Source organism: Lagenorhynchus albirostris, chromosome 7 (genome assembly GCF_949774975.1).
Source record: "Lagenorhynchus albirostris chromosome 7, mLagAlb1.1, whole genome shotgun sequence".
Taxonomy (NCBI): domain Eukaryota; kingdom Metazoa; phylum Chordata; class Mammalia; order Artiodactyla; family Delphinidae; genus Lagenorhynchus; species Lagenorhynchus albirostris.
This window is the reverse complement of record NC_083101.1, coordinates 26,006,372-26,078,460: the sequence shown is the minus strand read 5'-3', so window position 1 is coordinate 26,078,460 and position 72,089 is coordinate 26,006,372. Positions and strand designations below refer to the sequence as shown.

The 72,089-nt window shown below is 42.1% G+C and overlaps 1 protein-coding gene across 1 annotated transcript; it reads right to left on the bottom strand.

Moving 5' to 3' along the window:
* Positions 1-19,280: 19,280 nt before the first annotated feature.
* LOC132522598 (large ribosomal subunit protein uL23-like) lies at positions 19,281-65,772 on the bottom strand. Its single transcript, XM_060153187.1, has 3 exons — positions 65,732-65,772; positions 56,608-56,722; positions 19,281-19,549 (listed from the first exon to the last, which is right to left on the bottom strand). The coding sequence occupies exons 1-3, from the start codon at positions 65,770-65,772 to the stop codon at positions 19,289-19,291; spliced, it is 417 nt and encodes a 138-aa protein (XP_060009170.1). The 3' UTR covers positions 19,281-19,288.
* Between the last annotated feature and the right edge of the window lie 6,317 nt (positions 65,773-72,089).

The window sequence follows — 72,089 nt, the reverse complement described above, 5'->3', positions numbered from 1 at the left end:
GCTGGCCCTCTCTCAGGCACAGACTTGCCCGGAAAGGGAGCCTGTGAGGTTGGCGACGTGGCACGGCCTCTCCCCCACCACAGGGACGGGACATCGGAGCGGACGCAGGAAATCTGATTTACAGTCCAGGTCCTTCTAGAATTGTTTCTGAGCCTTGGTTTTCCCGTCTTCAGAGTGAGGACAGTGAAATCTACTCTGCTGTCCTTACGGGGGAGTAAAAGTTCAAATCACTTCACTTGGGGGAAGGCGACTTGTAAACTCTAAGAGCACAGATCTTCAAACTCGGCTGCAGTTTGGAGCCGCCCAGGGAGTTTTATAAAGTCCTGTTGCCTGGGTCCCAGTGCCAGACGTGCTGGTTTCACTGGTCTGCGGGGTGGCCAGGGCATGGGGACTTTTCAAAGCTCTCCCATGCAGCCAAGGTTGAGAACCGTTGCTCTCAAGTGTTGTGAGGTGCTGTACCCCCCTTTTTTGAGCCTCATTTCCAAAACTAACTTATACTTTTAATGAGGATAAGAATTTTTTAAATAAAAGGATCTTGTGAGGATAAAAGTAGAAAATGCATATGAGAGTGCACAAGGTGGTACACACCAGATTCCTAATTAAGCCTCCAGACCCTCATTAGAGGCCGCTGTCTCTATTTCAGGGGAAAGAGCTTGTCCCCAGAGCTGAGACCCCAGACGACACCTTGCCCCTTAGCTGTGCCACCGCATACACGTCGCTGGATCACGGGGAACATCTGCGACACCTGAAGCCTTTCACACGGTTGATCTCAATTATAGCAATAACCCGACAAGGTGGCTCGGACTGTTGTTACCACCCTCTGAAGCCACATCATAGGTGATTCAGGCAGTCAGTGATGGAGCTGGGATTGTAGTCCAAATTTGTCTTGTTCAGAAACTGGAGTTCTTTCTACGACCTTCTTGGTTAGAACTGACCTGAGCCAATTTTGTCATTCAGCGCGTACACGCACGAGGTCTCTGGGCTGCAGGTCTCTATGTTATAATGAAAGCAGTGTCGGGTAGAATTGTGCCACCTAGACTCTCATTTATTAGCAAGCAGGGGCAAAAACAGGCATGTGGCTTACTCTGTGAACTCAATGGTATCCCGAATCAAGGTCCTTTTAGGTGCCCCAGCAGAGCCTTGCACAAAAGCTTTGCTCAGGGCAGAGGTGACATTTTTTAGCACCAAGATCCAGCTAAACTTGCAGTCGGGTCATGAGAAAAAAAAAAATCTCTGATAATCAGTCTAACAAACATGGGATCCATTTGGAGTCCTAAGCTCACAGCACTGTTCTACTTAACTAACGTACCGACCAGAAGGCTACCAGGACGTTTCCAACCCGGAGTTGCCAGAGGTCTTTCCCAATGGCTGTGAGGAAGGAGGAGGGGTTAGATTATTCACTGAGCCACAACCAAACATGCTGGGCGCTGTATCAGCCTCCTGGGGCTGCTGAAACAAAGTACCACAAGCTAGGTGGCTAAAAACCACAGAACTTTATTCCCTCACAGTTCTGGATGCCAGAAGTCAAAAATCAAGATGTCAGCAGGGCCACCCTCCCTTAAAAGGTTCTAGGGAAGGTCTCCTAGCAGCTGGTGGATGCCAGCAATCCTTGGTGACCCTTGGCTTGTAGCTCCATCACTCTAACCCCTACCTCTGCTATCACATGGCCATCTTCTCTGTGTGTTTCTGTGTCTCTGTGTGTCCTTTCTTCTTCTGATAAGGACACTAGTCATATGAATTAGAGACCCACCCTAATACAGTATGACCTCAACTAATTACATCAGCAAAGACTTTATTTTCAAATAAAGTCACATTCTGAGGTTCCAGGTGGACATGAATTTGGTGGGGGGCGGCAGACACTATTCAACCCAGTACAAGCACCTACACTGTGCCAAGTGCTGTGGAGAGAGAAGATAAAGGGGACTAAACTTACCCTGCACTTGGGTTGCTCACTCTCCAGCGATGGAGACCAGCAGGTGTGTGAGCACCCTGAGAGTGGTAAACATGTTGCTGGCGTGGCACGATGGAGGTGTCGCACCCAGCTTAACAGGGTCATGGAGGCAACCTGCAGGCTGACTTTGGAAGGTCTGGCAGGAGGCACCAGGTAGAGGAGGAGGGGAGGGCAGCAGACAGAGGGAAGGACATGTAGATCCAAGGGACTGGTCACAGAGAGAACAGGACTGGTTCACGGAGACAGGAATGTGGGATCCGAGATAGGCAAGAGGGACAGACGAAGCCAAACTGTTGGATAGGGGCAGGTCAGGAAGGTCCCGTGTGCTAGTCTAAGAGAGCTGGGATTTGATCCTTTGGAGCTCAGGGAGACACTGGCATCTTTTAATCAAGGAAGGAATGTAGTCATATTTGCATGTTAGAACAATCACTCTGGAGCAATGAAAAGGATCCACTGGAAAGGTTAAGATTAGAAATGGGAAGTCTACGCAAAAGACAAGGAATGATAAGTTTCTGGCATACGGCAGCAACCATGGGGGTAGAGAGAAGAGAACTGATTTAATGTTTATTCAGAAGAGGGAATCGGCAGAACTTCTCGATAGATGGAATGCTGATGCTGGGTGTGAAAAAGGAGTTGGTAATGACATCCACGGTGCTCTTTTTGGTTTTTTGTTTTATTTTAATTTTAGTTATTGGGGTCATCCATGAACTCTCTGGGAATGAACCAAGGACAGAAGCCTAGCGACTTCAATATTTAAGAAGCAGGAGGAGAAAAACCAGCTAGGAAAGGATTCATAGAACAAAATAGTCAAGTGACAGGAGAACTGGAGCTACACATGGGGAGAACTAGCAGAGGGCCCCGGGACACGGTCGGAATGGGGGCCTGCGTGGCGGTATTAGCCTGAGGAGGGGGATCCCCGGGAAGGAAGGCCCCTGGGCAGGCCGCTGGGAGACCCAGGAAGGAGGTGGGGTGGAGACTAGGACCAAATAACCTTACATTGGGCAATTTGCCCAAGTCTTGATGTCCCCAGAACAATGGGTTCAGGTCAGTTCATTCATTTGTTCAATTAACTAGGTGACCAATTGTCCATTCTGGTTTTCCCAGGACTGTTCTGGTTTTAACACCGAAAGCCTAACATCCCAAGAAACCCTTCTGTCCTGGGAAAACTGGTTGGTCACCCTAGTTAACAAGCATTTCCTGCGCTTCTGCCACGTGCCACGTACGATGTCGGATGGCACGGAACTTAATAATACTCAGAGCAGCCTGGAGGGGAAATAATGGGTTACAAGTGCTTAAAAATGGGCAGAGGGTGGATTGAGATTCCTCTCTCTCACTGCCAAGGGCAAGTTAAAGGAAGGTGGTTTGGATATAACTTAGGCCAGGGATGGAAAACACTTTTTTTTTAAAGCAAAATAAGGCCGTGACATGAGTCTATAAGAGAGTATGTCAGTAGGAGAAATATTAATTTCTTGTATAAAATAAAGATGAGCAGGAGTTAAGCCTTTTCTGTTGTTTAACCCAATAAAAGCAGTGCGAGTTTTCAAGATGGTTATGTTATAGTGAGAAATAATTTCTTTCATAAAGCTGCAGACAGCCAGGTTCAGAAGGAAGGGAAGAAGTCCACGCAGGGTAAAACGTGCTTGGTTTCTGATACTGCAGGAGAGAACCAGTCACAGCTTGGAAAGGAAAACCCTTGTCGAGTCTCCCCTTCAATCCCTACCCTCACCCCTGTATTAGCTTCCCAGGGCTGCCAACAAACGACCACAATCTAGGTGGCTTCAAATAACAGAAATCCACTTTCACTGTTCTGGAGCCCAGAAGTTAGAAATCAATGCACTGGCAGAGCTGTACTCCTCTGGAGTCTCTGGGGGGGAGGGGGGGGAGGGTCCGTTCCTTGCCTCTTCCTGCTTCTGATAGCTATTGGTGTCACCTGATGTTCCTTGATGTGTAGCCGCATAACCCCAATCTCCATCCTCACACGGCCGTCTTCCTGTGTTTCTCCATACATCCTCCTGTCTGTCTGATGTCCCTCTGCCTTACTCTTATAAGGACAGCTATCATTGGGTTAAGCTTGCCCCACCCCCCAGGCAATCCAGGATGATCTCATCTCAAGAGCCTTAAGTTATAACTACATCTGAAAGAATTTTTTTTCCCAAATAAGGCCATATTCACAGGTTCCATGGATTAGAACTTGGACCTATCTTTTTGGGGGTCACGATTCAACCCACTACACTTCTATTAATATAATCCAAGCACACTTCCCCCTCCTGTGTGTTGTAGGGGCAAGGAGAGCAACCTGACTCTGACAAAGAGCCCACCTTCTCTCAGCCCCAACTGTATAGCAGCATAAAAGCCATTGATAGGGCCTCCATGTATGGTTGTCCGATGTGTGCACTGCACAAAAGCCCTTGGCTAGGGGGTACTGAAATACAGCCCACTCTCTGCAGGTCAAACCATGTGCCTTGTCAGTACTGCACCCACTGGAAGAAAAGGACACCTTTTTCCTTCCGGGCAAAGGGACTGCCTACATCCCAAGCAGTGTGCCCGGCTCAAACGTGGCTCCTTTTTCTGATTTGAACAAAAGTGCTACCTGGGCTAGAGGAGAACCTGGCCATTGACATTCATTAACTCAACTGTGTTTGCCAGTGGCCAATTAGAAGTGATGGTACAAGCTAATGATGGAAAATTTTCAGGACCACGTAAAATGTGCCAGACATCAGGAAAGATGGAGAAGGGACTGATTATTTCTTTAGGAAGCAGCACGGTGAAGAGGGAAGCAAGGGGGATCACTGCAACAAGTCGTGAGTTAAAGGGAGAGATTGGCTAGAAGCAGAGGGAAGGTCCACAGCCTGGATAGCCTCTATGTGAGCACACCCTCATCCTCACCCCAGCATCCTAGGCAGCGAGGCTTCATCCCTTCTGTGATAGGAGGGGGCAATGCAGCCAGACTGAGACCAGCTCTGCAAACCCACCTACCCCTGCCCCACTCTCTGCAAGATGTTGAAGTAATCACCAGAACCCCCTGCTTGGTAAAGACCTGCTTGAATGTTCACTGAGAGCCAATATGCCTTCGCTTTGAAGAAAGCTGAGTGCTCTGGTATCTGAGCCAGATGGAGAAAGGCAGTGGCGTCCTCATCGTGGCCAACTGTGTGTCCAGCAGCAGATAGCCTTGGGCAATGATCCCCCAACTCAGACTGCCCAGAGACCAAGCCACCACCCACCCTACAGGAGAAGGGGACAGGGAAAAGGAAGCCTCTCCTCCTGGTGACACTGCAATCCCTTAGGTGTGTACAACCCCAAAATCTTTCTATATCCACTATTTTATTGGAGCCTCACAAAAATGTCCCATGACGAGCCAATTTTATAGATCTGGAAACTGAGTTTCAGAGATATGATAGTCTTTCTCAGAGGCAGGGCTCCCTACTCCTGGTCGGGTTTTGCATTCACAGTAGTGATTTTCTGCTTCCTGTCTTTCTGCACAAGACATGTTGAGAATCTGAAGGCTGGGCTCTAATCTAGATCCCCCTTGTAGAGGTCTCAGAGCATGTCGCTCAACCCAGCAGGAGCGTTTACTCTGTAAATAAAAAGGAATAACAATAATCTTCCCCATGATGTCACTGTGGACTAGCCAATAAAAAAGATTAAAAAGCAACTGTCAACAATTGAAATCAAATACATAAGAGTAAATAGCTATGTCTGACTAACTTCCATGGGGATTTAGATATAATTAAAAAACAAAAAAAGACCAATCCCTAGATATTCATGAGAGTTAGAGGGAGTCATTAGTGAGATGGAAAGAAAAGTGGATTTTCTTGATAGTTTTATTAATAAGAAAAAGAGTATATGTGTATTGTTTGTCCAAAAAATGAGATTTTCAGGAGCATATGGCAAATTAATCATTAAGACTCTCTTATGGCTCAGACCCACTTAATATGTTCTCTGTGGTGTGTGTACGACAAACCTGTAAAAATTACATTACAGTGACTATTAAATGATTCATCAGGGTCACTTCCCCCGTAGATTTAGAATCTGGTGCTTATTCATGCTTCCCCTTTGGTAAGCTTTATTACCTCAACTGTGTTTGCCAGTGGCTAATTAGAGGTGATGGTACAAGCTAATTGCTAAAATTTTTCAGAAACATGCAAAGTATTTATTTTGGGAGGAGGGGGAAATTACAGTTCCATCTTTGGCAGCAGAGGGATGCATTGTGATTTTAACAAATGATATGGCCGCTGGTCCTAAAGAGTTCAGGATCAGTTTAATATGCAGAGTGGTTGGCTGACAGTGTGGACCCGGGAGCTGAGATGCTATTGTTTCTCCGGATACCCCAGAACACGCAGGCTATAGTGGGCTCATGCTTTGTGTGGCTTTAAATTCCCATGGCTTGGATTTGGTCCCTGAGGACTTTTTCTCTCTTGTAACCCTTAACCATAGCAGGATGGGGAAAACCATGGGGGTGGCAAATTGAACCGGGTTCATCTGGGATGTCAGAGATTGGCGAGACCAGCACAGATGGGCTCCAGGTGATAAGAAAAAGTGCAATCTGTAGGTAAAGAGTAGACTTCAAAGAGCAGAGGATAGTTATTTGACAGTAGAACACAAAGACAAGGGATTCAGGAGAGGCAATGCTTAGAAATTCAGGAAGGTAACCCTGGGAAGTCTGACAACCAATAACCAAGGCTTGTACCCCAGAATGGGGGTCATGATTGAGACTGGCCCCTAGGGAAGAAGAAGGTAGAAGGTGGGGGAAGAGAAGAATCAAGGTTGGTCTCAAACACAAAGAGTACCCTAGCAGTAAGAGAGATGATGCTGAGTCCTTGAGAACAGAAGTTGGATAACTCACTCTTGATCCGGACAGCTACCTTTATAGCAACCTATACTTCATGAGATTCTGTTGGGTTGAGCAGCATCCGATGCCCTCAGCATCCACTCCCACCACTCCTGGTGCGCCTTCCCATGCAGAGGAGGCTGGAAATAGACGTTACAGATCCATGGCTCGCTTGCAGCTAGGGTTTGCCACACAAATTAGGTTCTGCCAATTCGATGCGCTCATGCCAGATTGGAGTGGGGGAAGTGAAGTGCAGACCAGTTGCCTGCTGTCTTTACTGCTTCTCCAGGCAAGAAAGATCATGGGGATATACAACTGTGGCAGCCCTGAGAATGCACTTCCCACTTCTCCACTGCGGGACTGGCATCCATCCACCCAGCACCCTGCTGCTGTGCTCTGAAATCAACCATCACATTGTCACATTCATCCCCGGAAGTCACACTTCCCATGGGCTGGGAATTATCTCATTCTATTTAATTCTCACAATGAAGCAGGTCTTCTTACTACTAGCCCCATTTTGCATTTAAGGACATTGAACTTAAAGAGATTATGTAATTTCCATAAAGTCACAAGGCTAGTGAAGGGCAGGTTCTCCTGCCAGATTTATTATGCATGTACCATGTACCACAGGCCAAGCTAGAGCCAACAGACAGGTTATTTCACACGCTCCTCACTGTAAAGGCATTGCCAGAACCAGGAGTTCAGCAGGGGTGGGCTTGGCTTAAATGGCTCTGATTAAGAAAGCTTCATTGTTGCATTTTTCAATGTTGTTGTCATATCTATAATAGTTAGGATTCTAGATAAAATATGGGACACCCAGTTAAATTTGAATTTCAGATAAACAATGAATAATTTTTTAGCTTAAGTATTCCCAAGACAATATCTGAACACATTTAGACTAAAAAAATGATTTGTTGCTTATCTGAAATTCAGATTTACCTAGGTGTCCTGTGTTTTTGTTTGTCAAATCTAATGAGTCTAACAATTAACAACCCCCTTCCAAACAGAGGGAATGTTGTCCAAAGCCACGATGCAAAATTAATTTCTAAGCATTGCCTAAGGAGCAAAGCCAGGAATTCTTAGAAGAAAGATAACAATAACAACAATAGCTGATTTACTGGACACCTTTCTACTTGGCAATAACTTTCCTAAGGACTTTCATGTAATAACTCACTCTAACCTCACAATGAGCAATGTGGCAGGCGTTACCATCATTCCTCTCTCACATACAACTGAGACAGAGAGAAGCCTGCCCAACGACAGCTGGCCAGCAAGCCGAAGGGCTGGAACTCCAGCCATGGTGGTCAGTTCCCGATCCTGGGTGCTTAACCACTACCCATTCGCATAGTCAGCAAGGCTCAATTTACCAAACTAGACAAGGAATATCCAACTCAGGTTGACACAAATGTTATAGATTCCCTTGTCATTTGTTCTCTTCCAGTTACCCCCAATCTAGGCGTCATCTCCCTAACTGGCGTCATACCCATTCTCTCCTGGTATGGCAGCAATCTAACCAGAGCCTGTATTTTTAAACTACAATTTTCTTTTTAAAAAGTATTGTATGTTTACCTTTTGAAATTCTGAAATACAACAAAGAAGAGGGAAAACTTTTTTATAGAAAGTATAAAGAAAGTTAAAAGCAACTTTATTTCCATTTTTTAACATGCTATATTAAGTCTTCTTGTCTTCCTTTAGACACATATGTTCTTCTAATTTGTTTTTTTAGACAATATCTGAATCATACCATATACAGTTTTGTGGCTTCAATGAACATTGAACATTGTGAACATTTCCTCTTTCCCACAAGTGGTCTTTGAGAATGCTATGGACTGAATTCTATCCCCACAACATTCGTATGTTGATGCCCTAACCCCCAATGTGACTTATTTGGAGTAAAGAAGTAATTAAGGTCAAATGAGGTTGTAAAGTGGGGCCCGAATCCAATGGGATTTGTGCATTTATAAGAAGAAACACCAGAGAGCTGGCTCCCTCTCTCTGCCTTGTGAGGACACAGCAAGAAGGCAGCCATCTGCAAACCAAGGAGAGAGCCCTCACCAGAAATCGACCCGGCTAGATCTTGATCTGGGACCTCTAGCTTCCAAAAGTGTGAGAAAATAAATGTCTGTTGTTTAAGCCACATAGTCCTCGGTATTTTGTTATGGCAGCCTGAGCTAATACAGAGAACATGGGTTTTTCAGAACTATAATACTCTAACTGATGGATATACAAAAATTTATTCAATAAATTTCCTTACGCTAATCCTGTAAACTGTTTCCAAATTTGCACTTTTCACAAGTAACACATATTATAAGTAATCTTTCCAGCCTCTTCACCTTAGGAAAAATTTCTAGAGGCAGAGTTAGTGGTAGGGTGATAGACTGTCTCAGTTTGCCCTGGACTGTCCTGTTTTTGCACAGACAGCCTCACATCCAGGGAAACCCCTGAGTTCTGGCAAATCAGGACAGTTGGTCACTATACCCTTGGGTTAATAGCAATGTACTTTCCAAAGCCTTCTGACATGTACTGTTGGATCACCCACCAGACATGTGCTAATTTCCACAGCTGCCATATAAGAGGTTTCCCTTCTGAGGTATAGAACCTTATCTGTAATTTACATTAACATGCTTCAGCATAGATAGGAGAAACATGAAGTATAAATTAAAAGTAGTCTATACCCTAGAAACGGTTAATTAATATGTGAAGTACCCTAATCATGAATCCATATTGCAGAGGTAGCTGGTTAGCATTTGAAAGACCCTAATCAGGAGCCCGCACTCCAACTCCAGTGCCTGCTACAAGCACCGTGACAAGTGCTTGCTTTAAATACCACTATCTGAAGCTGCATATTGAGCTTGTTAATTAGCATAAGGAATATTAGAAATAATGTTTCATCAGTGAAATGCAAGCTATTCAAGAATCATTCTGCCTTAAATTAACAGATATTTTGAAAAATCTGGTATCAAAACCCAGCAACCTTAGGAGTAATACTTTACACCTTTGGAGTGATACTCTAGGTCAAGAACTCCATTTGATCCCATCACCCTTACATTTATTAGAGGATCACAGAGGTTTGGAAATGGGGTGCCTTTTGGGGTTATCACAGTGATTAAGGGGTAGTGAATGGGGAGGATGGCTAGCAGAATTCAGCGCCTGGGTCCAGGGTTGCTAAATATCCTACAATGCCCAGGAAAGTAGAACACCCAAAATGCCAGGGATGCTGGAGAAGTTTAGCCAATGAGCAGAACCTTGTGGCATTTTTGCCTCAACGTGAACCTTCTAGGTTGGAGAACCCCAAGGACAGAGGGTCCACACTTCAGTGGGCTTACAAAGCAGACTGACCAGTCTTTGTGTCTGTTTTCCGTTATTGTGTTGGGGTTTTTTTTTGTTTGTTTCTTTATTATTTTGTTGTTGTTACATGTGGTTGAATTTGGTCCAAGACTTGCTAGTATTGTAACACATCACCTAGAAGTGAGGTTTAGAGGAGGTTTAGACCTACTGACTTCACTGACCTCTAATCATTGGAAACCATGAACATTCAACAAAAAAGAAGCTGCTCATGGTGGACAGGCAAATCAGCCAAGGTCAGGTCACGAAAACGGGTATCTTTAATGTCTGCTTTAACATGTCAGTATCCCTTTTAGTGCTCTTAAATACCAAGAAAAATGAAATGCAATGAAAATAAAGCTGGTAAGTTCCTCTGTTTTATTTAAAACAATGCATAAGGCATAATTGTCTGATGCTGTTTACTGAAAAATATGCCAGATGAATGTGACAGTGTGCATATGTGCATTCTCCTTGGTAAATCCAGTTATACATGTGCCCATCTTGTTTAACTGATGGCCCAGATTTAAATTCAGTCTTCAAGCAAGCAGAGTGAAACTCAGAAGCAATGCCACTGCTGGTAGGTAAGATCCCCACAAAGAGAGGTCTTTCCCACCACCACTACCACCACCAAAGACAGCCAGCAGAGGCTTATGTGGATGAGGGCAAATCCCCTATGACAGTGAATCTCAAATCCAATAGGGAATCCAAATCCACTGGAGGGCTCCTTAAAACACAGATCACTGGGTCCCACGCGCAGAGATACTGATTCAGGAGGGCTGAGAATCTGCATTTCTAACAAGCTCCCAGACGCTGCTGACGCTCCTGGTCCTGGGACTACACTTTGAGAACCATTGCTCTGGTCCTCAGCCTTAGCTGTACATTAGAACCAGCTTTTAAACCAATCAAGACTCAGCCACACCCCAAGAGGACTGTGTCAGAATCTTGGGGGTGAGGCCCTGGCCCCAGGATTTTCTTTAGCCTTCCTTAGGGAATTCCAGAGTAAAGCCAAGGTTGAAAACTACATTTCTAGAAGGAGGAAAGAGTCAAGCTATATCCAGCTTGGAAGTCCCAAGCTCGATAATATCAGCAGTAATAATAACAACAATAGATGCTCTTTATTACCTCTGACTGTATGCCAAGTTCTGTCCTAGGCCTCCTTTAAGCATTTTAATTAATCTGTACAATAACCCTATGAAATTGGTATCTTTGACGTTTTTCGTAACAGATGAAACTCAGACTCTGAGAGGCCAAGCAGCTGACCAAGGAAATAAGTGTGCATTCAAACCCAGGAGGATGTGATTTCAAAATCCGTCTTTCTTAACGACCACATAATGCTTCCTCCTGTCATCCAATCCAAGGGGTAGGTGGAAGCCAGAGCGAACATGAAGGATTAAAAAGGGGAAAAGGGAATTCCCTGGCGGTCCAGTGGTTAGGACTCCATGCTTTCACTGCCGAGGGCCTGGGTTCAGTCCCTAGTTGGGGAACTAAGATCCCGCAAGCCAGGCAAAAAAAAAGTGGTGGGTGGGAAGGGGAACAAACCTAAGAGGACTTGAGAAAAGGAGAAATGAGCAAACAAGAGGAGGCTGGGGCAGTTCTAGAGGTGCTGCCAATGCCTAGGGCGCCACCTTTGGTCATCCTCTTATAGACCGCAGACAGATGGGGTCCATTCGAAGGGCCTCTGTGCACAGGATGTAAAGGAACAATGACGGGATGGTGATCTTCACACCCCGACATCCCACGTTCCAGGTCAGGGAGAGACATCTACAGAGTTGATGCCATAGTCAGCAGGGGAAAATCCAGGTGACCTCGTTCCCTGCCCACAAGGAGGATGAGGACTTCACGCAACCTGGGTAGGGGTGAGGGGGGCAGACAGGGGTTCATGACTTTAAAGGAGGTCTGGGATGAAAGGATGTGAACGGGGTCTGGGAGCCTTCGGGAGAGAAGGGGAGTTGGCATCTGGAGACTGCCGGGTTCCCCTGATGCCCAGAGCCTGGGAGCCTTCAGGGAGCTAAAGCGGCCCCTGAGAACCATGGGCAGTGCCCCTCGAATCACACAAGTGGGAGGGCCTCGGAAGCTTTTCTCCTCGTGAGGCTCCTACGTTCCGCTGCCTGCAGTTGTCATGCATCTTCCATCACAACGGACCTGCACCTGGTTGCAGTTAGAGTCACCTGGAAATGTTTATGATAGCAGTGCTCAGGCCCCTCACCCATAGATTATGATTTAATTGGTCTGGGGTTAGGTCCAAGCATCTTTTTTTTTTTTTTAATGTTCCCCAGGTAATTCTAATGGGCAGCCATGTTCTAAGATATCCATAATTTACTTTAAAATACCTCAGCAGACAGTGTGGTGTTATTACATTTTTGGATTAAGCCAGTAGTTCTTGACCTGGGCTGCATGCTGAAGTCACCTGGGCATCTTTAAAAACACGAGTGCCTGGATGCCACCTCCAGCAAGTCTGATATACTTGGTCTGCAGGTGCAGCATCAGCATCAATGGTTTTAAAATTTCCTCCAGGTGACACCAATAGGTGGTCAAGGATGAGAACCACTGGATCAAGTTCTAGCCCAGAAACTGATAGTATACTGAAGTGTGCAAAGTTCGGGGGTGGTCAAATGGCATTCTAATCCAGATACTCATTCTTCAAGAATAGCCTATCTCAATCAAAAACAAGTGCTTTGGGCTTCCCTGGTGGCGCAGTGGTTGAGAGTCCACCTGCTGATGCAGGGGACACGGGTTCGAGCCCTGGTCCGGGAATATCCCACATGCCGCAGAGCGGCTGGGCCCGTGAGCCACAGCCGCTGAGCCTGCACGTCTGGAGCCTGTGCTCCGCAACGGGAGAGGCCGCGGCAGTGAGAGGTCCACATACCGCAAAAAAAAAGTGCTTTGCAAATTAGCATACTGGACATCAAAAATGAGTTTTATGAAATAACATGAGTATTACAAATCGGCTCTCACTGGTGAAATTATAGTTATAGAATATATATGTATTGACTAATAATATTTTAGAGACACTTTGCATGAATAGGGTAGGAGAATCCAGTGAGGCCGATAACCTTTAATTTTAGGGATATTACGTTAGGCATATATTAGGGATATATTGCCCTGAGCTAACTCTCTTAAGTGGTTCCATGTTCAGCAATGAATTCTCAAAGATTCTGCCTAATGCCAGCTGTATGGGTGACAGGAGCACTGCCTTTACATCAAATGAATCTTTGATGCAAAGTGTTGATTGAGCACCTAAGAGCAGACTTCCTTAAGCTTACAGAACAGATCATATGATTTTGGTGGAGGGGCAGGGGGTGTAATAGCTTGCTTATAAGCATTTAGTTAGTAAATGTATGTACATCTAGCAGAATTTGCATATGTCCAACTCATCAAATTGTATACATTAAATATGTGCAGATGTGTGCAGTCTTTTGTACATCAATTATACCTGAATAAGGCTGTAAAAAATTATCATATAAAGACCTTTCCATTCCCTTCCAAAAAATTAATTAGTTAACTAACATTGCCATATCTTAAAAAAAACCCAAATGTATTAGTGAAGTTGAAGAAGTATCTAACTCACCCACCCACCCCAGGGCAGCCCTGATGGCTGTCAGCTCAGAGCTGACCTGGCTCTAACAGGAAACCCGTGCTGTTCTCCTGCTGAACACAAACAGGGCCACTCTGACTGTGGTGGGTGAGACAAAAAAAAAAAAAAAAAAGGCCACCCTGGAACCATGTCTGAGCACAAAGACAGGAGTGCCGTCCAAACCACAAAAATGGCCAAGCATCCCGCTTTCCCTGCTAATGGAGTGACTGGGGCCTCTTCATCCATTCTGGCTTTAGCCCCACTATGTTCTTCTCACCTCAGAGATAAAACTTACTAGGCTACTCAACCACAGAATAGTCCCTCCTTCTTTCTGATAGCACCCAAACCAGAGCAAAACCATGCTTCTTGAACTCTCGCCCAAATCACCCAACATAAACCCAGATTCTAGGACCAGCCCTTCCATAACCTCCTTACTGAGACCCTCCAAGATTCCCCATTTTGTTCTGTCCCCCTTGTTGCAATGAACCAAATGCATTCTTTTTCTATTCTATGTTACTGCATAATAAATCACCATGAATTTAGAGGCTTAAAAATAGGAGAGATGTATCATTTCATAGTTTCCCCGGGACAGGAGTCCGGATGGTTAGCTGGGTCCTCTTCTCAGGCTCTCACAAGGCTGAAATCAAGGTGTCAGCGGGGGCTACATTCTCATCTGCAGCTTGGGGGTTTTCCAAGCTCATTCATATTGTTAGCGGAATTTGGTTCCTCCTAGTTGCAGGACTGAGGTCCTGCTGTTCTTGTTGGCTATTGGCTGCTGACCTGGGGTCATTTTCAGCTTTGAGAGGTCACTCCCACATCTTAGCCACATGGGTCCCCTCCATAGGCAGTTCACAACATGATTGTGATGCTGTATGAGCTCCCTGATGTTTTACCTTCTCTGATGAGTTCACCTGATTAGATCAGGCCCACCCAGGATAATCTGTCTTTTGACTCATTAGTAACCTAATCATGGGAGTGACATTCCAACATAGTCACAGGTCCCACTTAGATGGAGGGGGGAGTAGAGGGGAGGGGGAATGATACAGGGCTTATCCACCAGGGGGCAGGAATCTTGGGGGGGCATCTACCTATCACACCAAGAAACACTTTTCAGCTCTCATTTTCTATCAAAATGAGCCTAAGACTTGTGCACAATCAGACTACATCAAGTCACTTCATAACACCAGGATGGGAGACCATGGGTCAGACTTGCCAGGAGACTTTATTGAGCTTCAACCAAACAGTCTGGGTGAATAATTCCCCTTTTTCAATGGCAGAGACATTGAAAGCCTCTTCCACCAAAGGCAGATAGAGCTTGATACCCAAGGGAGTAAAATGAAGCCTATTTGCTCAGTGACCTAGTCACCGAATTTAAACTGCTTTTTAAATGATGTATTCCCAAACTATACCAACTTTACCCATTTACTTAAGTTAACCCTAAAGAATATTCTTCTTGAGTATATTCAACAAATATTAATATTTTCTGTTAGATATAAGAATGAAGAGCCCTTCTCCCCTTCTATTAGAAGCAAAGAATACTTGCTAAGTGAGCAAATAAATGGTATTTTCATTATCTACAATTTTAAGCACCTCCTGCCCCATGAGTCCAATTTAAATTATCCCTTTGGCAGAAAATATCAGAATGGTTGGGGACCTGGAATTCACATCCAATTGAAGTCTCTCTATGAACTACAACAGGTTGATTTTCCCGAGGAGGTGTCCCTATGACCCCAATTATCCTTTAACTTGTGTGAATTCTCCAATTATCTTCTTTTAAGCTTTTACTCAAATTATCAGGATTATTCATTTATTCATTTTTGAATAAATATGTTTTGAGCGCCAACTATATGCTAGGTTCTCAGTATGGAGATCCAGCAGTGGACCATAGAAATGTCCTCCCTCATGGAGTTTTCAATACAGCAGAGACACAGATGTTCAACAAAAAATCCAAAAATTAATATGTAATTACAAATTCTGATGACTATTAGGAAGGAAAAGAATAAGAAAAAACCATGTGCTTGTGATAGTTACAGTAAATTTGAAGTGAAAATTGTGAGTTTGGACATTTTCTCTTTTCTCCTATCGCTACAAAGATTGTTTAGGAAATATGCCCAACAAAATAAAATCACTATCGCAAAGAGATGCCTGCACTTCCGTGTTCATTGCAGCATTATTCACAATTGCCAAGACATGGAAACAACCTAGGCGTCCATCAATGGATAAATGGATAGATAAAATGTCACACACACACACACACACACACACACACACACCCCTAATTATGTGAGTTTATAGATGTGTTAAGTAACCTAATTGTAGTAACCATTTTGCAATATATAAGTGTATCAAATCGTCACATTGTATACCTTAAACTTACAACGTATTATGTGTCAGTTATACCTCAATAAAGCTGGAAAAAACGGAAGAGACATCCACCTTTCTGGGAAATGCAAAGGATAGTTTGGAATGTCCTTTACCCAGCGGTTAAGGGATCCACTTGATCAAGTTTATTTCAGAGATAAAAAAACAGGTCAGCTGTGTGACCATGACTTTCCACTCACCTCATTTCAACTGGAAAAGCTAGAGCTCCATCAATTCAAAGGTCTCCACTCCTAATATTACTTGCTCCATCAATCTTTGTTTAAAGTCAGCTAAACAAGAAGCACTTTTCCCCCTTATGGACCAAAAAAGTAAAGAAATCTACTCTACTTATACTTAATGCCCATTAAAATTGTGTATGAGAATCAGAAATACCTCCTGTTTAAATATTTACCAAACACAGATTAATCTTAGGTCTTAAATTGAACAATATAATTTAGTTCAGTTTCATTCACTCTAAAATAAGGATTCTCCACTGTAATTATCCAGGTAAAGTCAGTTACTCTCTAAAACCTTCCTTGATTCCCCCAGGCACAGTTATTAATAGGTACGTCCTTCTCTGTGCTCCTGCAAGACTTCCATTACAGCTCATTTCTGCATTGTACCGTAAATAACTTGAGGTCTTTGAAATTATTTTTCTGGCTTTTTTACTCGACTGAGGCCCTTGAGGAAAACAACTTGGTCTTATTCATTCATGTATCCTTGGTACCTAGCAGAGTGCCAAGGTCATAGTGATAAAACTCAATAAAAGTTTGAGTGAATAAACAAAAGGCATTGCACAAATCTAATATTATTATAACAAGTGGAGAAGGGTGACAGCTGACTCTTGACTTGGACCCGGAATGAGGAGACAGCCATGCAAAGATCTAGGCAGGAATAGCATTCAAGAAAGAATCGCCAGTGCCAAGGTCATGAGGGGAGGAAAAAAGATATGGGAAGAAGGCTACTGGGAGAGCGAAAGAGAGTAGAGGAGATAAGGTTAGAGGAGAGGGGCAAAGGCTGAACAATGAGGTCCTTCTAGGTCAGGATAAGAAGTTTGCATAGTGTGCTACGTACAAGGGAATTCACTTTCAGCAGAATTACATGATATAATTTATATTCTTAAAAGATCATTCTGGCTATTGTTTGGAGAATGGACTATAGAGGGTGCATGTTTGGGAGCAGGGAAACCCTAGAGGCCTACTGCAGAAGTTCAGGCAAGAGAAGATGGTGCCCGCGCACTGCATCCCAAGCTGCCCCTTGATCACCGGCTTCCCAGCTTTGCTGCTCTCCTCCCTCCTCCCACCCTCTGGCCCATCTGAGTCTGGAAACAATTGCAAAGGATTATTGTGTTGGGGGTTTATATAATATGGAGTGAAGTGTAAAGCACAAAAAAAAAAAAAGAAGAAAAAGAGAAGATGGTGCCCAGTTCTAGAGTAGAAGCCATTGAGGTGGACAGAAGTAGCTGGATTTAAGACATGTTTTGGATGTAGAGGCGACCGGACTTGATAATCTGGATACGGGAAGGGCTGCTGTTTCACTGCTAAGTCCCTAAAGAGCCCACCCAGTGACCAAAATATTGAAATATTCTATACTAGTTGGTAAACAGTCACTGCCAAAAGCCCCCAAGTGGTGCCCCACTTCAACACCCTAACACCCTCAGACTTCCCCTAAAACCAAAAACCAAGATATCAATGCCTGGCATGGTAGAGACCCCCTTGGACAGCTCTACTGCCTGACTCTGTTCTGATTGGTGGGTCCCATGCCACACTGTTTGCTAAAAATCACAATTGGATTTAAAAGACGGGGAAAAGAGAGGAATGGAGCTCTCCTAGGCTTTTGGCTTGAGCTGTTGGATGGATGCATTGCTGTTGGCTGACTGTGGAGGGACAGGAGATGAATAAGTCTGGTGGGAGGAAAACGATGATTCTGTTAAATTTTATTACTTATTAAACTTCCAAGTGGAAAGGACTAAAGGCCAAGTGAAGGTTCCCAGTCACTATGTACACCACAAACTTCAATGCAACAAAACTCTAGAATGATCAAACTTTGAAATAATCTTGAGGATTATTTTATTGTGAATAAATCTATAATGCTCTGGATTCCATTAAAACCTTGAAGGACCTCCAAGCCTTTTATAAATCCAGGCTCTTATGATCCATTTGGCTGACCAGTGGTAGGCTGAATAGTGGCCACCCAAAGACACAAGGTCCTAATCCTGGTACCTGTAAATACTGCCTTATTTAGAAAAAGGGTTTCTATGGATGTGATTAGGCTAAGTATCTTGAGATGGGTAGATCATCTTGGATTATCCTAAATGCAATCACATGTACTATGGACTGAATTGTATACCCCTAAAATTCATATGTTGAAGCCCCAGCCTCCAATGTGACTATATTTGGAGACAGGACTTTTAAGAGGTAATTAAGGTTAAATGAGGTCATGAGGGTGGGGCCCTAATCTGAGAGGATTGGTGGCCTTATAAAAGAGGAAGAGCTTTCTCTCCCTACACCCCAAAAAATGTGATGACACAGAGAGAAGGTGGCTGTCTGCAAGCCAGAAAGAGAACTCTAACCAGGAACAAAATTAGCCATCACCTTAATTTTGCACTTTCCAGCCTCCAGAACTATGAGACATACATTTCTGTTGTTTAAGCCACACAGCCTATGATATTTTGTATGGTAGCCCAAGCAGACTAATACAGTATGTATTCATATAAGAGGGAAGCAGAGAAAGATTAGAAACAGACCAAAGAAGACAAGGCCTTGTGAAGATGGAGGCAGAGATTGGAATAATGTGGCCACAAGCCCAGGAATGCCAGCAGGCAGCAGATACTGGAAGAGTCAGGGAAGCAGATTCTCCCCTAGGGCCTTCAGAAGGAGTGTGGCCCTACTGACTTTGATTTTGCCCCAGTGACACAAATTTCAGACTTCAGACCTACAGAACTGTGAGAGAGTACATTTCTGTTGTTTTTAATCAGCATGTTTGTGGCAATTTGTTACAGTAGCCACAGGCAACTAATATACCCACTAAGATAGGTGGGATGAAAAGTGGTGTCGTGTCCCTCTCACAAATGAAAACCCAGAGACAGGAATATTTATAACATTTTGCCAAACTTTCATGACTTCTAGGGCAGCACACCTGCCCCACTCCTGCTTTCCTCAGTGGGAGTAGGGCAGATGGCTTTCCCCAGGCTTCCTTTTTTTTTTTTAGCAAAAACTTTTATATTTAGAATTGGCCAGCCGGACTCAGTTTAGATGATCCCAATTTTGTTGGCAATATCCAAAGCGTCATAGTCAGGAGCCAGTCGAACATATTCCTTCTTCTCTCCATCAGGCCTGATCAGGGTGATGACCTTAGCCAGGTCAATATCATAGGGCTTCTTCACAGCCTGTTTAATTTGGTGCTTGTTGGCCTTGACATCCACAATGAACACCATTGTGTTGTTGTCTTCTATTTTCTTCACGACTGACTCAGTGGTGAGGGGGAACTTGATGATGGCATAGTGGTCAACCTTAGCCAGGCTCCTCAGAGCCCTGTTCTCAACTAGGCCTTGATCTTGGCCCCCATCCTGTCTTCAGTCTGCCTACCCAGTCTTAGTAAGAATCCTGCTAAGTCAGTTTACCGAGAATCCCCCCACCCTTGATATCTGATCACTCAGATACCCCCACCCTTGGTATCTGATAAAGTTCCCCATTCCCCACCTTTGATGTCTAGGTTCTTGGCCTTCCTTTAGCAAGAATCCTAATAGGTCAGTTTAGCAAGAGTTCCCCTACCCTTGATGTCTCTTCTTAGTAATTTTTATCCACTGACCCCTTCATTCTGCTCCTTGGCTATCAATCCCCATTTGTTCTTGTATTCAAAGTTGAGCTTGATCTTTCTCCTCTATTGCAATAGAGTTCACCCTTATTGTACAAGCCTTGAATAAAGTCTTCCTTACCATTTTAACAAATGTCAGAATACTTTTTTTCTTTAACAGATGTGGCACTGCTGGTATATCAACTATTGGCTTCCAAAAGTTAGGGAACTTTAAACGGCTCTCCCTTCCAAATATAAAGATTGCTGCTGTCACTAAAAATGTTGCACAGGATTAGGACAAAGAGGAAATATCCCTACTCTCTTTGGAGATACTTGTCTTTGAGTTGAAACCATTGTAATTTTTGTATTACAAAGAAGATATAAGTAAGCTAAACCTTTCATATCTTTTCTCTTTCCTCCTCCCTTCTTTCCTTCCTTCCTTTCACTCACTTATTCATTCATTCATTCAGGAAGCATTTACTGAGCCGTGACTATGCACAAGGCTACATGCTCTGTGCCTTAGGGTTAGAAACATGTAGACATTGTAGTCATTGCCCTCAAAGAAGAAAAGAAACCACAGTAAGACTCTGAGCTGCTGCCATGTTATCTGTCACCATTTTTACGTGTATTGTCACATTTAATCCATCCACATGACCAGAGAAATAGCTGTTATTTTTCTTTTTTTTTTTCTTTTTCTAACAGATAATAAAACTGAGTCTTAAAGAAACTGAGCAACTTATTCAAGACCACGCAGCTACTGAGCTTTGGAGGTAGCTCTCAAAAACAGATGTCAGGGGCTCCCCTGGTGGCGCAGAGGTTGAGAGTCCACCTGCCGATGCGGGAGACACAGGTTCGTGCCCTATCCGGGAGGATCCCACATGCCGCGGAGCAGCTGGGCCCGTGAGCCATGGCCGCTAAGCCTGCGTGTCCGGAGCCTGTGCTCCGCAACGGGAGAGGCCACAGCAGTGAGAGGCCCGCGTACCGCAAAAGGGAAAGAGAAAAAAAAAAAAAAAAAGATGTCAGACATCAAAATCTGTGCCTTTTTTTCTCTCACTGTGATATATAACAATTAAGATATACACCCACATAACTATGATACAAGGTAAAGAAGAATAACTTTGCTGCCCTAGAAGAAATAAATACTCTTGGAATTCAAAGAATTATAAAATGTAGAAAGGAAAAAAAAATACTGTGTGTCTAGTGTTTGCTAGGCATTTTACTTTGCATATCCATGTGCATAATCTTTTCATTTTATTGTGGTAACAACACTTAATGTGAGATCTACCCTTTTAACAAATCTTTAGGTGTACAACAGTATTGTTGACTACGGGCACAATGTTGTACAGCAGATCTCTACAAGTTATTCACCTTGCATAACTGAAACTTTTTGCCCATTAGGAACAACTGTCCGTTTTCCCTTCCCCTCGGCCCCTGGCAACCGCCATTCTACTTCTGTGCATAGTCTTGTTCAATCCTTTCAACAACCCTGTGAAGAGAGACATCCCACTTTCAGCAAGAGAGACCGGGGAAATCTTCAAGGAAAAGGTAATGCCAGTCTGGGCTTCGGAAGATGAGGAGAGCAGAGCATGCGCAACTAGAGAGAAGACATGTTCAAAGGGAAGAAACGGGGTGCTCTAGAAAAGGAGGGTATGTTCTCAAAGCAGCTGCTGGTGAAACTGGCTGGAGCAGAAAGAACACAACAGGAAGGAACAAAAGGCAGAGGGCCTACAAGGCCATGCTCAAGTGTTTGGCCCTTGTTTGGTGAGCCATGGGAGCTCTTGACCTGGAGGCCAGAGCTGAACTTTGGGAAATATGTGGTGTGAGGGTTGAATTGAAAAGGATGGAGGGAAAACCCGGGGTCAAGAGAACAGGTGGGAGGCTATAAATAACCTAATGAGCGGTTTATCTCCTAATGCAGAGAGGCTGGGTAGGAGGGACAGGAGAAGCACATAGTGAGACGAAAGTACACATCATTTTTCAAAAACGGCATTAAAGAGAGGAAAAACTGTGGCTCAGGATAAATAGTTCTCTTCCGGAACAGAGGTAGCAGTGGGCCTATGATGCTTTCATTTAAACCTATATTTGTTAGATGGCAAGGGCGGCAGCTGGCCAGCAGTAAATTGCCCCTTATCTCTAGATCCAGGCCATTTCACTCCTCTGCCCAGAGTCTGAATAATAAATATTCTATTTTTCCAAAGAAAACAATGTCATTGAATGAGGCAGAAATATCAGAAATAGGACGGTTTGATTTTTATGGACAGAGTTTCATATGATATATCAGAACTCATCTGTTTCTTTCCCAGTTGACCCAGAGCCCAAATACCTGACCTTAGAAAGTCATTTTCTTCCTCTTTTCAGTACAGTTTAGAAACATCAAAGTGTTTTTAGAACTGGAGAGACAAACCTAGGAATGAAGCTTGCAGCAAAGAAAGGATAATCGATCTATTCAAAGGACCAGAGTTCTCCTGATAAGACTGAATGGGAACAGCTGGAAGTGGGCCAGCAAAGGCTACAGATTAGGCAGTGATGGGAAAGGGAACTAATTTATTGGTACCCGTTTCTCTTCAGATACTGAGCTTGGTGAATTTAACAATGAACAAGATGATCCCTGCCCTCAAGGTGCTCACAGACATAGAAAAATCCCCATACAGCGTGAGGTGAGCACCAATATGGGAGCAGAGGTTTGGGGACCCAGGGAAATTTCCCAGAGACCTGAGTAAATACACATGATCCAAGGCTCAGAACATCAGGCCTCCTTAATCAATGTCTCCTAAACGTCCACATCACACGTACTGATTTCAAACTATATCACAAAGGTATAGTAATTAAAGTAGTATGGTACAGGCATAAAAATAGATACACAGACCAATGGAACAGATCCAACAGCCCAGAAATAAACCTTTGCATATACGATCAACTAATATTTGACAAGGGAGCCAAGAATACTCAATGGGGAAAGGATAATCTTGTCAACAAATGGTGCTAGGAAGACTGGATAATCACATGAAGAAGACTGAAATTGGACCCCTATCTTACACCACTCACAAAAATCAACTTGAAATGGATTACAGACTTAAAACATAAGACCTGAAACCATAAAACTCCTAAAGAAAGCATAGGGGAGAAGCTCCTTGACATTTGTCTTGGCAGTGATTTTTTGGATTTGACTCCAAAAGCGAAGGCACCAAAAGTTAAAATAAACAAGTGGGACTACATCACACTATAAAACTTCTGTGCAGCAAAAGAAACAACAAAATGAGAAGTGCTATTACAAAATGGGATGGACTGTCTTGAGAGGATGTACATCCTCTTCTTTCTGCAGACGTTCAAACACAGGTGGGATGAGCACTGGGCAGGGGCATGGCAGAGGGGCTCAAAATAGCAGGAGGTCATTTAGAATAGATGACTTCAAGCTTCCTTCCAAGCCTGACATTCTGTGACTCCACATTGAAGGTTCACGCTAGATTTGCTCCAATGCACTCTTGATCCCTACAGAGCTCCCTGCCCAGAATCATGCTATGAGGAATGGTAAGTGGCATCTTGGATGGGCCAGGCCCAGGGCTAGCTGGAGATAAGTAAATAAACACATAAATATATAAAATCATAATAGTGCCAAACATTTATGTATGATACGCCTTCAATCCACTCATGGAATGTAATCCGATGGCAACTTTATTTCTGTTTCCCTTCAAATTGTATTCAGTGGGCTAAAAACTCAGGCAATCTCGTGATATTTGGATCAATTTCTGATCAAAAGTCTGACAACCACTTTGAGCTGCAAACACAGTATAAACCCTGAGATTACAAAGACCAGCCTCCTGTAATACTAATCAAAGCTGCCTCCTCATTTGAAGGAAAGACTTTCCCCTACTTCCCAGGGAGGGCGGGGACTGGAGGAAGGGGAAGGAGTGTGGTAGCTCCTCCCCCTGCCAAGACTCCCCTCCCCCAGCTTGTCAACGGCAGTTTCTGATCCCCTCAAGGTTGGGGTAGGGAAAGATCAGGTGGGGATAGGGGGTAGGAAAAAAAGTAAGAGTGGCAGGAATGTTTTACCTGCCTATCATAAGCAGGTTAGGCCCTGGAGATGGACTGATATTAAAGTTGTTTTCTGGGGCAGTTCACTGATGAGCTCTCACAGGCCATGCCCTTGACCCAGGCAAAAGCCCTCTGGTCTACCATTGCTCACTCTCTCCTCTACCTCTAGGAATCCAGAAGCACGACTTCGACTTAGCCTCTACTGAAGGGCACTTCTCTCACCTTGGTGACTCTATTGGACAGCACACCAGATGACCCCACCCAGAGTTGCCAGATAAACCATCTTGTCTTTGCCCAAAACCTAGGAGTGAAGACCGATCTCCAAGCAGGAGCAGTTCTCTCTACAAAGCAAAGTAGGTCCTTTGCTTTGCTGCTACATCAGCTAATAGACCAGGTTTCATCCTCTGACATCCTGGGTGGGCACAGTGGTGTGGGACCAGACAACAGGCCTGTGTGTTTCCCTAACTGCTCTCTGGTCCCAGTGAAACTCCTCTCCCTTGACAAGATGAGGGGGGAAGCTCCCTTCAACCCTTTTCCTTGGATGGGGTAGGAGGACTCACCGCACAGCCACAACTCTCCAGGGAAATCCTCATAAATTTCTCTAATTTTCCACTCTTCTAACCTTATTATATCCTTGATATGGCTGGGGGTTTGGTGAGCTGTGTTTTCCAACTTCTCTGTAATTTCTGCACATGGCCTAGACTCTCCTTTACATTGTATGGTATTGCATCAATTGAAACTTCCAATACAACATCCTGTTTAATTTTCAGTGACCAAATCGGTAAGAAACTATAGAATTTATTTATAGCTATCTAAGTGCTTGATGCTCCAAAGCAAATCCCTTGTAAGAGAACAAAGAATGCAGGTGAGGTCTGAAGCCCCTTGCTTCCCACTCATGAATCTCTGCCTCTTCTATTCCCCAAACCCAAGGGTAGGATGTTAATCACTGCTGTGCAAAGAAAAACCACAGTGAACCACAACTACCAGAGGAAGTGGAGCTAGTCAAAGCACTAAAAGGACCATATTTGATCCCAAACCTAGTGCTGAGTATTCCAGGCACCTTTTTGTGGGACGAGAACAGTAGACAAGGTCAGGTTGTCATTGGGGAGAAATTAAATCCAACTGGAGATGGCCAAGTCTCCTCCAACACAGTAGAGAAAGACCCAATCATTCAACCAATCCTTGGAGTAGGAAGTAAAAGAGGAAGGTGCAGGAGAGCCTATCATGCATAGATTCAAGAAGTAAAAGAGAAAGAGGATGGCTTGGTCCCTGCCCCTGAGTAATCCAGAGCTTCCCAGTGGGCCAAGCTGCGGTGCCATGAATGGGTTCCAGATGTGCCACAAGGCCTTAAACCCCCAAGCCTTTGGGGGCTGCAGGAAACCCCAGACAGGTCAACTCTGGTCATGAGCAGCCTTATTTGGGGCTCTACAGAGGGGGGTTCCAGATAAGCAGGACCTGTCTGTTCCTCCCACAGTCCCTACAGGCAGAAGTGTACTGAGCACCACTGAGCATGAATGGTCAGCCTCAACGTTCTGAGCAGAGCTAAGCAGGAGCCCTTCGACGTGGACAGTCATGCCAGCAACTAAGCATGGAGCCCAGACTGCCCATCATGGACAAGTGGCCCATGGAGCTTCTGGGGGAGTTTGTATTCTTGGTGCCCAAGGAGCATGGTGCATAGCCCAGGGTGCCATGTGTCTATGTTGAGAGAAGGTAGACCAGGAAGGTTGAGCTCCTGGTGGTGGCCTTCCCATACATTTGGGACTTCTGCCCATTTGTAATTGATGTGTCCTGTCAATGATGACTGCTCTCGTGATGTGTAAGAGTTTTGCACATTAATATTTGGAAGTACTAGATGTGAAAAAGTTCTATTATATTTAAAAACATTTGCGTTATCACAAGAAATTTCAATATTAAGTTTGTCAATAAAAGGATGGGCTGCTATAGTCCCTAAATATAATTTCAAGTACTACAAATTTTGAGACAGTTGTAAAACAATGGTTAAATAACTTTTTATGACCTCCTCATGCAAAGTTTCTAATTGATGGTGAATAACCAAAATTTGAAGAGATTGTTATTAAAGACTTTTGATCAGGAATTGAGTTCAGCCATTTCAAGCATCAAACTTGATATTAAAAAGTTACATTTCTGGAAGCAAACTCATTTATTTTCTCATTTTGAAAATTGACAATGCTCAATTTGGATGTTTTTATGCAAACCTAATATCCAATATCTTTCTCAATTTAAAATTTTTCTTGTAATTCCATGATGTAAAAAAAATGATTTTTTTTCACCTTGCCCCACATAGGTGCCCCTGGAACCCCTTCAGTCTACCCACAATGTGCTGTAAGAATATTGCCATCTTCTGTATGAGCCACGACACAGAGGTAATCCTTGAGTTTGAGCACATGGTCTAATAATCAGATTAGGTAAGGGCTCCTTCTAACACTCTCTTGAGCTGGGTGAGGAAGCTTAGAGGGAAATTTTCTAACGAGGAAATTGCTTTGACGTACATATTTTTAAGTTTGCATGCTCTATCAAGAACATATCCATTGTGAATAGTGTGTCAAAGGTGTTTCCTAAAACACTGATCCTCAACTATGGATCTCAGCTCTCCAAATTGCTGCATGAACCCCATCTTGGGAGCATTGTTCATGGCTACCTCCTTCCTCAGGATTCTCCCTCCCGTGGGAAGACAGAGAACAATCTGGGCTCTTCACTCTCCCAGGTGTTTCATATTACCAATCCACGTTTTCTTATTTGGTCGTTTGGCCACCTCAAAGAAACAAAACCAATTTAATCTAAGTCTAGCATACTCTTTGGCTAATTTTACTATTTTCATTATTTTATCTTTAAAATATTTTCTCTATTCTTTTAACTTATTTGTAATATTTTATCTGTTTTCTCCTAGTCCTTCCCCATTGTGGAGTGGGAAGATTGGAGAGATGAAGGTGTGACTCACATAAGTGACCCAGGTCAGAGGACAATGTGTAGTCAGGCCCAGGCCTCAGGAAACCTTGCTGAGTTTCTCCCACGCCCTCATTCATTGTTCACCTGCTATGTACTAGGCACACACATATGCTATCGCTAGTCAGTACAAGGACCCTGCAGTACAGGTATTAGTAGGTCCAACGTACAGATAAGGACACAAAGGCTCAAAGTGACTTAGCAATTGCCCAAGGATACATCTCTAGTGAGTGCGTTAGTGTCAGGAGTTACAGTAAGATCTGTTTGATTTTGAACCTGTGCTCTTTGTACGCTGACAGTGCTTCTCAAACTTCAATATGCTCACAAGGACTTCCCTGGTGGTGCAGTGGTTAAGAGCCGCCTGCCAATGCAGGGGACATGGGTTTGAGCCCTGGTCCGGGAAGATCCCACGTGCTGCGGAGCAACTAAGCCCATGTGCCACAACTACTGAGCCTGTGCCCTAGAGCCCACGTGCCACAACTACTGAGCCCATGCACCTAGAGCCCGTGCTCCGCAACAAGAGAAGCCACCGCAATGAGAAGCCCGAGCACCGCAACCAAGATTAGCCCCTGCTCGCAGCAACTAGAGGAAGCCTGCGCACAGCAACAAAGACCCAATGATGCCAAAAATAAATAAATAAATATATTAAAAACATATATATGCTCATAGGTCACCTGGGTGTCTTAAAATGCAGGTTGGATAGGTCTGGTGTGGGGCCCCAAGAATCTGCGTTTCTAACAAGCTCGTAGGTGAGGCAGATGCTGCTCCTTGACCTCACTTGAGTTAAAATCTGCCCATAGGCTTAGCCAGGCCCCTCTGGGTACGCCAGCATCAGGGAGACACCCCAGACAGAGCTGTCGAGGTTATCATTTACAGCTGATTTCTCCCTCTTTCGCTCACTGGCTTTTGATCAGGGTTCCAATGGATGGCTAGCAAAAGCTAATTACAATCCCAACTAATTCACTGTGTCAGTTGTTATTCATTAACAAATTATGTTCCTGACAAACTGCTCTAGTGTGGTACCCTAAGTACTGTAATTAAAATCTTAGAAAGTTGCATGTGGGCCTAATTGATTTCCTTAATGTATTACTCAGACTAAACATTCCATTATTTCCTGTCTTGATGTTTATGAAGGGGTGGAACTGCCGCTGCCACCCAGGCAGCAGATAGATGGGCTCTGGCTTAATGGGGAGCTTGGCTGCTCTTGGGGACTGCCCACTTCCCCAGCAAATGACAGTGGGGACTGCTCTCCACCAGAAATATTCACGGAGAAAGGGATGGAGAGTAATTTGACTTGTGTCTATAATTAATTTGTGTCCTTGGATTTCCGGACTTTGGGGATGTTATAATGATTCCCTAGTGTACCGATGGAGAAACAGAGAGATGCTCCCCGAGGCTGTCATGGCCGCATGTCAAATAGCCTCTCCCTTTTAGCACTGAGCACCACAGGGCAGAATTGGAGAGGAAGCTGGAGACAATGTTTATATTCCATCTAAAGGTGTGTCTGATGCAGACAAGTCCAAGTGCATTTGGCAAATTTGGAATGTTACAGACAGCCAATATCCATACTGCAGGCCATTGAATTAGACTACATGTACTCATTCATTCATGTTTTCAATAGCCTCTTAATGAATACCTAGGATGGGCCAGGCCCAGAGCTAGCTGGAGATAAATAAATAAATACATAAAATCATAATAGTGCCAAACATTTATGTATGATACGCCAGGCACTGTTCTAGGAACTTTAAACATATTAATTCATGTAATTCTTGCTCAGCTCCTGTGAAGTAGGTATACTTATTAGCCTTGTTTTACAAATGAGAAAACAAGCAACAGAGAAAGTGACGAACTTGCCTAAGGCCACACTGCCAGGATTCAGATCTGAACAGTCTGGCTCTGACTTCTTGTTTGAACCCCTGAACTATACTGCTTCTCTTCAGTATAAAAATAATAATTAACAAGGACTTAGTGTGTCCTCATGAATAACTCTAGACTCACAAAAACCCTAAAATGGGGTAGGTACTGTCATTATTCCCATTTCACAACTGAAGACACTGAGGCATAGAAAGGTTGCTTAACTGCCCCAAGGTCTCACGGCTGCTAAGGGGCAGAGTCAGAATTTGGGCCCAGCCCAGGACCACAGCCTATATTCTTAATCTCTATGCATCTTAGATAAAACTAGCAGAGATCTGAGAAATCATATGGGGGTTGGGAGCCTGCATAGGTCAGCCAATTTAAATAATTAAACTCCAGGTGGCCCTGCCCTAGATTTCCAGTGGATGAAAGTACAGAGCTGGATGTGAAGGCAGATGGTCCGGTGCCTAGGGCTGCCCCTGACCTCTATTATCACGCCTCTTGACACTATTCCCCTGCCCTCCGCCTTACTCACTCAGCATCCAGCACAACAGGGGTGGACCACACGTGTCTAAGGATAAACACATTTCTAAGGAAATGTGTTGCATTATTTGCTGCACACTACGTTATGTACTTAATTTTGGAACTTCACTTTCATTTTTTATGAAGGCAGACATCAAAAACTGCAAACTATAAAAGACAGATGTTTCTTACATCTTCCTGATTTTGAAAAAAAAAAAGGTGTCAGTTGTGAGGTCTTTGGAAGAACTAGACTATTTTGTTTGCTGGAACAGGAGACTGGGCTTTTCCATAGGTTATTTCTCACACTGCAGCGATGTGCTCAATGAGGACTCCCATTACCCACCCACTGCCCTAAGTGTGAAGTGCTTCCTTAGTACTTTCAAGCTCTCCCCTCAGTTCTGGAACCATAGCTTGACATGACTCATCCCCGCTACCCTCTGAGTCACTTCCTGTGTCACTGGTTCACAGGCTCCCTCATCGTAAATTGCATTGTTTCTGCTTCTTTCAGACAAGTGCCTTTGCGTACACCCTAACCCAGAGTCAAATAATCTACACCCCATAGATCATTTGACTCCCACACTTCTGCTCCAGGAATCACAAATTCCTTTCCCTCTGGTTTCTCTGACTATGTGCCATCCTTGCGGAGCTCCTTCTCTCAGCAGTTTCCGCTCATTATTAGGCATGTTTTCCTCTCAGTAAACTGATTGTATATCCTTCCATTGGACTATCCCACCAGTAGAACAAACTGGCTTTTCATTCATCCCTTTTAACACATCATGTTCTCCAACTATCTTTAATGCACATATATACATATATTTATATTTTAATATAAGCAGCCAATACTGTAAATTTTTGTCATATTACTAAGTTCAAAGAAATTTGAGTTTAAGTTCAAAGAATCATGTAGACATATATGCATCCCTGCAAACTCCATTTTTCACTTCTTATGCAGGACCTTGGAGCATTGATGACTTAGCTAATAGAAATGCTGTCGAAAGCTAAAAGTCGCTCCTTGGGGTAGTGCTACCTTTCTCTAAGAAAGTCCTTAAAAACACTTGACAGAACTCGGTTGCCGATGACAGATTTTCCCCTCTGCACTAGTTACCATTTGCAAGCAGAGAAGGAGGCAATGCAATCATCAGAAAAGCTTCAACCATTCTTTTCAATTTATTTGATATAAAGGAAAACATCTGGTTTAGGGTATGTGTTCAGAATACAGACTATCTGTGAGGCAGGCATGATGCCGGTACCTAGGAAAGACAGAGTCTCTTTTTTCTTTGCTGGAACTGCCATTGGGAGGTTGCTGGCAGCTTCTAGCTTGGGGAGGCTGAGAAAGCTCTCAGAATTTCTGGAACCGATTCCTTTTGTTTTTGGAAAATTACCAGGATTGGTTCCGTAGTTATATAAATATAAAGCAAGTCCCCACCCTTTGTCCTTGGCCACCGCAGTGAAGTCACCATAAATCTGAATGCTGATGCTGCAGATCCAGATGCCAAGCATTCTGTCCAGTGATGTAAGTGGGTATCTTCAGCCAGAACCATGCCCTTGAAGAGGGTGAGAAATGTTTTGCCTAAATGTGAATCTAGAGCAGGACCACTGGTATTTAAAGAGTAAATTAACACCAACCTTGTGAAATGTATTTTCAACTATTTGAGTGTTTTCAACTTTTCTGATTTAAAAAAAAGACATTTAAAAAGATATTTTATATTTTACATAGTATTCCAGTGAACATATGCCACAAATCTAACAAATAAGTTTCATAAAGCAACACCTGTCCTTATTATGCAGAATGCTGATATTTCCATATATTCTTTGCCATTGTTTTTGATGGTGGTCATGTCCCACTGAATTCATTTTAGGACCTGTTAATGGGTCGCAATTTGCAGTTTGAAACACATCCAACTATTGGGTCCAGTGGTCAATCTGTGGAATCCAAGAGATTGGGGGCCTTAGACTTTGAGGTTTGGGGACCTATAATGATGACAGCATTTTACTTCAGAACACTTCAACATAGATAGGGAGACTTTATATATGTGCCTGTTAGTTTCAGTTTTAACTCTATGGGTAGCTGGGGCAGGCAGCTAGCATTCTGATATAAAGTCCATCCACCAGTGCCCCTGCTGTCTGTATCTCAATCAATAGTCATACACAGCTTTGTTAATTTGCACATGGAATGTAAAAAATTGGTTTTTATTGTGGAAAATGGGGTCCTGTTGATCAGCATAACAGATACCAGAAATGGGCTCCTTTTAGCGAAATTAAAAGGATTTTTTGTCAAATATATTTCAATTTAAAAACGTAAAAAAAAAGAACATTTATAGTAAAGATGTTTCTAAGAATGTTAAAAAAAAAGTGTTCTTAATATGTGGACTAGTTTAAATATCTCTACCCTCTCTACACGAGCAGGGTGTCAGAATCCAGAGAGCCGGGCAGCCTACAACCCTTGGAAGACTTAATTGCTAAAGGTCCCATATGCAACACCGGTGTGTGGCCATCGATGTGGAATGTCCTTGTTGTTGGATATTGACGGAAAGGGTGACAGAATCCTGCCTCTGCGGTCTTGGCTTTTGTCTCCAGTGAACAGAAGTTTATGCAAGTTCATCAGACCATCCAAAAGGCCAGACAGAGGCTGTGACTTCGTCAAGCTTCCAGAATGACAGTGTGAGCTGCTTTGTGCCTGCTTGTTAGGGAACGTCTGCTGTGTGGCAGTCGTGGTCTGAGACTTGCTTTCAGTATAACACAGTGGTGAGTTACATGAGAGTAGCAAATTGTCCCCCACCTCAAACTTTTTTGGGTTACCATGTATTCTTTCACGTATATTAAAAAAAAAATGAGCTGTGTTACCAAATTGATTAAATCCAGTTCATACGCCCCTTCGGCTCTTGCAAATCTATACAGAGATCAAGGCATCCCGGAGAAGCAGGTCACCTCAGGGGTGAATGGCTGACAAACACGACCAGAGAACAGATATGTAGAGCATGTGAGTGTCCTCTTGACGCCCAGAATTCAGTTGGTAGAAAAACTCAGCAGAGGAAGGATCTTCAAAGGATGAGGACTTAGGGTCATTTTACTTTAGATCATAAAAGGAAATATGACCTTCTTTGGTAATCAGAGGCTAGTGAGGCCTGGAAATCCTTAAGTCACCTTTGGAACCACGGTCTATAACAAGAAGGATTTTGTTCATGTTCCACTCTATTTAAATGTTGGTGTTTTCACTGTGAAGTTCATTTTCTCAGGATAATATGGTGGGAGGAAAAGTGGCAGGACTCCCATTTGCGCCTAAGATACATCCACTGCTGAGTTTCAGACCATCCTGATGAGCCAAAGAAGGGGACAGGCCATAACGGAACAACCACTGAGGAAGGGGCTTTCTGAATTATGGGGTTATTTGGGAATAGCGAGTGGAGGTTTGAAAAGGGTCCAAGAGCAATGAAGATGAAAGACTTGGGATCCTCCTTGTACATCACTCCCTGGCCCAGCCCATGAACTATGGGTCTGATTAGATCTCTCAGGGCTGCAGGCAGAAACAAAAGGAGACATGAGAATATTGCTCCCAGTGTATTAGACCCGGGGAATTAAGTGTAGCCCAGATGGGAAGAAGGATCTTCTCTTCATTGCTGTTTGGATCCAACATAGAGAAGATTCAAGGGAGTGCAGAGCCACTTGGGAGCTACAGAGCTGGGGTCTGCACCTTGGGTATCACTTGGAGAACAGACAGTGCTGTCACCCAATGCCCTGGGATCAGTGACAGTACTGGAATATGGCCACTGAGGGGCTTTTCCATTGGTGCACATTGATTATGTAAGCCAGAGAAAAAGAATTTGAGATCAGTGTCTGTAGCCTCATGCAGTTTGGGGCAAAGACAAAAAATTTTGGTCATTACCCATGCTGAGCTCCACTGTACCTATTTATGCAGGTAAGACCTGAGGAAACTTGAATTAAATTTAGGACTCTCATTAGAATTGTGGTGATTCTGGGTTCTCCTTCAAAAATAGAGCCTGAGACAAGGTCTTGTGTGCGAGCAGTTTATTTGGGAAATGATCCGGAAAAGTGAGGCCAAGAGGGAATGGCAATACCAGAGTATATTATCAAGTTGGTCACTCTGAGTTACTAGGGCTTGACCCAGTAAGACCCTCTGAGAAGCCATGTAGAATATGCCTCATTTATCCACCAGCTCCCATCCCCCATTAGAAAAGAGATGCCCATTGGCTTTAACTCCCCCGCCCTTTCGGGTTCCACGTGCCTGAGTGGGTTTCCGTAGCCATCTCACGGCGCAGCATTAGAGAAGTCCCAGGGCAGGAAGACATGATGCAGATGAAGTGAGGCGCTGTCAGAATGTTTGCACAAAGCTAGTTGCTACAACACCAGCTGGAGTAAAACGTGGGCTGAGAAACCTCGAGGATGTGCAGTGGCACACACACAGTGATACGGTACATCTCTTGCATGGCTCAGATCCACTCTCGTCCGACGTTAGTCCCATTCATCAGACAGCCTTCAGTGTGACGGCTTTCTACAGTCTCTACAAAAGACTTACAGGAGGCTTCCTGGAAAAAGCTATAGTCGCTCCTGATACAACCGGCATTGCAGGAAGGGGTTCCATAGAGTCAATCTGCTACCAGATGCCTGGCCAATACTTTCCCCATACCTTCACAAGAAACGGAAATTCTCAATTATGCGAATTGCAATTCAGTTTCAAGTAATAGATAACTGACCCAAAGTGGTTTAAACTAAAAAGGGAATTTATTGGCTCATCTAACTGAGCCGTCCAGGAGTAGATCTGGATTCAGATAGGGCTGGATGCAAAATATATGTGGTACTGTTGCCATAGAACAGAAGGAACTGATGCAAGGCAGGAAAAAAAACAGGTGTATATTACATCAACATTTTTAAATTTTGCCAATACAATAAATGAAAAAAATAGCATTTTTATTTGCATTTCCCCAACTACTGCTGGTCTAGTGGTTGAAGTGGAATTTGAACACAAGTCAGTTGACCCAGAAATTCATTTTTTTTTTACCAATATCCTACACTATATCTTTCACATCAGCTCCATTTAGAATCCTGAACTAGAAAAAGGCAGGAAAGAAAACACTGTCTATAAGATCTAAGAAGATGACAAAATATTTAGAAATTCTGCCTGGGAAAATTTAATGGAAATGGGGATTTTCTCACTGTTAAATTTGTAAAGGCTATGAAATAATGTAACTTCTCAAGAACATTTAAGGGTTTAACTGTTGCCTTTTATTGACAGAGAATCATGAAAAGATTCTGACCAGCTGGCAGAAGAGGAAAGGAATTAGCCAGAGGGAATCAGTTTAGTCATAACAATTACATTTCTCAATAGAAAAGGTATAACACAGGGATGGGTATAGTAGACACACGTTGTCTGTCTACCCTGCATCCTCCCCTGGTCATGTGGTCCTAACGCAACTGTGAATAGTGATGCCACCCTACCCTCAACTCAAGAGTGGTCATGCAGCCCAGGCTGACGAATGAATATGCTCATCCTTCTGGTCATGGTGAATGGTTCAAAGATGGGCATGTGATATAAGCAGAGTGATGATTAGTGAAGTAGAAATAGAAAGCATATAACATATTTAAGGAGATTTAAGGATCTATACCCAGGCCACAAAAAAAGAGAGAAAGGAAGACGAAAGCAGAAAATAAAATACAAGTAATACAGTTACCACGTGATTTCTGTAGTATGTAACAGAATGCGTATGCAATAGTGCAATTTTCTTTACTAGTCCAGCAAGGCAAATCTAAGCGGAGTCCTCCCCAAGACTTTTCTGCCAGAGTAACCAGAATACCTCTTTTTCATTGGGGTTGATAACCTGGCATCTAAAATCAGCATTATCCCTGAATTTCCAAATTTTCTGAGCCAATAAATTTCCTATTTTGCCTGAGTTGACTTGTTCAGATTTCTGTTTTCCAACAAGAAGTTTTCGACCAATATACTAGCTCACTCTCAAAGCTGTTACAGCTCCTTCTTCTGAGTCTGTTTATGTGAGAGGCTTCGTGTGTGGAAGGACGATGGCCAGTCGACACCTTTAGACACCGGTCCCTTCACCAGGTCCCATGGAGAGTGTAATGGAAAGAAAAAGGAATGCAGGGAAGTGTGAGTCTCACTTCAGATTCCGGAAAGTGCATTCGTTCCCCCCACATTCCTTAAATATGATTCCAGAACCCGTAGGCGAAGGATATTTAAGTGATTTACAGTGTGTAAGCTATAATCCTTTTTCCTTTGTCGCATGGGAAATGAAAAGTTGATTCCTATGTACAATCATTTAAACAAAACAGATTCTGGACCGAGTGTCAGCTGTTATGTTATCAGCCAATACTGCACTTTTTAAACAGTCCTTCCTACAACTCGTCCATTAGAGCCAATTGATAAATCAGGATGTGAGTTGGAAGCAAGGCTGTGATGAATAAAGACTAACTGCAGCCCAATTAAAGCCTTTCTGAGGAACTTTGTAATGTGGGGTTTCAAAGGAACAAAAAAAGGAGTTGAACTGAGTCTCTGACCCAAAGGTGCTTAAGTTCCCTGGAGAAGGGGAGGGACATCAAACCACAAGAAGAATGGCCACCTTTTGTGGAGCTGCTTCTCCATGCTAGGCACGCTGCCTGCTTTATCCCACTTGATCCTCACAACTATTTTATAAAAGAGGCATTTTTAATCCATGGATATTCACACGGAGAAACAGAGGCTCACAGAAATCAAGGTTTGCCCAAGGTTGTATATTTGGTCCACGGAGGATCTAGGAGTCAAGCTCAGTTCGAGCTTGTCCAAGGCCTGTGCTCTTCCCAAAAGCCTGTATTTTTTCCACAGCATTATGTGCCCATGTATAGCTGTGTTTATTAACAGTTTTGCATTTAAGGCATTCCTTCCAGAACTAAACTTCTAGTTAAGACCTCTGAAGGAATCAAATCACACCCACAGTTATTACAGTATTGCTTGGTCTTCTTTTCTAGAAGGATGCTCTTCTAGAGGAATTGTTTACTGCCTTGAAATGCTCTCTTATAAAATCTCAGTTCAAAGGCTGTGTGTGTCCCAGTAAAAAAAAAAAAAAGCTTTTAAATCTTTTGCCACCGGCTTAAATAGTGCATTATTGTCACTCACGAGTCATATCCTAATCTATGGTAAATCACACGATATACTCAATTTGTATTATAGCTAGTGCCCTAATTATATGTATCCTTAACTGTTTATACAATCGTGATGGAATCAATTCTATTAATTTTGCAGTACCCACAAATTTCCCCTCTTACCCAGTCTGCCAAAGAGATCCTGTAGTTAATTATCTGCTCTGTTCTCCTCCTTAGGAGACACGAGAATATGAAAAAATTCCTCTAATTATTTTGTGCTTATTTGTGCCTCTATAAATCCAACCCTTCTCCAGAACTGAAGCACCTGGGACACAGCTTCTATAGCGCTGCACGACAACACCTGTGAAAAGCTAGCAGTACACCAGGTACAGAATCACACATGCCTGGCGGCGTGGCAAGGTGGGATGATTCCTGGAGCCTGACCATCCCTTATGTGCTCTTCACAGCATTATCAGGGGGATTACATGAAATAATGTACATGAACATCCCTTCTTAACTACAAAACACTGTGCAAATGTGAGCTGTCCTAAACAGGTGGTGTGTGCAATGGAGATTACCTTTTGCCAGGGGGTAAGCATTTCAGTTTATATAACACTTTTCATTCCAGGAGCCCCAAACCCTTGTGAATATTATCCTAAGAAATATCACTTGAAATAAAGTGCACATAAATAAACAGAGTCTAACAAACGGAGACACCAATTATGATGACAATGATGAAGGTCTTAAAAAAGATCGTCAATATTTTGACAAGTCAACTCTCAAGGATGCTGCCACTGTAATCACAACACCTTCTGAGGGGAAAAATCAATTCTCAACATTAAAGTTTCCCATCAGTGTTGACTGTTTGGGTGAGGGGGGAGGACGAGGGGAACAGAAGTGGGAAAACATTTTAAAACGTGAATTTTATTTCCCATAGCAGTATACATCAGAAAACTGAAATGTAAATCCGCGACTCTTTCAAGAGTTTCTTTTTGTTTTCCGATGGTAAAGGGGGAAAAAATAAACTGTCATTATCAGAATGATCAAATGCAGGGAGAAAAGAGGCAGAGGTAAGGAAAGCACCAATTACAGTGCTGCCAATCTGTGTGCATTAGGCTCCTTCCAAACAACAGTGCAAATGGATCAGAGGATCTGGGGAGGGGATGGTGCGGGTAGGGAAGGGAGAGCTGCCAAAATACAAGAGGGAGGCGGAGAGAAATTGCCCCCTGGCGCTCTGGCAGCAGCTTAATCAGCCAGAGCCCCTACATTCCCAGGCACCGATTCCACTGTGTGTGTTCACTCGCGGATTTGGCTTCTGCCTCAGTCTCTTTGTTTGGGTAGCTAGGCATGAAAAAGAATCATCGGCAACCAGAGCTCCACTCAATTCCCAGTTCCTCTCTGGAAACTCTCTGTCCACTTAATTCCCAGTTCCTCTCTGGAAACTCTCTGTCCACTTAATTCCCAGTTCCTCTCTGGAAACTCTCTGTCCACTTAATTCCCAGTTCCTCTCTGGAAACTCTCTGTCCACTTAATTCCCAGTTCCTCTCTGGAAACTCTCTGTTGGCATCGTGTAATGTTCTGTGTAAAAGGCCAGGCTTTGGCAGGGCAGAAGAGAAATTTCAGACCCTCCATCAGGATCCTCATGGATAAAGCTAAGTCATTCTTGGAAACTGACAGAAGAATCTGCACCTCTGGAATAATGTGTCGCCCCGGCATCTCACTGTTCTTGACAGTGACAAATAGGAACCCCTGACAAATGTTCCTCCCTCTCCTAGCATATGCAATGGCGGCACAGCTGTTTTCTCACTATAAAAAGACAGTTACTCCTCTCTCACTCCAGACTATAGCAAAAGTTCAACTTACACTAGTGATTGAACTACCATGTGTCATATGAAGAAATACAAAAGAAATTCACCAGGAGATGCTCTAAGATTTCTAATCATTTTACCCACTTTCCAGTACCTAAATTTGAGCATGATGTTCACAAGTTTTTGAATGAGCAAAAACCAAGAAATCTGGATAGATATTGCATTACCTGCTCTTTTCAGAAATCTTCATGCAGGGTAATTTTAATCCCTGCCTTTTGTCCCCATGGGTCAGGGAAGCCACTTTGTCTTATTATAACTGCTTCGATTTGTATCAAGTACCTGTTGGGTTCAAGATACATTGAAGAGTGCTCTGAGAGACATAAGAAAAACTGGAAGAAAGAATAAGTGAATAGACTTCCAGTAAACATGAAAGATTATACACATAAATTTGCCTTTCCCTTCCCAAACCCCTCTAAAATGACAGTAAAAATTAAAAGAAAAAGAAAACATGAACCTACAAAAACAAAGAAAAGAGAAAAGGAGATGACAGCAGATTATAGACAGCCACAATATTTTGGAAATGGAAACCCAAGGAGGGAAAGGAAAGGAGGTACGGGAGGAGGACTTAACCAGAAACACACCAGTTCATGCCTCAGAATCCCCAGAAAGTCTCAGGATTTGAGGATGCCAGGTGCCTCCCAAGGAAGAAATGCTGAGTGGGTTTGAAAGCAGGACAACTGACCGCAAGTTTTGTAAGGAGTGAGCAATCCCTCCAACCCCTCACCAGCCCTTTGTGGCCAGGCAGCCACAATCCCTGCCCCAGTGGAACCTCAGCGCTGTCCCCCGGACATGTCGTGCAGAGGTGTCTGGACTTGGGAACATCAGACACAGCTGACAACGGAGTGAGGCACCACAATTAAATAAGGAGACTGTGTGATAAATCACACAATAAACAGGCAGTCCAACCAAATCCATCCCCTCCTTCATGGTAGTTCTCAGAAATATTGCCATTTAAGCTTCAGACTGCAGACAAGACAGGAGTTCCCTGGTGGCCTAATGGTTGGGATTCCGGGCTTTCACTGACGTGGCCCAGGTTCACTCCCTGGTCAGGGAACTGAGATCCCACAAGCCATGCAGCGCAGCCAAAAATAAAATAAAAATAAAAAAACAGAACTACCAATAACCAAAAGGATCTACTGTATAACACAGGGAACTATACTCAATATCTCAAAAAAACCCTGCAGATAGGAGAGAGAAAACTAGTCACAAAGAAGTAGGGATAAGAATGGCATCATCTTCTCAATAGCAACACTAGCATCTTGACCCTGGTTGACTCTCCTTCAATCCCACCCCACATCACTCCACATGCTTGGTTCTGCAGCTTTGACTTCATGCAGAGGCTCCCACAAAATATTAGTGTTTCCCTCTGTAAGTGCTTGGTATGGCGTATCCACCCAGCCCCCTCTTACCAAAGAAATGGCCTTGGTTCAACCTACAGAGATAATGAGGAACTGCTTTAGCAAAGGGAAGAACCAGCATGGATTGCTTCCCTGGTCTCTCTGCTCTTTGGATAGTACTTTACTCTCAGTTCCCTGTCCTCCTCTTGTGATTATAACCTAAAGTGCAACGATGGCAGCCAATCCCAAATATATTCCTGATTCCTGCAATGTAGCCAAAGACTGATTTCATCACCCTTTCCTTTTTTGCTGGTGATTGGAGGAACAAACGGATCATGCGCCTGGTTTGATGAATAAATATATGGCCTGGTGACATCTGGAGTGGCAGCCTGCCAGATCTGCAATTGGCATAAAACACACATAATGAACCTGGGGTGGAGACACTGGGTTTAGGGACCATAGATTTGGTATTACCTCACCATCCGGACATCAGCCTAGATTTCCCTTTCTTGGCTGCGTTCAGGGGCTAAATGCCAGCTCCTCATCAACTACGCAGTGGAGACAAGAAGATGATGCTTGGAAAGTCCACCATAGTTTAGGAAGCCTGCAGCAGCCAATTTGCTGTGTCCTTTTAATTAAAAAAGAAGAAAGAAAAAAGAAAAGGAAAGAAAAGAAGAATAATCTCATTGTTAGGTGACTGACGGAGAAGATGATTGTTTTTGCTTTCAGCAAACCAATGGAAGAGAAAGTCAACCCACATGGTCTGAAAAGGAAAATGAGAACCTCACTCATATACTAGGGAGAATTTGAGAAAGACAGTTTCCAGGCACTTGAATGGATACAACTCTGTTGTGCCTCTGGTTCCTGGATTTTGTGTTTGAGCTTGGTCTCTCTGCCTTTTGAACTTTCCACTGGTAAGGCCGGCCCCACCTCACTCATGAGGAGGAAATTTGCACATTTCCAGGTTCAGATGCTGAGTGAATCATGGGAGATAATGTTATTTGCAATAGAGGAGAAGCAGCCATTGAAGGAAAGAAGATGATAAGTTTGCTTGGGGGCATGGAGAGTTTGAGATACCTGCAGAAGGTTCAGGCTGAGGTTCCTGTGGACACTGAGAGTGTTACAAGGTAACTAGAAACCTAGATCCTGGGCTCAGGTGATCAATTAAGTTCAGTTCAGTAGATTTGGAATTCATTTAATTAGAGGATAAAGTTAAAGCCACAATCTTGGATAAACTCATCAGGGGCTAAGGTGAAGAGTTTAAAGAAAAAAAAAAAAAGAAGGTTATTTCAGTCAGGGTAGAGCTAGATTATGCTGTAGAACAAATAATCCCCAAATCTCAATGACTTAATACCTCAAAGGTTTATTTCTCATCCATTCTTTATGGCAAGGATTGACTAGGAATGCTATTCAGTGTCATCTCACTCTGGGATTTGGACTGATGAACAACCACCCACCCGCAACATTGCTGGTCTCTGTAGCAGGTGGAAAGCTGGGTCTCATACTGGCAGTTAACTGTTGTAGCCCAGAAGTGACAGATATTGCGCCTGCTCATAATTCAAAGGCCAGAACTCATCACACAGCCCCACCCAACCACAAGGAAGGCAGTACTCGTCATCCAACCATGTGTCTGGAAAGAGAGGAGTGCTGACATCAGGAGCCACATTAATGACTACCCCAAGGCCCAGGACAGACTTTGTATAAACATGTCACTACAGAGATGCAAGAACTAAGAGTCGGCACAGAAAAAAACCGGGAAAGAACACTTAGGCATAGGAGGACCAAGAAAGCAAGAGTCATAGATGACCAGGAGGAAGGAAAGAGAGTGAAGAAAGGAGCAAGTCATCAATGCAGAAGTTCCTAATAGAAGGGTGCACCATGCACAGTAAGGCAGAGGGATTTAACACATCCAACTGGCTATCTCACAAGAGACCCTTCAAGATGGCGCTCATTTCCTTGATGATTTTCTCAGTCACAATTTCTGTCCGTCAGCCTAACCCTAACCCCACAACTAATCTTAATTATAATGATGTATACATAAGGCTGCCTCAGCCTGTGGCCACCAAACATTCTAAAGGTCTAATGATTTCATTCTTGTTAAGTAAACTTCTGCTTATGATTTGGCTTTCCTTGAAGGTCTATCTTCAGTAAGAGCCGTGTGTTAGTTATTGTATATTAGAGCATTTGGGACCACGTGACAACTCCACTGCTCATTTGGGTAAATTTAAAAGACAACATTCTGATTCATCAGTGGGATGAACATGGTATATATGAATCTCTCCCTAGATGGTTCCACCCTTGATATGCAGGTAAATGTATGATATGTAGGCAAACATAAGGCCTGCAAGCCCTATGTGCAATACTGACTTTTTTCTACAATGAGCATTTAGCAGGAAAAATCCAATAAAAATAAACTTCACGTTGAAGAGAGACAGAGGAAGGAGTACGAAGAATTCAACAGAGGAAAAGGAGTTAGGAAGTAAAGGAAATGGGGAAAAGAGAGACCCTGAGAGGAGATCGCAATTTCAGCAACCTAAAAACTTTGGTGGCCTTTTAATTTTTGCTGAATTTAAAACAGGACTACAATTGTTTGCAGACTACGAAGTCTACAGTTTGGCAAAGTTTAAGTTAAGGTTATTGATGGTGGGATGAAGTATCAAAACTGAACACATGTCAGAAGCCAAGTATATACCATATTTTTCTATTTCTAGAAACAAGCAAGCTGGGAATTATTAAATAAATTATAATAGAACCAGATTGTATATTTTAATATTACACATAACGTGCATTATAATATAATAAATTATAACAGATTATAATATGATGGAATATAATTTGGTCACCAAAATTAGATCATTAGATAGTATTAAATAGCACAGAAAAAAAAAATGGCCTCAGTAGAACGTTCAGTGGGAAAACAGCAGGGTTTTGAAATGTGTGTGCATTATTATACCCAGCTTGAGAAACAGAAAAGGCTAGAAGATCTCCAGAACGGGTGGGGAAGTAGTGCTGTGATTATGCTGATTTTTATTTTAGTCTTTATATTTTCCTGTGATTTTCAAATTTTCTATAATGAACTTAAAATTCCTTTAGATAATGTAAATGACTATGTATAGAGAAGCATGCTTCCACTAGCAACTCAGTTTTTCAATTATTTTGTTAGTTATATTGGAATTAAAACCTCATTAGATACATTAAATGTAGCATATTTAAATGCTCAGGGTATATATGTTCCCAACTGCTTTTAAAATGAAATTGTAATTAGATGGAATAAGAGAATTGAGACTAGAAAAGCTCTCTGAGGGTAATGGCAAAGGCATGAAATGCCCTATTTCAAACATTATAAAATACCATACAAATGGTAATCTTGTGAACATATTTTGCAGAATGCAATACATATAAATTAAAACTTGACTTTAGATTGTCTCATAAGTTTTAGTATGAACAGAAAAAGTTTTCTAAATTTCAAATTAAGCTCAAGGTTTATTTTTACAATATATGAAAATGAGATGATAAGCAAACCAATACTGAAAATAAGATTATGGAGAAAAGAGTTTACCTGCCTAAGAGAATATACGATTGTCAAATAGTGGAACCATCCTTTACATATTTACAATATATGTGTTAATTAACAATTAATACTCTAAGTACAGTTCTAAGCTCCATTTGGGGATGCAGAAGAAATGAAGAGTTTCCTCCCTTCTGATGAATTCTGCTCTTTCTGCAAAGACTGAAGCAAGTCATCTGAGAGTAAGGGGGCAGTGTGAAGCTCAGGGAGCAAGGAAGGTCGAGAGGCTCAAGGTAACTTTGCAGAGAATAGGAGGGTGTGTCCACCAGAGAAAATGCTATATTGCCATGGCTTGAAGGTCTCGACCTAGCTTTGGATTGAGATTATTTCAATGATATAATTGAATGATCTCACTGAGCAAGATGGATTCCTAGGGTGCAAAGAGAACACAATTTTATTCTTCACCCCCAACAGCCCATTTGAATTCTCTTTTTTGAGCCAGCTCTTCCTTACCTTTCAGATGAAATATTAGGAAGATCTTCTAACTCTCTGATCATCTCAGATAATAAAATGTCCTCTGGTCACTTCATCCCCAAATCACAGCTTCAGTTTATAAATTAATATGCCAAGAACTATTGCAACAAAACTCCAAACTTCACTGCAAGCTTGGATATGCTTTAGAACAAAGGGCCTGCCGTGGGGAATGAGGTTTCACCTCTATTTCCCCATTAGTGCTACTCCTCCCGACCACTCTCCGATCTCCCACCATTTGGCTACCAAAAGGTCTTCCAAGATGGGAGCAGAGACAGCAGGAAGGTAAGCGGAAGGAAGGCCTTATCTGACTGACACAAATATAAGTTGGTGTAGCTTCCCTCTGGTTCTGGCTGCTGTTTTAAGCTGGCATTTTTTCTCTCATTCGAGTATCTGTGGCCTCCCAGAAACCCGCCTGCTGGACCCTTCCAATTGGAATTCCTTTGCCTCAGGCAGTGCCTCTCCTCTAACCAGCCACCTACAATCCCTCTCTGCTTGTCTACCTAGTAGAACCTACAACCCCTTTTTGCTGAGGACATCTCATTGACTGCAGGAAGTCCTTTGGGTCAGAATTCCTTTTAAACAACCCAGACTCACATTCCTTCTGTGGGTTTCACATTTGGTCCCTGGAAAAATACAGCTTTGGCCTGGCATAGACCAGAATGTGGTTATTTCCTAAATGCAGCCCTCGGCTGTACTGACACAGTTCATTTCAGTCAGCCCCTCATTAAAGACTTTCTTCCTGGGCTTCCCTGGTTGCGCAGTGGTTGAGAGTCTGCCTGCCGATGCAGGAGACACGGGTTCGTGCCCCGGTCCGGGAAGATCCCACATGCCGCGGAGCGGCTGGGCCCATTAGCCACGGCCGCTGAGCCTGCGCGTCCGGAGCCTGTGCTCCGCAATGGGAGAGGCCACAACAGTGAGAGGCCCACGTACCGAAAAAAAAAAAAAAAAGACTTTCTTCCCTAGGCATGAATCTAATGCCTGTCTGTGTCCCCCCAAGCTTCAAAACATACCTGTCAAAGATGCCTGTGAAGCTCCCACATGGCTAAGGTATGGGGAGGGAGGGAGTGTCACATAGGAAGAACTCACAGCTCAAGGTAAGTGAAAGATAAAACTCATAAAACCTGTTTCCACCCACTTTCTTCACAAGTCATGTATAGGTGGGCCGAATGATTTGCGTTGGAATATGATAGTATTTGGCATCCTTGGTCTTCGGGCCTCAGTGAAACTGGAACAGAGGATTCTATTCTACTTTTATCTTCCCTCTGTGCAATTTTTTCACTACTGCTCAGCCTCCCAGTTGAAGAGAAACAAGATGGTTGGGATCACGTTATGTCAAAGAGAAATGATGAAAAATAGAGCAGCAAGGGGATTTGGGCTCTGGTAAGAGTGACTGAATTGATGCAGCATGGAACCAAGGCCGGATAAGGAAGGAAGTAAAGGAGGTCAGTGGACTAAATGGTTCAGGAGGCTGAAGAACGAATGGCTGAGTAAACATTCTGGAAAGATACTTTTAGCAGTTGATTGACTAAAGGGAATGGAGATGAGAGCAGTTGAACAGTCTTCGGGGTTTGGAGCCTTGTGGACTGGTCAGTGATCATGGAATTATTGGCAGGGTTGGAGTACTGGAGAGGAGAGCTGGTTTTCAGACCAGAATGATGAACTCTACTTTGTTGAACAAGCTGAACTTGAGAGGTTAGTGAGACATCCAGGTAACGTGACTGGAGGGTTGGAGCTCAGAAGAACAGCATGGTCCATGATGTGCCTTTCAGAGTTAGGACCAGAGGTAATTTTGGGAGTCATAGGATTCAATGATGTCTCCAAAGGAGAAAGTAGAAAGACTGAATGCAGAAATCAAGGACCACTTGGGAAATGCATCTTGTTTGAAGAAAGGGGCATAAAAAGAGACGGTTAACAGAGAAGAAATAAAGCTCTCTGCCATCCCAGAGAAAGAGCTGCATCTGGAAGTCAGGCTAATCTGTTCTGAAGAGTGCTTCATCCAAGAATACCCTTTCTTCTGCTTCCTTTCTAATCACATTTATTGCCTGATTATGCAGCTAAATCTCCTCCTACCTCTATGCTTAGTTTCCACATCCATAAAATGATGAAGTTAGTAACACTTTCTGCCTCTGGGGCTGTGGTGAAGATATAGTGAAACAAAGGGTGACACGCCTGGCATAGAGTATAAACCCAGCAGATGTGAGCTATGATTATTATTATCATTTTTTCTCGTATCTGTCTCTGCTTAATCAATAATTACTCCTTTACAGGATGAGTCTATCGAACTTGTTTCCAAAGGCTTTGTCTTTTTTTGCCTCTCCGTTAGCTCCTCCCTCTAATACGAACGGCACTGGGAAAGAGAGAATAACTCAAATGTCGCACTCCTGATGCCCTGGCATGGTTAGGATAAATATGCTGCCATAACCACACTGGTTTGATTTTCAAATCTAATGTTCAGAAGTCACTATTTCCTCTTAGGGACTATGCCTAAGGTTTAGACACATTGTCCCCAACTGGACGATGATGGCTGAATTATGACATTTATTTACTGTATTAGTTTTCTATTGCTGTGCAACAAATTACAACAAACTTGGGGGCTTAAAACACCACTTCTGTCTTAGTTCACAGTTCTGTGGGGCTGAAATCAGGGCACTGCCTGGGTAGGTTCTCTGCTCAGGGTCTCACAGGGCTAAAATCAAAAGTCAGCTGCAGTCCTCATCTGGGGCTCAGAGTCCTCTTACAAGCTCACTAGTGTTTGGTAGAATTCATTCCTTTGTGGCTGCAGGACTGAGGTCCCTGTTTTCTTGCTAGTTTGTTGTCTGGGGATCTGTCTCAGCTTCCAGAGGCTGCTCCTTTCCACTGGCAGTTCACTACATAGCTGTACGTATTCTTCCAGGCCAGCAGGAATGTTTCTCTCCAATGTTTTCCTTTGCTACCAGTTGGAGAAAACTCTGCTCCTAACAGACTCGCCTGATTAGAGCAGGCCCATCCAAGAGAGTTTCCCTTTTGCCGTATAACATACCCTAACCACTAGACTGATGTCTCATCATTTTCATATGCTCCGCGCACACTCAAAGAGGAACGGATGATACAAAGGCAAGGGTCACCGGGGGTGGCCTTCGAATTCTGCCTCCCACGCTCACTTATGGAACAGCAACTATGTCTCATGCACTGCCCGAAGCACCGTGGGTACACGATAGATTAGATATTGCCTTTCAGTTGCTTGTCCTCTACCCCCACTGTCCAACACAGGAGCCCCTGCCACATGTGGCTATGTAGCACTCAAACATGGCTAATCCAAATTGTGGTATGCTGTAAATGAAGCATGCACACTGGATTTCAAAGAACTAATACCCCCAAAAACCTGTGAAATATCTATTAATATTCATGTATTAAATACATAGCAAATTGATAATATTCAGGATACATTGGCTTCAAAAAATATATTATTAAAACTAATTCTACCTGTTCCTTTTTACTTTTTTAAAGTGTCTACAGTTGAGCCTTGAACAACGCAGGTTCGAACTGGGTGGGTCCATGTATACACAGATCTTTTTCAGTAGTAAGTAAAACAGTATTACATGGTCTGTGGTTGGTTGAATCCACAGATGCCAAGGAACCTTGAAAAGGGAGGGCCGACTATAAGTTATACACAGATTAACCCCCTGTGGTCAAGGGTCTACTGCTTAAGAAAACTTAAAATCACAAATGTAGCTGGACAGTACCGGTCTAGACCAAGAAAAAGACAAGCACTTCCATGCGTACCAGGTGCCAACAGAGGAGAAGCCAATGATGTTTTGGGCACACAAGGAGGAGTGGTCAGTTCAGCTGGGGAAGAGAGAGCAAATAGGAAAGGCTTCCATTGCTCGGCTTCCCATTCACAGCAGACGAGGTAGAGCACACTGGTCCTTTTCCAATAGATAGCAATTTATATAAAACTGCAAAGCAATTACTAGTGACTTTTTAATTTTAGAAGGCACACTTCAGAGCAAGATTTTAAAACAAATGCAAATGCCCAAATACAAGTGAACACTTCCTGACAAACTTTTAACTGTTCTCCATCCAGCTGCACTTTCCTTTTTTCCTTGGACCCCAGCAGACAGAGCCAAGTCTCTCTTTGAGCTATTTTGTAGGGTGAGAACTTCAAGGCTGTCATCACGGAGAGAGGAGAGTGGCCTGTCTTCCAAAGTCCTCGCTGGCAGTGATTCTCTGGCTTTTAATCTCTCCGATAGAGGGCGGCTATTACCAGCTTAATTAGAGAGCAGTTAATTACCCTCTTGGCTCTCCCAATTAGTTCAAAGAGCTGTCTTTGGCTTCCTTGACTTATGGCAAATGAGAAAAAGAAATGCTGAAATGTGATTTATAACATTTTGTCTATTATGGTCTTCATTCCCATTGGGAGATTCCCTGTCAATTATCTTTTTAGACTATATTCCACTTCCTATAAAGACCCCTGTAAATAATGTGTACTCAGACAAATGCTTTTATATGCAAATAGTTAACACCCTTTAAGCACATGTTATATATCAGATGTGCTCAGCACTTACATCATCTCATTTAATCTTTACAACTCAAAAAGGTAACAATAATAGTATGATACTAACAATTATTGAGTGCTTGCTAGGTGCCAGTTACTTTTCTAATCTCTTTTTATTTGTGATGAAGTTAATTTAAGGATTAAATGAGATAAAATATGGGAAGTGCTAAGAATAGTGCCTGATACCAGAAGAAGTGCTCAATAAGTGTTAACTAATATTTAATCCTCACAAAGGTTTTGTGTCATCAATATTATTATTATTTCTATTGCAAAATAAAGGTAAGTAAAGTGAGGCTTAGAGGGCTTAAATTCCTTGCCCTATATCAGTGTAACAGAATCACCTGGAGGGCTTGTTAAAACAGACTGCTGCCCCCACTCCCCACCCCGCCCTTGAGTTTCCGATTCAGTGGGTCTGGGGTGGGAGGCGGGAATGTGCATTTCTAGCCAGTTTCCAGTGAGGCCCACGATGATGCTCAGGGATCTCACTGCTCTGATCACACAGCTCATAAAGACTTCGCCTCTGCTGCCCATGCTCTTCACTACTCAACACTCCCTCTTTCCACCTTGTGTTAATGAAGCTTAAAGTGTCTAAAAATCAAGCTAATGTCAGAACTCAGACAGCTTTAAAGAAATTATAAGAGTTTTAAAGGACAGTATAAAATGATTGACTCAAACTACATACTGGGAAATCCTGAACCAAATAGGGCATCAGTTCTTCTGAGGACCATGCTATCCATAAATGCCCATTAGTAAGGGCCTTTGCTCACTTCCAGCCACCATATATACCAGCAAAGATGAGTACTGTCTTGTCTAAATATGCGTGTAGATGGGTTCTTTCCATGCAGATTATGGCTCGTTCTTATCATCTTCATGATAAGGGTTTTCTCCAGAGTGGAAAGGAGGGCTATGGGATTGAGAGGAATTCACAAAGGTTTTAATTAGAATACCAATGTTTTTGTTCTTTAAAAAAAATGTGAAACAATTCTGGCAAAATGTTGAGATTTGTTAAAGCTCATTGATGAGTACACAGGTGTTTATTATGTTATTCTCTAAATTTTTTTGAATCTTTGGACTATTTTTTAAGCATATATATTTAAAAGACCCTATGCCTACTAGTTAGTAGGGAAATCTCATAATGGAAAAACAGACACAGACCCAATTCCCATAGGAGTCACTGTCCAGTGAAGGAGGTGACCCTGAATCAAACAATTATAGATAGAGTTTCAAACCGCAGCTTGTTTTACAAAACTAAGGTTTAGAGCACAAGGAAAGCTTTCAACTCTGGTACCTGGCCTAGACTTGGAGTCAGGGAATGCAGAAGTTCAGCTATGAGCCGAAGGACTTGAAAGTGTTGACTAGGAGCAAGTGGGTTGGGGCACAGAGAACACTGTAGAAAGGCCAAGTGCTGGGAAGGAGCAAGGAGTTTTCAAAGGAATGAAAGCGTGTCTGTGGGTCTGAAGAGCTGGGAGCAAGTAAAAGGGTGGCATAAGACGCAGCTTAAGAAGCAGGCAAGGGGCAGGTCATGCAGAACCATATTTAGGATTCTGGACGTGATCAGGGCCCTAGCAGAATGTAATGTGCCTTCATGGTCACCTGGAAATAGGTTGAAACTATAAATATTAAAGCCTTGACTACTAAGCATCTATAGTTTAACAAGTGGTATACTGGCAAACTGGCTTTCCAAATTAAAAAAAAAAAAAAATTCCTGGTTGAAGTGTTTGCCTATGTCTGTGGTGGAAATACTCCCTCCATGTCTGATTTCAGGTCACTCACGTGATGTTACAGAAGAGATGTGTAGCCAGAGCTGATACAAGCTGGCTTCTGTTCACCACCATATTGTAACTTAGTTCTAGATACATTCTAAATGGAAATGATATTGTGTACTTTGGTATTAGTGAGAAACAACAGTTGTTGAGAGCAGATAGAATAGAATGCATTTTTTTCACAGAGAATATAAGATGTTCTCTTATTTCCTGAAACAAGTCACCACGGTGAATTTTAGGTTTTGTCACTTAATGGAATCAAATCAGAACCGACCATGATTTCAATCTAACCTTGAGTTTATAAGCTTCGTTCATCCTTTGTTTCCTCATGCATAAAATGTGGAATCCCTTGAAGGGATAAAATCTTTATTATTTTATGAAATGAGGTCTTTTATAACCAAGATCTAAGTTATGCCCATTAAGGGTTATAGCTTTCTAGTTTCATTGTCAGGGTGTGGGGACACAAAAAATCAACCATCTGCTGCTTGCTAGTGGTTTCTGACTCATAAATCAAAATTTCCCTCTTCTCTGTATGTCAGAGAATCACCACTGACGTTGGTTAAGTGATTTGACTTGGCATTTTCAGCACTTAGTCCTTAGCCTACTATGAGAAGGCATCTTTTAGGTCAAATATCCGTGTAACTAATGCAAGCAGTCTTTATGTCCAAAATTTACTCCACCAGGACTTGGAATTAATTCTATAATTAAAATGTTAGACACCTGATTTCCTACAGCTACTCTTGGTGATATCCCACTGTGTATGAGGGCCTCTGGAATCCCTGACTTTCTAAAGAAGTTTAAAAAAATCAGTATTATCTCACGAATCCCAATTTGGTACACCATAGGTATTTATAAACCAGATTATACAGAAGGGAGAATTTCCTGATTGTGAAGTTTTGTTTTGTTTTGTTTCTTTTCAAGAGTGGTCTCCTTAACAAAGGGTATAAGACAGTATCTTCCAGCATCATTGGCAAGGGGCTATGATAATTTCCCTTGTAAAATATTCCTGTATGATTCATTTATTTCATGAAATAAAAGTGAATGGTGGCACACACTTGCATGGAATATAGTTTGAAATCTCTCCAAGGACTGCTATTACTTTAAAAACATTCCATTACAATATTTATCGTGAACTCTTATTCATTCAAGCTTGCTGCAAGGGCTGTACTTGGAGCCCCAAAGAACCAAGCAGGAGCACATAGCCACGTATTGGCCATATTACTCTGAGAAACTTTCTAAATTTTTATTATAGACATGCACTTTCATACATATCCCAAATGAGGGAAAACGGCAGAATGAATCACCAGGTACCCCCCACCTACTTCAATAGTTATTGATTCATGGCTGATCTGGTTTTATCTTTACCCCCACCCCCTTTTCATTCATCCAACCCCACACTGAATTCCTGAGAGCTTTCAAAGGAAGTTGCGGAATCTTAGCCTGTGGCAATAACAACTGCTCACATTCCTTCCTGGAAACTAGACTTTCTTGTAACCTTACAGTTTCAGCACAGCCATCAAAGAAGGAATGAACACATTTTCCAAGGCATTCTATTTACATGCTCCGGGTTTTTCATCAATCATGTAAAACAGAGTGACATTTTCAATTCAAACTAAAGTGACTCATCAAGCCAGAGGGACGGGTCATTGAGGACATATGACACCTTCCAGTTTAACCTGCTCTTTGACTGTGAACACCTGTGTAGTCATCTTGCCATAAATCTCTCCCTGACCTTTCTGTAATGAGAGACCCTGTTTACATAATCCTGAGCCTTACCAGTACAGTAAGAAATGATTTCAAAATTTATTGCAGGAAACCTCAATTTTTGGAAAGTATAGATTTATATCAAATTCAACAGCAGGTCCATACTTTTACTTTAGAAGTAAAGCAAGCCACCGGGAAAAGCAATGGGAGAGAGTTTGATTCTTTCGACTAGAAATTTTTCTTAAAGAAACAATCAAGCAGTTCTTCAAAAATGTATGTTAGGGTGTTGAGTGCAGTAGATTGAATATACAAAAAATATTGGAAACAATTAATTATCCAACAATAGAGGATTGTGGAAATAAACTCTGGAACATCCACACAGTGGAATATTATGAAGCCTTGAAGAATAATGGGGAAATGTTTGTGATATATTAAGTAAAAGAAAAATGTTATCTTTAATAAATAAAGTGCTAAAAAATAGATGGAAGAACTTATAGATTAAAAGAAACTTAATTAGGAGAAATATTAACCAATTGCAGTGTATTGTATTGTCCTTGTAAGTCTAAGCATGCATACGTGGGCATACAACTGAGGAAATCTGAACAGTGACCAGTTATTGAAAGATACTATGGGTTTTTTTATAACAATTTTTTAAATGTAATAGTGGTATATTTTTTTAAGTTCTATGTTTAGAGATGAAATGCTATGCTGATGGGGTGGAAGGCTATGGATGAAACAAGTTAACAAAATTTGAGGGTTCATTACACTCTCTACATCTGCACATGTTTAAAATTATGCACTGTAAAAACATGTTTAAGTTTGAAAACAGTATACACTCTGTGACTGTTTATTAATTTTAGCTATCTTTTTTCTCATTCTGTATGAAACATGATAATCTTTAAACACTTTTTGTAATAAATTATTTAACAACTTGAACGAATGAGACAGGAACGAATGGGGGCAGGCACAACCGTTAAAAGAATGACACAGCCATTGAGAAAAACGGGATACGACAAAGACTGGTAAAAACCGACCAGGCCCAAGATGGCAGAAGAGTCAACCTCCAGGAGACCTTGAGCCTGAGCATCTGCTCATTGTAACACATCAGCTAAATGACACCCCCACAGGCACCATGGCAGCTCTGAGGCTGACCATAAAAGGCCAAAAAGTGGGCGGTAGCCCGATTTCTGAAGTCCCCACCCCTTCTCCAAAATAGTTAGAATATTCCCCCCACTCCTTAGCATATGAAATTACCCAGCCCATAAAAACTAACAACTCCATACCCCGGGGCCACTCTCACTTTCTGATACAGCCGGCATTATGCCTGTGGAATATGTCTGTCTCTAATAAACCTGCTTTCACTTTACTTTCGCTCGCTCTTGAATTCTTTCCTATGAGAGACCAAGGACCCTCACTTGGTGGGCTGTCCCAGGAACTCGCCCGAGACTTGGGACATGACCATTCTCTCGCTCCCCCTTCTCCTGCAACACTAATTTATGATAGACGTTAATCACCAAAATTTTGCCGTTTTCTCATTTTTGCTAGTAAACCACTGTGTTCATAAACTGTTAAAAATAGCAATCTAAGATGAAGTCACATATTGTCTCAAACTAAATTTGGCGATCTTCTATTGACCTAAGGCCCATACACCAGTTATGAAGTGACTTTTATCCTGTGGCCTGGGAGCAATTTATGCCTGAAACAAGCAAAGAGACAAGCACAACTCTTTTGAAATGCTTGGCCTTCAAGTTTCAATACGAAGCTAAACTTTCATAAACAAAACAAGTAAGCAAACGGAATCTCCTAACAGGTGAGTGTAGAGAAACAAACAAAAACTTATTTTATATAAATGATTTGAATAGTCTATAACATTTTAGGGACAATTCTGCCCAAACTGATAAGAAAATGCAATTTTTCCAGGTACCAATTTTGCTTTTGCTTTGTTAAGGTGGCAGGATTTATCTTATGTAGGAAAAACTAAGTCACCAAGACATTGAACTTCCAAGCTCCTGAAAGATGCAGTTAAGCCTGAAATGGGCTTTCCAGAAAGTGACCACAAGCATACAAAATGGAAAAAGGAAAAATCACATATAAAGTACTTACCATATCAGAACCCCTGTGGATAGGTGTGTGGCGCTTTGTAACTTGATCCTGCTTAAAAACTCAACCACAGACCCTGTGTGCAGGAAAGAGAACAGTCTGGAAACTGGATTTTTGTGATCCTGCTTGAGTCCTCCAAGGCTCCAAATTGTTTAACTGACTAGAAAATTCTGCTTCGCTTCTAGTATTGGTCTCTCCTCCCTGGCCCTCTCAACTACAGGCCCTGAGCCCCATTTGGGGTAATTTAAGTTCTGTCCCACTCACACTCCTGAGCCCAAGTTCATCCTCTGTCCTGGGTGAGTCTCCACCCCCCCCAGAGAGTGGGGTCTGGAATGGGCCTTGCTGCCCTGTTGCCAGATGGGTACAGGCAGCAGGAGGCTTCTCCCCTCACTCCTTCTCCCATGGCACCTCAGGACTTCTGTTTTGCTTTCCTGACTGCTCCCCTGGTCAATACCCAGAAAGAAGCCCTGAGTCTCAGCCTTCTGCCCCCAGATGTGACCCTTATCCTTCTTCCTTTAGTAACTGCAGGCTGAGGTCTGGCTCCCTCTATGAGGGACCACCTGGAAGCACACTGCCCCCTGGTGGATGCCATTCTTCCTGCTTGGAGATCCCCGCAGCCAGCCCACCCCTCATGCCAGGTGGCTACCCAAATATCTCCTTAAGTGGGGATTAAACTGTAATTTGCCACACCTGTAAAAAACATAATTAGAACTGTGGGACGTTCCTCGGTGGTGTGCCAACTGATACATTTTTAGGCTTTCTACAAGTTGTACTGTTAAACACTCATTATTAAAATTGGCCGCTGAGCCTGCCCGTCCGGAGCCTGTGCTCCGCAATGGGAGAGGCCACAACAGTGAGAGACCCGTGTACAGCAAAAAAATAAATAAATAAATAAAATAAAATTGCATAAACTTAAAATTAACTTACATTAAAAACAAAGGCCATAAATACTCAAAACTCATCCCTTCTTAATAATCTTACTAAATTTTACTATTTTCTATGCTCGTGAGTTATTTATATCTATTGGTATCTGGGTGGTGGAAATTACTCCACTTGTCAAATCATAGTTGAATTGCAACCAGAGGTTGGCTATGGATACAAGAGTTCAGCAAAAAATCAATGAAGACATTTAGTGTGAATCAACTGGCTATATGGAATTTAAAATAAAAAGCATTGGGGCTTCCCTGGTGGTGCAGTGGCTGAGAGTCCGCCTGCCGATGCAGAGGACACGGGTTCGTGCCCCGGTCTGGGAAGATCCCACATGCCGTGGAGCGGCTGGGCCCGTGAGCTATGGCCGCTGAGCCTGCGTGTCTGGAGCCTGTGCTCCACAACGGGAGAGGCGACAACAGTGAGAGGCCTGTGTACCACAAAAAAAAAAAATAAATTAAAAAAAAATAAAGAGCATTGTATATTTTATTATTATTTATAAATGGTGTGCTGCATACCCTTTACATCAGTAAAATTTATAAATGGACATAGTTTTTTTTTCTAGAGAGCTAATTGTTAAACATTTTGAAGCACACTACAGTGTCCCTTCCTCCCACTCCAGGGCCAGTTGTAGAGTCTCATTAATTCTCCCAGTTCTGCAAACACCCCATTACTGACTTTGAGAGCTGGTTGGAGGGTGGGAAGCTCATACTCCCACCCCTACCCTCACCACCCCCAATTAATCCTGTCCAAGTGGAGGGACATCATTAGCATACCACACCTGGCCTCTTCTGCTTCCTGACACATTCCTTCCCTGCGGAAGGTGAACTGACTTTCCTGGTTGGTGAGTTTAGAAGGAGAAAGAAATCATGCATGGCCTAGCTCCTGCTTCTGTTCCTTTTCTTAGAAGCCACCCACAGGGGGCCTCTCTCTCCACATGGGGAAGTCTGCCATATTCTGGTATTGCCTGAGGCTGATGAGCAAGTTGGTCAAACTCTGGAGTTTGGTATTAAGAAGCCCACTTGCTCAAAGATAGAAGCTATGCTCTGTAAAGTAGCATTGATCATAATGAGGGCCATATATTGGCCTCCATCTGCTAACTCCTTTGTCTTATTTCTCACTGGTTTAAAAACTGAATGGGGAAAAGAAGTGCTATTTACTGGGTCCCTCAGAAACTCACAAAGGCTCCTCTTCCATCAGCCTTTGCTCCTGAGGTCACAGAATGCCTTGTGGCTGTACCCATTTGTACTGGTATGCATAAGCCTTTTCTAAGATGAGAAAACTTGACTGGCAAATTTATTTGATTCTAATTCCTTTTATTACCTATACATGTATGTGGAATAATAATGCTTACACAGTTGAGCACCTTGTATATGCCAGATGTTGTACATAGGAAAACAGATCTTAGAAAGCAAGTATCAATGACCTAGAGTGTTAAAGTAACTTTCCCAAGGTCACAAAGTAACAAGCTAGTTGTCTGATTCCAAGGCCCTTGCTCTTTCCAGTACATTTTCCCTCATTCCCCTTTTCCTTCTCTTTCCTCCCACCCCCAGCCCTCTAGTCTTCCCTCCTCTCCTCTCCTCTCCTCTCTCTCCTTCTCTCTTTCACCCATCCATCCTTCCACTACTACCTTCCCCCATTTCCACATTTTCTAGCCCTTTGACACTACAGAAAACTAAGACAGTATCTGAAATCTCGGAGGATTTTTTTTTTTTTTTTTTTTGCAGTGCGCAGGCCTCTCACTGTTGTGGCCTCTCCCGTTGCAGAGCACAGGCTCCGGACCCGCAGGCTCAGCGGCCATGGCTCATGGGCCCAGCCACTCCGCGGCATGTGGGATCCTCCCGGACCGGGGAACGAACCCGTGACCCCTGCATCGGCAGGCGGACTCTCAACCACTGCGCCACCAGGGAAGCCCTCTCAGAGGTTTTTATACATATATATAATTTTAGAATTTATACATATAATTATATATAACTCATATATAATTATATATAAATTCTAAAATATAATGAAAATAAATAAAAATTCTACAAAATCTTACCCCAACAGCTGGGCCCTCAAGAAACTTGGCGGCAGGCATGAGGAAAACTGTGGCTGTCTTTTTAGTATCTTCCTCGGGTTTCTCATGAGCAATGTCCAGCATCCCATTCAAGATCCTGGGGGAGGAGGTCACAAAGAAATGAGTGTGTGTCGAGAGAGACCACAGGATTGCATCAAGCTAGAGTCTGTGCAGGCTTGACCAGGGGCCTGGGCTCTACGTGGAAAATGCAGCCTTACCTCAAATGGAGTGTTTTCTGTTACCTCCACATCAAGCTTTCTTTCCCTGGGGTCAATAGTTGTGCAACAGTTTCAGAGATTGAGCAAACAGTTTAGAAATTATTTGGGGAATGATTACAGGAAGGGGAAAAATAAATACATATATATACACATATATACCTATTATATATATTAAAAAAATGCATTCTCTATGGGAGGTAACATCATCCCCAAGGGGGTGAAAACTTGTTCTCAGGGGAGAGGGTGAAAAAAATCTCTCTTTTTACATATAAAGCACAGATAATACTGACATACATATAGTGCCTAAACAAATAGAGTAAGTCTTTGGTATTAAAATTTCATGGAGGGGATATTAAGAAAAACATGTCTAAAAAGGCTCCTTAGGGGGACAATAATTTTTTAAAAAATGGTTGAAAAACAGTGGTGTATATTGAGAGCCTAGCAGACTATGTGACACATGGTAGGTATTCAAAACATGAGACTTGTAGGTGCTATAATCATGGTTAGCTGTTCTTACAGTTGTCCAATAAACTAACTAGAGAGCCATGCCATCCCATCATGGTTACGGTGGAGAAGGGGTACTGTGGCCAGTTCCCAGATGAAGTTAGGGTGGATGCATGAGCTAGAGGTCCAAACTGCCTGGAGTTCTAGAAAATAAGCAGATTCTTGCACACCACTGGGATGGCCTCTGGGATGCTCAGGAACACTTGTGCAGGATGGTGTTAAAATCCGAAGAACAAAGCATGGCACAGACGTTTGTGAGCAGCGCATAGGCTACCACAATGCCCATGTTAATCCTCTGGGGAAAGGACGTACTCCTAAATTCAGTTTCTTCCTGGCTAAGAACTCGACCACCGAGTTTTGTGTGCCTGCCTCTGTTTCTCTTTAGAGAATCTGGCTTCTAGGAGGCACTCAATATTTGACTTAATACAGGGTTGGAGCAAATATTGAGCAACCTCTCATGGCTGCTGCATGTGCTCTGCAGGTTGAATTACCCAATGATTATTCTTAAGACCTGTATTTGTGTTCCTTTCAGCGTACAAAGTGGTCTCATATATAGTATCTTATTAAATCATCATAATAACCTAGTCATGTTATTATTCTATCACTACTTGAAGGATAAAGAAGCTGAGGCTTGGAAAGTTCACTTATTTTAGTTATTTGTTGGTTTTTTTTGGCCGTGCTGTGCAGCATGCAGGATGCTAGTTCCCCGACCAGGGATCAAAACTGTGCCCCCTGCAGTGGAAGCATGGAGTCCTAACCACTGGACCTCCAGGGAATTCCCAGTTATTTCTCCTCTTTAGCTGCCCAGTAATAAGTAGTAGAGCAAGCCTCCTTTCTACTATGCTACACCACCTTTGATATTCCTTTCCCACAGAGGAGAAAGACACACGAATGGTAAAGCTACAGAGGAAAAGTCATATGCTGGAATTTGGGGACTCCGAGCGAGGGATATGGTAATATCTCTGAATTGACACAATTAAGTCATGCAGGAAGAGGAGTTATCTCGCGGAATACGAATCTGGCATACGGCAGAGCCTGCTGAGGCTGGTCAAACTAACAACTGCCAAGTTACAGGGAAATGAAAAGCCGTCAAAATAGAGATGGAAGCATCTCAAGATGCTGTGAAATTTGGAACATAGAAGACTTAGGGCACAAATGTGGAGAACGAAAATGTGACATGAAAAATGAATGGCCAGGGCACTTCCTTGGTGGGGCAGTGGTTAAGAATCCGCCTGCCAGTGCAGGGGACACGGGTTTGAGCCCTGGTCTGGGAAGATCCCACATGCCGCGGAGTAACTAAGTCTGTGTGCCACAACTACTGAGCCTGTGCTCTAGTGCCTGTAAGCCACAACTACTGAGCCCATGTGTCACAACTACTGAAGTCCACATGCCTAGAGCCCGTGCTCCGCAACAAGAGAAGCCACTGCAATGAGAAGCCTGCGCACCGCAACGAAGAGTAGCCCCCGCTCGCCGCAACTAGAGAAAGCCTGCGCGCGGCAACAAAGACCCAATGCAGCCAAAAATAAATAACAAATAATTTTTTTAAAAAAATGAATGGCCAGATACACACTTGGTGCAAATTTTCATTTCAGGGCCACAGCTTCAAATGTAGGAATGAAGGATATTTGACTAAGAATGGAGAACATTTTTCAAAGAGTGAAAAGAATGTGTTTAGTCAGAGACCAACTCATCTGGCCAAAAGGGCTGTAAATGGAAAACAGATGGGAAAGGAGAAAAAAACACCTACATAAAACTGAAATAGGTTTCCATGGATGACATGAAGGAAGGCCTGGGAAGAATTTCAACGGTGAGGGAGGTGCCAAGTGATTCCATGAGAAAACTATTGGGAAGGACATCAGAAACAAACTAGACAGCAGATGTCCTGATATCATGCACAGAACATAGTAACCTTGAGATTACAGCACAGGGTGACAAACAAGACCTCATAGATACCAAGAGAGTTGGCAGGATGGAACAGGTCCATGGGAACATAGTGATAGAGGGTGTGCTGTGCACAAAAGACCCGTTGAGAGGAGATGGAACAGCACTGTAGGCTGTAATAACAATAGATTCAGAGGAATCCCTGAACACTTGGATGAAGATGAAAGGAGAGAGGAACAGAAGTGATGTTTTTATGGAAACTGAGCTGAGCCACATGGGGGAAAGCCACAAAATTGGCAGAGCACACACGCTGGGGATAACATTCTGGATATCTCATTCAGATAAAAGCAGAGTTTTTTTCACTTGCCTTCACATCCTAGAAGGTAGAGGAAAGAATAAAAATAACTATGCTCTGACTGATTCCAACCAATGGGAAGAAGCCATTTGTTAGAGTGGAAGGGATGAGACCCCGGGAGAATGTGGCCATGTCGTCTTCAAGGGAAGACAAGGATGAGCTGGATAAAATGCGTACAGAGGACTTAAGGAAGCTAGACTTCAAAATATCTTTTAAAATAGGCATAATTCCACAAGTTTCCAAAAGAAGACAGTACCAGGAAGTGCTCAGAAGCATGACTTTGGGCAATTCCAAAGAAGAGAAAAGAGGTGCGGATATTCTTAAAGAAATTAGAGAGATGGCACAGAGCTCTTTAAACTAGAATATAGAATGAACACTCAAAAAGATGGAGGCAAGTGATCAGAGTGACAGAGAACCATACAAATAGTAGCAGGAATGTTAAAATCCTGGAGGAATCAAAGCATGCAAAACTGGCAAGGACCAGAGGATGTGTTACAGGTACAAGGGAATTATGATAATAGATGGTAGAAAGGATGCACTATTTCTCAAATTTCTCTTTTAGGGTCTGAAAAAGACTGCAAGTGTGGGCCTCCAAAGACAAAAGTGGATAAGAATATGTTGAAATCCAAGGTTGGGGAAGATGTTACTGATCCCTTTTGAAAGCTAATACAGGATCAAACTTGGTGGTCCACAGTCTATGGATCAAGTGGCATTCATTTGCCTATCTCCACACATTCTTCCTTCTTCCTAAGTATTACCAATAGCATGTTAGCAAGTTGATCTCCAAATTCTTACAGGAGATTGGGGGTATCACTGTTTCGGATCAGAAGAATTGATTCCATTTGGATCATCTGCATACTCTTCTATTATCAGAGTGCTTTTAGTTGAAATATGTCTAGTTCAAGGCTTAAAACTAGCTAACTAATTACAGAAGAATAGTTTCTAAAGTCCTCAGTGGCATACTGTTTATACTTCTAGTAAGGTATTCTACCTTTACCAACACAAAATGAAATGTGTTGGAGTTTTCCAAGGGTTGTCTAGAGTGGTTTCTCTTAAAAGAACTTGGAAAAATGAGTGTCACTGTCTTATAAAAATTATGGAGTTAGCCCATAGTTAATACATCATTTTATGAAATTATAGAACAGGCAAAACTGATCTGTGGGGAGAGAAATCATGATAGTGATTGCCAGGATAGATAGGGGCAGGAATAGAATGGAAGAGACCGTAGTGAACCTCCTAGGATGATGGCATACTCAGCTGGAGTACTGGTTACACAGATATCTGCAGTTGTCAAAACTCATCAAATTGTCACTGTCACTGTATGCAATTACACTTCTATAAAAATATATAAAAAGTATATAATAAATCTGGGCAGTGATATGAAGTGAAAAAAGAATGATTTTCTCCCATGACTTGACAGCGATCAAATGAAGTTAAGAACATCAGGGAATCAGAGAAAAGCAGTCTCAGAGTTTGAAATTAGCAGTACTCTACCAGTAGATTTAGTGAAAAGTCAGTCTTACCAACACCCTTGACCTGTTAATTTCCTATTGGCAAAGTCTCCCATATTGTAGAAAAGGGGCACCACTACCCTTTTTCCTGGTTACACTGGAACCAAGTACTGCTGGTTCCCAAACTTCCATGCACATAAATATCACCTTGGATGTTTGTTAAAAGTGCAGACTCTGGGTCCATACCTGGAGATTTTGATACAGTAAATCTAGGTTAGTGTCGAAGAATTTCCATTTTAGTGAACATCCTTGGGGAGACTGATGGAGGTAGTCAATGGACTTATACTTTGAGAAACACTTTAGATAATCAAATCATAAAACTAGTTCCTAATTCCTCTAATTTCAGGCTCTCCAGCCCATCTTCTGATAATATAGCCTTTTTCCATTCCTTCACAAAGAAAATATGTTGCTTATAGCAATACGTGTATTCCAGCCCATGTGACCAGAACTTTCTTATTCAGTAATAAATTGGTTTTGTACCTCAATCTGACGGACCTGGTATTTAAATAAATATAAATACCCTTATAAATGTGGTAAACGTTTCACATGATACTGAAAAACTGTACTTCTTGGACTGAAGGACAGATACGTGCCAAATTTATGCCAAATTTACCAAGATAAAGGGTATTTACAAAATTCCTTCCTTAAAGAAATCCTATGCCTGACATCATTACGGTTGCTGTGTTCTTTTTTTTAAATTAATAGACTTAATTTTTTTAGAGTAGTTGTAGGTTCACAGCAAAACTGAGTGGAAAGCACAGAGAGCTCCCATGTATTCCCTGTCCTCTCACACACCCAACCTCTCGCATTGCGGACATTCTGTGCCACAAGGTATGCTCTTTATGAGCAATGAAACTGCACTGACATACCGCTATCACCCAAAGTCCACGGCACAAATTAGGGTTCACTCTGTGTTGTACATTCTATGGGTTTTAGCAAGTGTTGTGTTCTTCTAAGCCAGTAAGCTTAACAATAAACATGTAAATATAATATTTCCATTTTAAACGTAACTCAGCAAATATTTAAATAATTTGTGTTGTGGTTTACTTTTCTAATACTAAATAAAAGTTCTTTATTGACATTTTGGAAAAATGAAAACATATTTAAAAACCACAAGTGGGACTTCCCTGGTGGTGCAGTGGTTGAGAGTCTGCCTGCCAATGCAGGGGACCTGGGTTCAATTCCTGGTCCGGGAAGATCCCACATGCCACAGAGCAACTAAGCCCGTGCACCACAACCACGGAGCCTGCGCTCTAGAGCTCGCGAGCCACAACTACTGAGCCCACGTGCCACAACTACTGAAGCCCATGTGCCCTAGAGCCTGCACACTGCAACTACTGAGACCACATGCCACAACTACTAAAGCCTGCACACTCTAGAGCCTGCACACCACAACTACTGAGCCCACATACCACAACTACTGAAGCCCATGTGCTCTAGGGCCCGCGTGCTGCAATTACTGAGACCGCGTGCTGCAGCTACTGAAGCCTGCACGCCTAGAGCCTGTGCTCCACAAGAGAAGCCATTGCAATGAGAAGCCTGCACACTGCAACAAAGAGTAGCCCCTGCTCACCACAACTAGAGAAAGCCTGCACGCAGCAATTAAGACCCAACGCAGCCAAAAATAAATAAAATATTTTTAAAAATTAAAAAATATTTTTTAAAAATAAAATTAAAAAAAATGAAAACCACAACTTATTTTACTACCCTGGGCTAACCATTGTGAATGTTCTGATTCTTTTTTTCTTCAAGTCATTGTTCTGTTTTTATGTACATATATTTATCATGGTGGTGGTAATGGTGGTTGTTTATTTATTTACAAAACCAGGATTATAATACATAAACAGTTCCTAACACTGTATCATTCTATCATATTTTAACAGTATTAACCCTCCTCTGCTCTGATTTTATTTTTCTTCTTGGCATTTATTGCCACCTGACATAATACGTTTGCTTTTTTATTTTCTGTCCTCACTGAATGTATGTTCCAGAACAGCAGTTGTTCCAGAAGGGAGTTCTGTTCATCATGAAAACACAGCATCTATAACAGTGCCTGACACGTGTTAGTTATTCAATACATATTGGCAGAATGGACAAATAAATGAATAAGTGGCACTTTATTGTGTTAGTAAATATGCTTCAAAATCATGATTTACAATAATTAAGCAATTCCATCAAATGTATACATTGTAATTTGTTGAATCATTCTTCTAAGTGATCAACAGTTGGGCTATTTCCACCTTCTAGTTTTTTACTATTGTAATTAATGAGGATATATAAATCTTGTTTATAAAAGGGAGTTCATATTTCTGATATTTCCTTAGGACTAATATCTAGAAGTAGAGTTATTATATGAAAAATTATAAAAATCTTAAAGATGTTTTTACATATTGCCATTTAACTTTCCAGGAATATTGCAATTCATTTGTCTATAAACAGTGTAAGAAAATGGCCACCTCTTTTCATCTTTGCTAATAGTGAGTACTGATATTTTATTTCAAAAAATTCTGTCCTGAGAAAGAAAAATGGAGATGTGGGAATCAGGCTCTCTGACTTCAGACGATACTACAAAGTTACAGTAATCAAAACAGTATGGTACTGGCACAAAAACAGAAATATAGATCAATGGAACAGGACAGAAAGCCCAGAGATAAACCCACGCACCTATGGTCAACTAATCTATGACAAAGGAGGCAAGGATATATACAACGGAGAAAAGACAGTCTCTTCAATAAATGGTGCTGGGAAAACTGGACAGCTACACGTAAAAGAATGAAATTAGAACATTCCCTAACACCATACACAAAAATAAACTCAAAATGGATTAAAGACCTAAATGGAAGACTGAATACTATAAAGCTCTTAGAGGAAAACATAGGCAGAACACTCTTTGACAGAAATCACAGAAATATTTTTTGGATCCATCTCCTAGAGTAATGAAAATAAATACAAATAAATGGCACCTAATTAAACTTAAAAGCTTTTGCACAGCAAGGAAACTATAAACAAAACGAAAAGACAGTCCACAGAATGGGAGAAAATATTTGCAAATGAAGTGACCGACAAGGGATTAATCAGAATATACAAACAGCTCATGCAGCTCAATATCAAAAAAACAAACAACCCAATCTAAAGGACAAGTGTTCTTTTCTCTTGTGTTGAGTTGAAATGTAATTTTTTTTAATGTGTATATTGACCACTTGTGTTTTATATTTGTTTATTGCCTGTCCATATCATTTGGCAAATTTCCTATTAGACGTTTTCTTATCAATTTGTAAGCATGCTCTATTACTTAGAGATATTAACATAGCACATGGTTTATTTTTGTCTTCATTTTAATTCTGCTCTTTTTTGTGAATGAAGTTAGCTGGAGCACTGACTCCTTTCTGTAACTGGCCTAATTTCTGCAGTACAAGCTTACTATTATTGAAACATCCATTCTTCTCCCACTGATTTGAAATGGTCACTTTTATCACATTCTGTTTATATGGACCAGTGGTTAATAGTGAAAACCCTGGGATCAGACTGCTGCCATCCTCTTTGTCACCGTTTTTTATGAGGTTGTGAGTGAACTGGGGCAGTGGTCTTTAGCACATAGTAAATGGTACTTAAGTGATAGCTGTTATTATTACACTGGCTAAATGATCTCTCCTGTTGTTTTTTGTTTGTTTTCACATCCTGCTTCATTTGGTGAGATCAATCTCAGTAAGCCTTGACCTTTGCTCTTGGAATATTTTCAGCTACACACCTCCCTAGAGACAGTTTGGAAACTCTCTCAAGTAAGATAAATGGAGTTCTCTAAATTCTTTGCTTTGATGCCCTCCCTGCACCATTAAAAAATTGCCAAACATGCCAGCTTCTGTCTTGGATATTAGAGATATTGCAGGAGGTTACTGCGGTGGTGATATGCTGGACTTGTCATGACATGCTCAATTTACCATGGCAACCTGAAGGGTCACTGCAGCCACCAAACCCCTTACTGCCCAATCCAGGAGCTGGCTGTGGCACACCCCTCCCTTAGCCAGCACGCCTAGCAAAGTGAAGGTCCTTAAGTTCACAACCCCACCCAATTCTTTGCATCTCAGGGCTGGCTCCTGATAGCATTGCCTCTGCTCTGAGCGTGGAACACATACAGGAAGTTCTACCTGCGTTTGTTTGTTTACTGTCAGTCCACTTCCAGATGCTTTATAGCTTCTAGAATGATAGCCAAGTATCAATCAACCCAAAATTTCATGGCTTAAAACATTAACTTATTAAGATCTCTCATGACGTTATGTGTTGACTGGGTTCAGCTGAGCAGTTCTCCTGGTGTCATTTTAGGTCTCTCGCGCAGTTACACTCAGACGGCTAAGCTGCATGGGGACATCCGAGATGATCTCACACATCTGGCCCCTTGGTGCTTCTCCAAATGGCCATTCTCTCCATCCTCAGGGGTATCTCATCCTCCAAGGTCTTTCTACATGGCCTCTCTCTATAGCATGGTTGTTGGACTTCATACATGGTGGCGAGCTTCCAAGAGTGGGTAGGGGCCAGAATATGCCACCCTGAAATATGCCATTGGCATAAGGGTTATTTTGAGCTAGAGGCAAATGAGAATCAACAAGTTCAGAAAGACACCTTCCAGGAGCTTCCCTTACCTGACAAAAAGCAGAAACTTCTGAGAAATGAGAGCTGCCATAACTCCCTCTCCCAGGGAAGTTTTATGGCCATGAAAAAGATGGAAAGTCAACACCGATATGGACCTGCAGAAACCAACCTCACTCCATTAGCTTCCCCCACATATTTACCTTCCCACAGTTTGTCACCCTTGGAAGCCTAAAACTATCTCCCTTTGTCCTGTCACTTCTCTACAAATTTATTGTTCTTTGCTAAGATCCCATACAAGCCCAAGTTCTAGCCACTCCTTTGAGCAACTCATCACTGAGCAGACACATAATGCAAGTGTTAATAAAATTCTTTTGTTCTTCTCTCTGTCTTTAGGCAGTTTAATTGGCAGGGCCCCAGTCAATGACCTAAGTTGGATACAGAAAAAAAGTTTTTCTTTCCTTCCCTGCAAGTGTAAAAGAGGAAGCTGCCAGGACTTTTAAAGGCTTAGATACAAAATGGTCCAGTACCACTCTTGGTATTCTATTGGCTAAAGTCCTGCTTCAATATGAGAGGAGAACTACACAAGGACCTGAGTACCAATGTGCCTGTTTCACTGGGAACACTTTTATATAACTATCACATCACCTTCCTGGTTTTCCAGAGCTCTTATTTAAAAAACAAAACAAAACTAGATTATTTCAAAAAGATTTCAAGGAGAGAAAAATGGTGAATTCCTAGTTTTAATTCATCTTCTTCAAAGTGGAAATATCTGTTTTGAAGATGGCTATGCAAATTATTTTTTGCTATTTATGTCATCCTCCTTTTACATATGTGTATTATGTAATACAACATTTACAATACTCTACTCATTCTCCAATCCTCTCAATATCACTTAATTGAAAAAATAACCTTTCTTTGACAATGAGATCTCTCGGAATAAGAATATATTTAATTCTTATTTTAATAAACATTTTAAAAATGCCAATTATGTGCTGCGTCCTAACAATTAGGGTACAAACAGACTAATATTTTCAATTTAATTCAATAGTCAGGAACAACAAAGCATTTTTTTAGAGGGCATTAAGCTGTTGTTAAATGCCTGGTACTGTAAGGGATATAAAGAATTATAAGACACAGTGCTGTCCTCAAAAGGCCTTCTTGAAATATGGAAAATTAGCAGATGTAATAAAAATGAACATCTAATATCCACGTGCAAAAGAATGAAACTGGACTCTTACCTAACACCGTATACAAAATTAACTCAAAATGGATCAAAGACCTAAACACAAGCTCTAAAACTATAAAACATTTAGAACTGGGGAAAGCTTCATGACATTGGATTTGACAATGATTTCTTGGATATGACACCAAAAGAACAGCTACAAAAGAAAAAATAGGCCAAATGGACCTCATAAAAATTAAGAATTTTGTGCACCAAAGGACACTGCTATGTTTGTGTCCCCTCAAAACTCCTATGTTGAAATCCTAACCCCCAAGGTGACGGTATTAGGAGGTGGGGCATTTGGGAGGTGACTGGGTCATGAGGGCACAGCCCTCATGAATGAGATTAGTGCCCTTATAAAAGGAACTCCAGAGAGCTCCCGCATCCCTTCTGCCACGTGAGGACACAGCAAGAAGACTGCTATCTATGAACCAGGTAGTGGGCCGTCACCAGACACTGAAGCTGCCGGCACCTTGATCTTGGACTTCCCAGCCTCCAGAATGGTGAAAAGTAAATTTCGGTTGTTTATAAACTACCTGGTTTATGGTAATTTTGTTATAGTAGCCCAAATGGACTAAAACAGACACTATTATTAAAATAAAAAGGCAACTCACAGGAGAAAATATTTCTGGATTATATATCTGATAACGGAATAACATCCAGAATATATAGAGAACACCCAGAACTCAACAACAAACAACCCAATTCAAAAATGGGCAAAGGACTTGAACAGCTGTTTCTCCAAAGACGATACACAAATGGCCAAAAAGCACACGAAAAGATGCTCAGCATCACTAATCACTAAGGAAATGCAGCTCAAAACCACAGTGTGATACCAGTTCAAATCCATTATGACGGCTATTATTTAAATGAAGCTTTGGCAAGGACGTGGAGAAGTTGGAACCCTTGTACGTTGCTGGTAATAATGTAAAATGGTGCAGCCACAATGAAAAACAGTATGGCAGTTCTTCAAAAAATCAAACACACAATTACCATTTGATCCAGTAATTCCACTTCTGGTTATATACCCAAAAGGACTCAAAGTAGAGATTTGAACAGATATTTGTACACCCATGTTCACAGCATTATTCACAACAGACAAAAGTGGAAACAACCCAAATGTCCATGGGCAGATGAATGGATAAACAAAGTGTGCTATATACATATAATGGAATATTATTCAGACTTAAAAAGGAAGGAAATTCTGATATATAATACAACATGGAAGAAGGTTGAAGAAATTATCCTAAGTGAAATAAACCAAACACAGACCAAACACAGAAGGACAAATACTGTATGGTTCCATTTATATGAGGTACCTAAGGTAGTCAAGTTCATAGGCAGAAAGTAAAAGGGTTGCTAGGGACGAGGATGGGGGGAGGAGTCGGGGGGGCAAGGGCAGAATGGAGAGCTATAGTTTAATGGGTACAGAGTTTCAGTTTGGGATGATGAAAAGTTCTGGAGATGAACAGTGGTGATGGTTGCACAACAATATGAAAGTACTTATTGTCACTAAACTATATATTTTAAAATGATTAAAATGGTAAATTGTTATGTTGTGTATATTTTGCCACAATAAAATAAATAAAATAAACATATAGAATAGAAAGTGATAAATGCTATAAGAGAGGCACAAGTAACCTTTCCCTAGGATTTCCCTCAGACATGGAATCTAAAATTTCAATCCTGGACTTCCCTGGTGGCGCAGTGGTTAAGAATCCGCCTGCCAATGCAGGGGACATGGGTTCGAGCCCTGGTCCGGGAAGATCCCACATGCCGCGGAGCAACTAAGCCCATGTGCCACAACTACTGAGCCTGCGCTCTAGAGCCCGTGAGCCACAACTACTGAGTCCATATACCACAACTAAGGAAGCCCGCACACCTAGAGCCTGTGCTCTGCAAAGAGAAGCCACTGCAACGAGAAGCTCACGCACCACAACAAAGAGTAGGCCCCGCTCACCGCAACTCGAGAAAACCCGCGCACAGCAATGAAGACCCAATGCAGCCAAAAATAAATAAATAAATAAATAAATTTAAATTTTCAATCCTATTTCCACTCTGATACTTCTTACCCCACCCCCACATGTGCTTTCTTTGTTCTTACCGCTTTTAATATTCTATAAATTTAACTTTATTTATTTTTATTGTCTGCCTTCCCCCTTAGAACGTAAGCTCCATAAAGGTAGAAATTTTTGCCTGATTTATCCATTGCTTTAACTGCAGTGACTAGAACATACAGTAAATGCTCAATAAATATTTGTTGAATGAGTAGATAAAATGATAAGGGAATTGAGAGGAAGGAAAAATGATTTACTGAGCAGTTGAAGGAAATCTTCAAGGAGAACGTGCCTTTAAGGATGAATAGGATTTGAATTCTTGAGAGGCAAGAGTGATGTGCCCATCAGATTGGCAAAAAAGAAAATTATAGAACCTATGAAGTGTTGGCTGGGGGGCCAGGGAAACTGGTACTCTCAAACCGTGTTGATAGGAATATACATGGCAATTTCGATAGAACTTTGGTAGGCTCTATTAAATTGAAAATCCACATTCTCTGTTGACCTAGCAATCTCACGTCTTTGCATCTTTTGTGGAGTAATTCTCAGACATGTTCACAGAGGAGGGAAACTGAAAGGCACAGAAAGATTAAATAACTCGACCAGAGTCATCTCATAATGATGTGAAGATTAAAAGTTAATATATTAGGCATTTAGAAAAGGACCTGAACACATAATAAGCACTGTATAAACAATGGCCCATGGGACTTCCATGGCGATCCAGTGGTTAAGACTTTGCCTTCCAATGTAGAGGGTGCAGGTTCGATCCCTGGTCGGGGAGCTAAGATCTCATATGCCTCACGACCAAAAAACCAAAACATAAAACAGAAGCAATATTGTAACAAATTCAATAAAGACTTTAAAAATGGTCCACATCAAAAAAAAAATCTTAGAAAGAAAACAACAATGGCCCACATTATTATTTACTGGCTAAATGTACTTTTCCCGCAAATTTTCTGTATAAACCATTTGTGCTTTTGCCTAATTGGATTGTAATGTTTTTCTTTTTAATTTGTATGAGTAATTTTTATATTAAGGCTATTAAATTTGTCACATGTTGGGAATATTTTTCAGTTTGTTGCATGCTTTTTATTCTGTTTATATTGTTACCACATGATGAGATAATGAAATCTTTATCTAGTCAATCCATTATGGCTATTTTTTTTAACTTGGATATTTGCTGCCAACCAGAAATTTGATAAATATATGCACCTTATTTATTCTGTTTCCACAGTCTGACTTTTTATATTTACTAATCAATCCATCTGGAATTGTTGTTAGTGTTCCTAGAAGTTTTGGTATTAGTTTCCTAGGGCTACTGTAACAAATTACAGCAAACTGGGTGCCTAAAACAATAGAAATGTATTGCCTCACAATTCTGGAGGCTAGAAATCTGAAATCAAGGCGTTGGCAGGGCTATGCTCTCTCTAAAGGCTCTAGGGGAAGATCCTTCCTTGTCTCTTCCTAACTTCTGGTGGTTGCTAAAAATTCCTGGTATTCCTTGGATTATGGCAGCATTGCTCCAATCTCTGCTTCCATTGTCACATGGCATTCTTCTCTTTGTCTGTGTCTGTGTCCAAATTTCCTCCTTCTTATCAGGTCACCAGTCGCTGGATTAGGGTCCACTCTAATCCAGCATGACCTCATCTTAACTGGATTATATCTATAAAGACTCTTTCCAATATGGTAACATTCACAAGTACTGGGGGTTAGAACTTAAACATATCTTTTGGGGAGACACAATTCAACCCACCATGGTTTCTACATAGCTAACCAATTATTCTACTGCTAACACTTTCCCCTATTAAAGATTATTAAATAGTCTTTTATTGTGCCATCAGATCCTAAATTGAATGGGTATATACTAAAGTCTCAGGCTGTCAGTTTTTACTGTTTCTTATACCAATATGAGAGGTGATATTTCTTTAAGTGGCTTATAATCACTTTTTATAAGTAGCTGAATAGGATACCTTTTTAAAATGTCATATAATGCAACAACACAACCAAATTATTTCCCTCTGCCAAAAACCTATACTTTGACCAGCAGAGTCTTCTTCATTCCTAACTTTCTCAGAGCCAGTGGTTTCATCATGAAAGCTACATGGAAGAGCAAGAGGTACAGCTCTGCTACGTTTAGGAGCACACCCTATTCACAGCCCCCGTATTTTTTGGTTTTATTTTATTTTTAGCCCATATTTTATGTAGCCCATGAACTACAACATGGGTTACAACTACTTTATAATAATTTGGAACTGGCAGTAAGGAGACTCAATAAGAAATGAGACAGATTGGGAATACCAGTAGGAACTAAAACCATAAAACCAATTTCACTTAACAATGAATATGCAAGAAAAGATGTATCAGTGCGACAACTATCTAAGCTTCAAACACTTCGGGTCCTGGGACTCTTCTTAATTAATATACAGTGCAACAGCTCTGCAAAACACATGTATTGCATGTATTGCAAAACCACAAATTATAAACATGGGTCTGGGAAAAGGAACCCATACTTTCTATTTAAAGTAGAAAAAACATTTTAAATGCTCTAAAGTTTCTTTAGAGAAGCCCATAGGATTATATTAATTTATTCATAGTTTCATTTATGACAATATAATATTATAACTCTAATATAATTTTCAAAACACTTGACCAATATATAGATTAGATAACCAGCTGTGAAACAGAGACAGACAGAGAGCTGAAAAGATGCTGGATCCCTGTGTCCATCTCCTACCTCATCAAGAGCCAATCAAGCCTTACTGCCTTCCTGGAATCTACCTCAATCCCAGCACATAACAGAGATCTTGGACTTGTTTATTTCTCTTAGTAACCTCCTGAGGGCAGAGATTCAGAGACTCATCAGACATAGGTAGGGCCTGACATATAATTGCTTCCCAATAAATATTGGAGAAAAAAATGACAATAAACTAATAAACACATAAACGTGATTTCAACAAAAAGCCAGCTATGCTTTTTAGCTCAAAAGACAAGCCAGGTATACTTGAAATAAATCATAAATAAATCAGCTTTAGCTAGTAATGAAAAAACCTGCTGAAAGAAAAAGAATGTTGAACTGGGAAAAAACAAAAGAACCCAAACTATTTAAACATATTGAACTTCAGCAAAAAATCT

Excerpts from the sequence above, each read along its gene's own strand:
- LOC132522598 (XM_060153187.1), bottom strand. The coding sequence starts at position 65,772 with ATGGCAGCTCTCATTTCTCAGAAGTTTCTGCTTTTTGTCAG. Across the intron at positions 56,723-65,731 it reads AAGTTTCTGCTTTTTGTCAG|GATCTTGAATGGGATGCTGG; the intron begins GTAAGGGAAGCT and ends CTCCTCCCCCAG. Across the intron at positions 19,550-56,607 it reads TTGAGGGCCCAGCTGTTGGG|GTTGACCACTATGCCATCAT; the intron begins GTAAGATTTTGT and ends AGCCTGGCTAAG.